Source organism: Lygodium microphyllum, chromosome 12 (genome assembly GCF_053477565.2).
Source record: "Lygodium microphyllum isolate KBCC chromosome 12, Lygodium_microphyllum_v1.1.10, whole genome shotgun sequence".
In the NCBI taxonomy this organism is placed as follows: domain Eukaryota; kingdom Viridiplantae; phylum Streptophyta; class Polypodiopsida; order Schizaeales; family Lygodiaceae; genus Lygodium; species Lygodium microphyllum.
In genome coordinates, this window is record NC_141146.1 from 145,810,768 (window position 1) to 145,882,856 (window position 72,089).

The 72,089-nt window shown below is 39.3% G+C and overlaps 2 protein-coding genes across 2 annotated transcripts; one reads left to right on the forward strand and one right to left on the reverse strand.

Moving 5' to 3' along the window:
- The first annotated feature begins 707 nt into the window (after window positions 1–707).
- LOC148028409 (uncharacterized) lies at window positions 708–1,961 on the forward strand. Its single transcript, XM_087689051.1, has one exon. It carries the CDS (start codon window positions 813–815, stop codon window positions 1,692–1,694), a length of 882 nt encoding a protein of 293 aa, XP_087545177.1. The 5' UTR covers window positions 708–812; the 3' UTR covers window positions 1,695–1,961.
- A 33,166-nt stretch (window positions 1,962–35,127) lies between these two features.
- Window positions 35,128–57,587, reverse strand: LOC148028410 (cytochrome c1-2, heme protein, mitochondrial-like). Its single transcript, XM_087690215.1, has 8 exons — window positions 57,438–57,587; window positions 57,209–57,318; window positions 56,120–56,325; window positions 55,749–56,028; window positions 55,584–55,655; window positions 55,333–55,449; window positions 36,064–36,129; window positions 35,128–35,764 (listed from the first exon to the last, which is right to left on the reverse strand). Exons 2-8 carry the CDS (start codon window positions 57,293–57,295, stop codon window positions 35,648–35,650), a joined length of 945 nt encoding a protein of 314 aa, XP_087546341.1. The 5' UTR covers window positions 57,296–57,318; window positions 57,438–57,587; the 3' UTR covers window positions 35,128–35,647.
- Between the last annotated feature and the right edge of the window lie 14,502 nt (window positions 57,588–72,089).

Below are 72,089 nucleotides of genomic sequence, written 5' to 3' on the forward strand. Positions count from 1 at the left end.
AAGCAAAGTCTTGCACTTCTAAGAAGAACATGAATTGTGTGCAAAGATCCAAGTCATGTCCATTATGTCACTTAATGTGCTCACAAGAAACCATGAAAGTGAGGGAAAATGCCTTATAGTACTAGAACTAAAGCTTTTGGAAAGCCTTAATATTATTATGAGATCTACTCTTTCCATGCTTTTGTAACTTGCAAATGTGAAAAATGAAAAAAAAAAGGGGGGTCTCACTTTTGAAAATGGGTAACTCAAAAATATCTTATTTTTAAAAGTTCTACACAAAATCACCTTTTTCAAAGTGAATCTTTAAAAAGATTCCAAATGTTTCTCCTAAGGTGCAGTATTATCCAAATGGTTTGCAAGTGTATAATTTGAGATGATAAATTGTGCCCATGGGAAGAGAAGTAATGTGACATGTGATTTGCCTAACATAGTAAAGGGTTGTTCGACCTCAAATCTAGCTAGGAGCATAAGCATTCATAGTAAAGTGGTTGTTCACTCGGTAAAGAGTTTGCACTTATAAATGACACGACGTAGGCCGCAAGCAATGGTGGATCTTGAGTGGACTTACGAGGCATTGTCTGATTAAGAAGGGAGAAATATTCAGTAGCCTTGTAAGCGGAGACCCGTGGCGTAGGCCGCACGCCATGGATCTCGAGTGGACTTAGGAGAGGCGTCGTCTGATTCAAAAGGGACGTCCGATCAGCAGCAAGTAACTTGTAAGGGGAAAGCTTTTCTCTCTCTCTCTCTCTCTCTCTCTCTCTCTTTGCGGCGCTAGACGCAGATAACAGCGCCCTTAGGGTTAGCTAAGATTAATGGCCGCGACCCACCAATCTCACAATATACCGTGGCAGGTGCTGGCGGAGGTGTATGTGCTCGGACCAGAGCACGCAAGGTTCTTGGGGGGAGGGAAACTGGGCACCACGCTCAACGTGCGAGACGACTGGCCAGCAGATCGGGTTTTCAAGGCGGCGAGACATTTCGCCAGGCGATTGGCCCGGGCAGTCCAGGATTTCGCACAGACGGAGCGTCTCAAGTATCCTCCCTGTCCGCCAAGCAACCAGTACGTCGACTCCGATCGGCTCGTTTACAAAGATGACGCGGCCGACACGATCCTCATCACCGGACCATACAGAAGCGACTACCAAACAGTAGACGGCTGGAAGCGGACACAGGGCGGGGACTACGGTCGCTTTTATTCATACAACGGCGATTATGTGTGCGCCGCCAGGCAGCTGCTGCACCGGGGCATGCTGGACTCTCTGTTGCTTCTGGCACACAAGGGCGTCCGCCTCGACACGCTGGACCTGGGTATCGAACCCGAGCTCCAGCAATACATAACCCTGAACGTGACCCTGGCCATGGACGCTTGGTCGACCATCCCGCGGCTTTGGCCCGCCCAGCTGCGCTCCATCCGGGATAACAATAGCAGAAGCTCTATCTCTACTGACACTGATAATCACTGCAGTGCCGCGTTCTACCGCCTGGACGGCCCCGCCCTTCAGGACGCCCTCGCGCCGCACCTGTCTCACCTCTTCCGTTGTCTCTACCTCTACCACGTCGCCATGGCCGAGTGCGGCTCTCCACCTGATTGGGAGTGTGAAGCCTTGTGCTCTCTTCCCCTCGGTACTAGCCGCATTAGGGAATATGCAGATGAGCTGCGGCTACTGCGTTGCAACCGGAAATCCTCTCACTAGCTGCTCGACCCAACGATATTGGCCCGCTACCTACGTCCAACACTCCGCATTAGGGAATATGCACATGAGCTGCGGCTACTGCGTCGCATTAACCAGAAATCCTCTCACTAGCTGCTCGACCCAACGATATTGGCCCACTACCTACGTCCAACACTCCCCATTCTTCATATCGACAAATTTCCGTGTTATACACAATGTCCGATTTTGCTGATAGCGTTTATGTTTTGTAAAGTTTTCCAAGTATTCTTTGTCAATTTTCCAAATGACTTTGTTTGTGTTACGTAATATTGTCCGGTCTCCTTCTAGTGCCATTAAATAAATATCTTGCAACATTGATGCTACTATTAGATATACACGTGGTAGAGGTTTGAACTACCCTTGGAAGGTCTTAGTAGAAAGAAATCCACCGTGGGTATGCTACTATTAGATATATACGTGGTAGAGGTTTGAACTACCCTTGGAAGGTCTTAGTAGAAAGAAATCCACCGTAGGTATGCTTCGACGTCTTCTCAAGCTCAAGGGACAAGGCAATATGACTTTTGTTGTGCCTTGCACCTCCTCTTGGGATCATAACAAGAACTCAATCTTTGTTCTCTAGGTCAATTTCACATTAGGAAATTCCTTTCCAACATGCCGTGGCAGAGCCATTCATTTGCTTGCTCTAAACAATTATTCTAAACAATAGTATTTTGGGAGAGAAAGAAAACTTCCTTTATATGTGTTACTGAACAAATAGACATTGTACTAGTTTAGCCTAATCAGATTTAGCAAATGGCATAGCCATAGCAACAAACATAATTGCAGAGGACAAGAATGTTTAGGCAATAAGTGGCTTGCCCTCTAATCCAACTTGTGTGCTCGCCCATCTATTCAGCTTGCATGTCAATTTCTATTGAAACCACATAAATCTACCTCTAATGGAGACAATGAATCCTCGATGAGATCCCACCTATTTAGCTTGCATGCAAACTTCAATTAAGACCATCAGTAGGAACTTTTGACAAATGTCTATGTAAGAGGGGGGGGGGGGGAGAGGGGGGGGGAGAGAGATTGCCCAACAAATTCACTACACAAAAATACACACATCTATGGATTTTTTGAACTAGGCAAAATGGCACTTTTTCTATATAGCTTAGATGGGAAAATTTTCCCTATGTAGGGAATTTTTCATATATCTAGCAAGTTACTCAACAGGAATTTCACTATATAGAGATTCTTTCCTATATAGAGAAAAAATATCAAGATAGGTGATCTTGTGATACATTGAGCATGATACACCCGTCATTTAAATCGGTTATTGTCATCTAATATAAGAATTTTGGCATAATAGAAAATGATAGTTTATTGTCGCAGTCTTGCAATGATTGGGCGAGTTGATAGTTAAATTATATTTATTTTATTTATATTGACATTGCAGCTATCATTGCTACTGCATTGAACTCCTCCAAATTACCATATCGATAATTTACTCGTACCATAACAAAAATATGAAATGGGGTTTGAGTGCTATGGATGACATGAACAATACCTTGCAATAGTTTTAGATTGGCTATATACAAGGTATCACAAATTTGAACATGTATCACCCATTCACTCTTGATGTTACATACATAAAACTATATGCCACAAAATCCACATCAATAAAATAGTAGCATACATGTCTCGCTAACCCCCTCTCATGCTAGAATGACATTCAAAACAAGCTTGAGTCACAACATTTGTAACAAATAATTGGACCACAAAAGCCCAGCAAAGATATGTAAAACATGTGTCCCAAACTCTAAAACAACAAATCTCAACCTTGCAAATAAGTGCAGCTTTGCAACCTTTGCAACTTTCGCATCTTTATTACCCAATCTTTTACTTTCGACTCACATATGCATTTCCAACATTCAAGATCCATCAAAATAATATACTTTTCTTACAATTTGAATTTTTTGTCTCCATATTATAAAATTCTCCACATTGATGTTGCAAACACCCCTTCTAGATGTTGCATATGACTAAATAAAACTTTGAATCAAGAAAAATCCTATATTTAAGTTTCCTAACTATTCTACTACTATGCATGTGCAAGTTGTGCATGAAATTTTGACAAAACACTATAAGATATACTCTACCATATTGCTTTTATTCTATAGTTACACATCTTATCTTAACATCTTAGAATGTGAGAACTCGGAGTAAAGGTGCTCAAAATTCTAACTAGAATTGCATAATAATTACTCATTATTTCGAGCTCTTAAAATTTGCATGCATTTTTTTTCATGCCTTACATACCCAAAATAGGAGTATAGCAACCATCACAAGGACCAATCAGCAAAGAATGCTACAACTGACAAAGAATGCTACATCCATGGCTCTACTAGTTGTAGCAATATTCAATGCAACTAGAGATAGAGAATCTCCCACCACAAGCTCGAATTTTGTTGCATCAATTGATAATTTAGCATTGAGTGCACTATTACAAGCATATGCCATTTTTAGTTCTCATAATTATGACAAGATCTCAAACCCTTACTTGGAATTTTTGGTTTGATCAACATCATAAATCCTTGCTACCAACCTTTCTCAAACATGATGTGTTTTACATGCTAAACAAGCTTATTACAAAAGCAAGCAACTCTCATAGGGAGAACAACAAAACCAATAACTACAAGTATTGTAAACATTCTTGTCCAAAAGTTGGAATTATGTTGTTGTTTATGAGGTGCCTGGAAAAAAAATTTAATCACCATTGATAGGAGTGCCCCATGTATCAAGAATACTAGAATCCTTGGGCACTTGCAACCAATGAGCCTAAAAAAAAGATCAATGCCCCATCTTTACTCATAGATGCAAAAAAAAAACATTGCTATAAGCTCTCTCTCCAATGTTTGAGTCCTCCATACCATTGTAATTGAAACAATTAGAGACTTGTTTGGCCCCACACACCATTAGAAGGACATTGTTGATCACTAGAGGATTTTTGAGCTATTGCTTACCTATCCACAAGCTCTACATGATCTAGCAACTAGATTTGGATCACTCATGTTGCCGTATCTTTACCATCTACTGGCTACCTTACTACCCATTACATTTTCCAACACAAGCACTCTCTAAATCTACATGCTACCACCATATAGGTTATATTTTGATATCATCTAGGCTAACTAGTTGCTCGGCATCATCTAAAGACTATCAACTTTAGTCAAGCCCCTAGATTTTGCTATTTTGAGGTCTTCACCTGTTCTATCATGGCTACATTTTTCATACTAGTCAAGCACACTCCTATTCCCCCAGCTTGCTTCAGAGTGTTGATGTCATTGGAAGCAACACATGTAATGGGCAACTTCATGTTCGACTGCTGACATCAATACCATCCCCTTTGCTTCAACGTAGTTTTGCATAACATTGGGTTTTGTGTGAAAGAAGAGTGCAGTGTTGAAGTACTTGTGGTGGCAAAAGCATGGATCATTTGGCATTGCAATGTGAAGAGTAAGTTGGCATGGTTATCCATCACGGTTACTTTACATGAGGATTAAAATGTTGATTCGGTGTGCTCATGCATTTGGCATTGCCTGTGGTTACTACACGGATGAGGAACATGTGGCTGAGGTTGTTGAAGATGGGAAGACTGTAGACAAAGACTGTAGACAATGTAAAATATGACAGGCCAAGGCCAGTGAAATCTACTGCCAATCCCATATTTGAGGAGTCATGCAATATAGAGCATGCGAGAGATGTCCCATGGGACCTGAATCGGACAATTGGTGTTACTAAACCTAAGAACATCGAGGATGGTGTGCTAGATGTGGAGCACACTAGGGCTGAAAAAGACTCTTTGATGATGAGACAGTGTTACATGCCATTGGGATCCAGGGGGATTTGGATGCTATTGATAACAAAAGTGGGGACATGGTTCTTGACAGTTGCAAAGGTGTATGAAGAGACTACTGAGGGAGTAAGTACGGACATAGGGATAGCTAAGAGTGCAATTGATAGCTTACATGGTGATACTAGAGGAGTTTCCAAGGCATGTTGGTCTGATGGTTGGTGTAGTGGCAAAATCTTAGGTGATTGCACCTTATCGGAGTTCTTTTCTGATGTAGTGAACCTATATAGTAAGCATAATGTATAATAATATGTATTTACATGATATTCTTATTAGTTTAGTTATAAATTACAAGTCTAAGCTTCTTTATGATAATTTAAACTAAATCATTGATCATTAGTATTATTAATTTATTTAATACCTTTAGTATAAATAATATTTAACTATTATATTTAAGTTATGCTTTCATCATAATCAACTTTCTTCATGGAATGCTTTGCTATTTTCTTAATATAGTTCAAGCTTTCCTAGTTTTCTTTGCAAAAGAAGAAAGATCACATGCAAAACACAAAAATAGGGTAAAAACTTAGTTTTATTGTTTCTACCTAATCTGGAGTCAAAATTCAAAGCTTTTGGAGTTGTCTAGGGAGCTTTGGTACGTTCGAGACATGATGGTGATATCAAAAGGTCATGTTTTTGCACACTACATCAAATGTAACAAGTGATAGGATGCAAGACTCATCACATGGTCCATTTCACAATATTTATGAATGGGATATTCAAAAGACAAATAAATGGGTATATATCCAATATACCAAGGTTATTTCACCAAATAGGATTGCTCTTATTAGATGAGTAAAGTCTAAGATTTATAAAATCCCTAAATATCTTGATCTCTCAAAATGCTATTTATTTTTAGAGACTAAGGATATTATGACTTCCTTTGTATAATGAAAGAACTTGATGACATACATTGTTGAATTCTTGTACTTGTCCATGATAATATAGATATTCTTATTTCCTTATGGATGTGTTATAATCTTTTAGGGTATTGATCATGCTTATAATGGGTTCATGGAATTTAAAGTAATGTACATAACCACTTATCAATCATCAAATATTGACTTTTGTGAGACTATGATGACGATTCTGCAACATTCACAATACACTTGAATCCATTGAGGATGGTCATGAGGAATGCCACAGAGGATTTCTTGTAACTTCTTTGTGATTAATTCCAATCAAACTAGAAACCTCCAAGTAGACCTTAGAAGAATTTGGTGGATACAACAACGAAAATTAGTTCATTGCACCCTATTTGAAGGAAATGCTTAATGATATTGTTATGATTAATAGAGAAACAATGATCTTATATCGTTGATGTGTATGATCAAGTCATCCAAGTTATTTTTCTTGATCATAAATAGTGATACACAGAAGACATGCTCGGAATGGATATGCGATCAGAGGATATCCTCCTTTGCCTAGAACCTATAAAACCCTAAAAACAACGGAGAAACCCCTTACTTTTGAAAATGTGCCATTGATCAAAGTCCATGATTGAAATTCCAATGTATTCTTTCTTCTTTGGGATAATAAAGAATTTTATTAATTTACTATTATGAAACTATATAAGAGAGAAAGGTCTTAAAATATTGAGAAATTAAATTCTAATGTTTAGCTTGTATGTTAATTAAAATCACCAAGTAATATGAGTTGATAACACTTACAAGGAGCTACAAGAAGAGAAGAAATTCCTTTTGAAGTAAACACTGCCACCTAAATTCAATGGAGAAGGATCTAAGGTGGAATAAGACACAAATACCTAGATCACCGCCATCGATGATTACTTTATGGCTACTGAAATCATTGTTGCCAATCCTTGACTGCACACCAAAGCCAAACTCTCATGGAAACAATGTTGTCATGATAAGCGAGTAATTGAAGCTTTTCAAACCTATTAAAAAATTATAGTGATAGGATGTTACTTAACCTCATTCTTTGAATCCATCAAGATGAATGAGTTTTATCGTCTTCACCAATTGAATTCTACCTTGGAAGAATGTTACTCAAAGTTTGCAAGTCTTTCCAAGTATGCATTGCTCATGATGATAGCAATTCAACAAATTACAAGGTTTTTCCAAGGGATGAATCTACCTTTGGTTACATGTCTTGAATCAATAAGGCTAGAAATGCTCAAAGATACCCAAATATAAGCAAAACCTGTAGCCAATAAAATTTTTTGGAATGGTCAAAGGAGCCACCCTCTTGTGAATAATGACTACAAAAGAAGATATACAAACCGTGGAATTAATATGGGCAACATCAATGAAAATGCAATATATCATTACTCAATGACCCAATGGGCTAAACAATGGGTAGTGCTACCAATGTGGAAGGACCGAAACCTAAAAGCTAATTTCTTGAATCATCTTTAGAACCCTAACCCAAATCAACCAATTGAGAGAGGTCATGGAAATATTAACAACAACCAGGCCATGGACATATTGAACAACCAACTCCTTTTCTCGCACCAAAGATAGTTAAAATATTGCATCTAAAATATAGGAAACCAAAGAAAATGATACTAGAATTGACTAGAAAAAAGAAATATATTTATTAAAACTATAGGGAAATTTCAAATTGAATTAGATAGCCAAGTACCTAAAGCCAAACTTTGAATTCTACCATTGGGATGCTATGATTGTATCTTGGAAATGGATTGGCTTAAGAAGAATAAAGCCCAAATTTTATGTACCAAAGAGGAGGTGATCTTCTAAGACTTGGAAGGGAAGACTATAAATACATATGAAAAAGTTGAGAGAACCTGAGTCCAACTAGCATAGTCTAGCCAACTCTAGAAAGGATTGAGAAAATGACAACTAGTCTATATGATTTGGTTTAAAAAGGTACATGATCTTCCTAGATCAATAACTTCAAAGATGTCTTTTCAAAAGAGCTAACTCAATTTCCCCCAAACTGATAACTTCACAATGAGATAGAGTTGACTCCTAGAGTTTTGGACCAATACCCAAGTGATCGTACGGGATGTTTGTACCTGAAGCCATTGAGCTTAAGGAATAACTGAGACACTTGATTGAGCAAGGATTCATCCATCCAAGTAATTTACCTTGGGATGCACCTCTTCTTTTCCAAAAGAAGAAATATGGATCTCTCAGACTCTATATTGACCTCAAATGACTAAATCACATTATGCTTATGATGAATAACTGCTCTATACCCAAAATTAATGAACTCCTAGAGCGAGTACATGGAGAAAATGTCTTTTCAAATATGGACTTAAGATCTAGAAATGCAAATCTAGGAATAGGATATCTCAAAAAATACCTTCAATACTAGATATGGTCATTATGAATTCTTGGTCCTGCCATTCAAATTAACTACTACCTTGACAACTTTCACTTGATTGATGTAGGACATATTTTGATCATACTTGGATTATTTTATCATGGTATTCTTTGTTGATGTATTGGTATAATCCAAAGCACTAAAGAAGTATGAAGATCATCTAAGGATTGCATTACATACCCTCTGTCAAAATCAAATCTATGCCAAGAAGAAAAAATAACTTCAAGAGTCAATCATATGCCATTTAAACTGTTGGTGATGTTAAATGCTGGCATTCCTACTAGAGACAAAGTGCCTTTTTGGAAAGGTTTTGAAGTGCCATACTTGTCATACTACACTTGTTGTGGTACAATTGTAGTGTGGGGTACAGCTATTTTCATGTTGTAAGTGCCAATATCAATTTAAGATGATGTCTGGAAATGCAATTAGCTACAACGTTCATTTCTTTTGTGGGTGAGATCTCTAGATTAGCTTGGCTAAGCTCAAAAATTTGCTAGTGCATCAGTTGATGTTCCAATAGTCATCTCTAGTGGGAAGAACATGCCTAAGTAAGCTATTATCTCCAACAAAATAAAGTGTGAGCATTATATTTCTATGGCACAAACAAGCCTCGTAGATATTATTGCCTTGTGCTTCCCTTTGGAAACCTCACTCCTAGCCAGAGTAGACATTACAGATGCTACTACAAATCAATCTAAGTAAGACAAGATAGTATTGAAATGTTATAAATCAACTTCAGTATTACTAGTGGTGCAACAGACCATTCAAGAAATAGGATTTATTGCAATATTATGAACACCATTGTTGCTAGAAAATCCTTTCATGTTTGTGTGAGCAATTGGTGATAGTTTTCTCTCTCTCATCATTTTTTCTTTGCTCACTAAGAAATGCAACCCCATCTTGTGGCAATTTTTAAGGCATATGCACTTCATGAGCCTATTGAAGTCTGAGTTTGCTCTACTAAATGAGCCTACTGAAGTTTGAGTATATTGTCTTGTTGTTATAATGATGTAGGAGATGGATGAAACTGTGATGTTTTTCACATGTCTATAGGCTTGAGATGGTTTCACTATTCAAATTTGAGTGGAGGAAAAAACTCCTTAATCAATCGTTTTAAACCTTATCATGTCACACTACCTAATAACAAATGTTGAGAATAAGCTATCTCAAATGATTTTGGATAGGAAGATTTCTGGCACTCTCGATCAAAGTGTAGGTTTCTTAATCATCTTTGATGCTTTAAAAATAGATCTTTTTTTTTTGCTACACTTAATACCATCACTAACATTAGCAAAGGTTGAAATATTATACTTGAGATCTTCAAAGATTATGGCTTAGCTCTGTTTTGGCATCTTAAATGAGAAGGGCACTATCAAGATAATGGAGTATTAAATCAAGAATCCTAAGCATATGCTAGTACTTGAAAAAGTATCTCTACCTTACACTCAAATCCATGGCCTGAGCAATCAAACCCTGATTGGCTCAAAAGGAGGGAACATCAATCTTTGGTTTGGGCTACAGGGGCACCACCAACTTCGATTAGTATCACAGCTATCTTTGTGGCCTTGATCTCATCCATCTTTGCATTGTTAACAGGCAGGCAAAACCTACAGCTAAGATGCCCTTAAGCCCTTTCCACACAATGTCAAGAAGTCCTAAAGGGGAAAACTAACCTCCACACTTGTAGAACAGTGCAAATAATCTCAAGGCAATGTACAGTGAATGATTGAAAGAGTCAAAGAGACAAAGAGGGGGGGAAGGCATCCTCCTACTTTCCCATTTGTCCCATTCAAACCTTTCTTCATGCATTATTCCTCTAAACCCTAGGTTCCAAGGATACCTGCTGCATCCTTCCTCCATTTTCTTAAAAGGTGAGACGGATCGAAGCTTGCACTCGAGCTATGGTGGGAGAGCAAGAGCAAGAAAGAGAGAGACAAGAAATGGGAACTCCAACAAGCACAATGTGTGATCGGGCCTTCCTTTATTGAAACTGTCACTAAAAGAATAAAGAATAAAGTGATGGTGATGGGCGCTCGCCACCTGCAATGTGCAGTGGCGGTGACTGTCAGTGTAGTAATACACGAGCGGCTAGGCGGAGGTGCCTTTACCCCCAACAACCTCCTACTTAAAGGCGAATCTGCCCAAGTGAGGAGTGAAAAGAAAAAGAAAAAGTCAGTACAACATGTACACATGTACAACAGGATGAGGAAAGACATCATCTCATCCCACGCCCATCAACCTCCTGAGGAAGGCAAAGCGCTCTGTAGAGAGGCTTTTTGGGAGCAATTCTGCAGGATTTTGGTCAGTCGAGATCTTGACAAGGTCAACAGACTTGTCCTCAATGACCCCACGTACGAAGTGATACCTCATCTCAATGTGTTTCATCGTCGCATGGAAGACCGGATTCTTGGCTAACTGAATAGCACTCATAGAATCCGAATGCCGTGTAGGGGTAGCATCAATACCAAGGTCAACAACCAAACGACCCAACCAAATGGCCTCCTTGTAAGCCTCAATGGCTGCAACATACTCGGCCTCTGTAGTAGAAAGGGCCGTGCATTTCTACACCCTAGACATCCAAGAAACAGCACCTCCAGCATGGGTGAATACATAGCCGGAAGTGGATTTCCTACTATCTGCATGTCCTGCATAATCAGAGTCAGTGTACCCCACGACTCCTGTATCCTAGCTACCATAGCATATGCACATATCTGCAGTGCCCTTCAGGTACCTCATGATACCCTTCATGACATCCCAATGCTTCTTGCCAGGTATAGCCATATAGCGTGCCACAACACCGACTACAAAGGCAATATCTGGATGAGTGGCTATCATGGCATACATAAGACTGCCCACTGCGGATGCATAGGGAATCTTGGCCATCTTGGCCCTTTGCTCATCTGTCTGCGGACAATCAGCATGCGATACCTTCACATAAGAAGGCAATGGACAGCCAATAGGCTTTACGTCCTGCATGCGAAAGCGCTCAAGGACTTTATGAATGTACTCCCTCTGTGAAAAGCAGAGGAGTCCCTAATGCCTGTCGCGTCTAATGCGCATACCAAGTATGTGAGTGGCATGTCCCAGATCTTTCACCTCAAAGCTCTTCTTGAGCTGAACCTTAAGAGCATCTAACTCATCATGAGCTTTCCCTGCTATCAGCATATCATCCACATAGAGTACTAAAATCAATAAAGAACCATCACGGGCTTTCTTCGTGTAAAGACACGAATCCATAACACTACTATGTAGCCCTGTGACTGCATAAAGGCATCAAACTTATGATACCACTCCCTAGGTGCCTGCTTCAAGCCATAAAGACTTTTCTTCAATTTGCACACTAGGTACTCCCTACCAGGTTCTGCAAAGCCCTTAGGTTACTCCATATAAATCTCATCATGCAAGTCCCCATGTAAGAAATCCGTCTTGATATCCATCTGGCATAAATCCAAGTCAAGCTAAGCAACCAAAGCCAAGACTAAGCGCAGGATGGTCATCTTAACCATAGGAGAAAAGGCCTCATCAAAGTCCACACCATGCTCCTGCTTAAAACCCCTTGCTACAAGTCTAGCCTTGTATGCCGGCTTGGGGTATCCAGGGGTACTTTTCAACTTGTACAAGTCTAGCCTTGTATGTCGGCCTTCTTGCCCTCATGCAAGGAAACTAAATCCCAAGTCTCATTCTTATGCAAGGAGTCTATCTCAGACTGCATAGCCCTCTCCCCAGGAGTGACTGTCACCCCTGCACATAGCCTCATCATAGGTGAAAGGCTCTCCCTCATCTATAACCAAGACATAATGCATCGAGGGCTAAAATCTATCAAGTAGACGTCTGTCTCTAGTAGACTATCTCACGGCAGGCTCTGCTACCTGCCCAGCTACATGTCCAACACCCTGACCATGAGCATCTGTTGCAGCTGTGTAGGCTGTCCAACTGGTTGTGCGGGAGCTCTCGGCTCCTCCTAAAATATGACCCTTTTGGATCTCAACAACTCTCTCAGGCTGCTGATGCATCTTATCTTCATTGAAGACTACATCATAACTGCAGATGACTTTCCGCGCCTGCGGATCCCAGAGATGGTAACCCATCTCGCCTGCATCCCCATAACCAAGGAAAATGCATTTGACACTCTTAGGATCCAGCTTACTTCTCTTGTCCCTGGGCACATGGCAAAATGCCTCACATCCAAAAACATAGAGATGCACATAAGAGGGAGGTTTTCGAGTCCATATCTCCTCTGCAACCTGGAAATCCAAACCACTAGAAGGTGATCTGTTCATAACATACACAGTTGTACTAACTGCCTTAGCCCAAAAGCTCTGTGGTAGGCCTACATGGCTAAGCATACTACGTACACTCTCCTGGATGGTTTGATTCATCCGCTTAGCCAAACCATTCTAGGGGTGGTGTAGGGGGGGGTCAACTGACGCTTAATATCCCTCTCATCACATAACTGCTCAAAAGCACGTGAGACATACTCACCCCCATTATCTGTCCTTAGGCATTTTAGCCGTTTGGTTCTCAACCAATGCAAGCCATCTCTGAAATACAGCCAAGACATCGGATTTCATCTTAATGGGCTAAACCCAAACTTTTCGTGAAAAATCATCTATGAAAGTAACAAAATACTTTGCATCACCCATAGACTGACAAGGCATGGGTCCACAGACATCCGAATGTACCAATGCCAAGGCCTTACTCATGCGTGGCCTACCAGACTTCTTATGCGTAGACCTAGTTTGCCTGCCACCATAAAGACAATGCTCATATGAATCAAAACATGCATAATCAAGGGGCGGTAAGTACTACAAACCAGAAAGCATTTTCATTCCCTTCAAAGACATATGGCCCAAACGGGCATGCCAAAGAGATACATGTGAGATAGAACCCACAGACAAAACATGATCAAGGGAAGAAGTAGATACAATCAAGGGATAGATGCTGCCAGCCTTGGCACCTCTCGCAATCACAAGTCTGCGCCACGAATGATCTTCCATGCAAAGTCTCCAAAAGATACATGATAACCTGCTTCATCAAGCTGTCCAGCTGACATGAGATATGTGAGATAGAACCCACAGACAAAACGTGATCAAGGGAAGAAGCGAATACAATCAAGGGATAGATGCTGCCAGCCTTGGCACCTCTCGCAATCACAAGTTTGCACCACGAATGATCTTCCATGCAAAGTCTCCAAAAGATATATGATAACCTGTGTCATCAAGCTGTCCAGCTAACATGAGACTACGTGTCAAAGCTAGTACATGACGTGCATCTTGCATAACAAAACTGTTGCCAGAAGGAAACTGCAGCCTAACATCACCAATGCCCACAATATCAAGAGAGCTGTCATCACCCAAGTGCACAGAACTCAAAACAGTACGATATGAATGAAACCACTCTCGGCAAGGTGTCACATGAAAGGACGCACCTGAGTCCAAAAGCCAACAATGTGCATACATAGAGTGTATCTCTATCATATGCAAAGTACTAGGCAAGGATATAATCATCATCATCAACATCCTCAGGCTGCATAACATTGATCTCTTCAATTTTAACACTAGACTTTGCAGGCACTATGCTGCGATCAGAAGACTTATCTTGCACTTTGTCTTTCCCCTTATCTTTGCACCTTTCATTGCGCAGTTCATGGCATTGTGGCCTAATATGGCCCTTTTTCCCATAATGGTGACAAGTAACATCTGCCTTCCTGCCACGGGATTTGCTACGTGACTTCCCAGGAGACTTGGACCGAGATTTCTAAGAATCCCGTCCACGGCCACTGCCACTGCCATGCTTTCCATATCCATCATTCCTGTCTCTAACTGTCATAGCATGCGACACACGAGAGGCATCCAAATTCTTACGGTTAATCTCTTCCTACAAAAGAGCACTCTCAACATCAGATAATTTCAAGGTAGCAGCAGAGGCACATAATGTAGTGCGAAATACATCCCATGACTCATTAAGAGTACCAAGCAAGAAAAGAGGAGTGACATCCTCTGCAAAGTGATGTTCTGTGAAGTCAAGTTCTTGAGTATAGCATGGAACTAGCTCAAGTGAGCAGACATTGTCACATTCTCCTTCATGCGCAGATCCATAAGCTGCTTCAGCCAATACATTTGACTCGCTGGACTTTTCTTGTCATAGAGATTCTTGATTTTATCCCACAACTACCATACACTCTGTTCTTCCTCAAATACATTGTAATGAACCTGTTCTATGAGAGATAATACAATAGTGGACTTGCATAACTCATCAAGCTCAAATCATTCCTCATCTGTCATAGTTGCAGGCGGCTGCCCGAACCTCAATGGTTTGATCTGCGATTTCTGCACCAATACCTGCCAAATCTAGCTCTTCTAAATAAGAGTAATTCATACCATCAAGCTTAATGATGTTGAAAATAGCATGATCAGTGGTGGAAGAACTTGCCATAATGCAGACTGGAAGACTATAGACAATTCAAATTTGCTTGCTGTTTACTGCAAAAAATGACCAAAAAATCACCAAAATCGAGAGAAAATTGTGAGAAAAGTGTAACCAAAGCTGTTGCCCACCAAGTACTAGTGAAAGTATATTATTTCAGAATATTTCAGCATGAAAAATTCATGTCAGTCTGGAGTTATATGCTTGCTGTAATAAATGACAGCAGGGTATTGTGAGAGTCAATTGCTGACCAAATCACTGCACCAAGTCAATAAATGACAGCCAAGACATGACCAGCGGGCAAAAATCAGCACCAAACAGTCATCAAGACCCTGAGAAAACACCCAAGCATGTCACCAAAGCATCCGTCACTGAGTAGGCATACCCCCTGATGGACAGTAGGGCAAAGTATACATAACACTGGCAAGACCTGACACCAGTAGGTGTATGCTCACTAGAGTGCAAAGCCCAAGCTCAGGTCAAAAGCAATTCCAAGATATCAGTGCATGAACCATGCAATATGTAAGTGTAAGAGATCCCAAAGTCTCAAGTATCTGCAAAAATGCTCAAATAGCATAAACCCCCTGCTCAATGTCGGTCAAGCATACAATATGCTCCCACCAGCTCAAAAGCTGGATAAATGAGCTCAACAGCTCAAGGAAACCAAGTCAAAGTACCAAAGACAGGTAACCAAGACAATGTCTCAATAGCATCCAAGGTCGTAATGGAAAAAGCCAAGTCATAACGGAAAAATCCAAGTCAATGTCCAACTGCTCAAGGGAATACTCAAATGAATAATGAGACAAGCTCAAACAACTGCCATCCACAGCCAAAGCATAAAGCATTCACCAAGACATCATAACCCGTATTGGGTAGCCTAGGCATAAACCATGTCATAGATGAAATGCCAGTTGTAAAGAAGTGATAGTCAAATCCAAATCGAGCTCTAATATCAACTCAAAAGCATTCCGGAGCATAAACAAGACATGTGGCATAGTCCAAATACATCATGACATCATACCGAGTAGCCGGGAGCACCCCGTGTGACCAATAGGCATAACCCAACTATAGCATAAATAGCTTCATCCCTGAAGTTTCCAACAGCATATAACCTTTGTAAACTGAGAAAATCAATGCTCAATCCCAGCTCAAATCCATAGGCAAACCATAGGCATACATTCCCGTATGTATAGGCACCAACTGGGCATAATCGGGCATCAAATGCCAAGACCTATAAGCATAAAATTGAAGTAACAGGTGGTTGCCCTATTTTGGAAAAATCTGGGATTGTTCAAAACAGTCAATGGCTGAGCTAAATCAGCTCCAAATGCATCTTACATAAGAGGCATAACATCCACAAGTGATCCAGTATCAATAGACATCAGTAGAAGTATCACATAAGCCATAGGCATACAAATACATGATGTCTCAGACCTAAAATCTGTTGCAGAATATTTTGTCATCAAAATTTGGAAAATACGACATCACCATTGCATCTCGAGCGTGCCAAAACCCCAACTTAGACTCTTACCTTGCCTGAATCGGGTTCCGAATGCCTGAGATATGACAAAAAGAGTGATTTTTGGACCAGATTTTGAAACAGGCACAAAAAAAAAAGTGAGTTGGCTGGGGGGTCTGTTGTCCCACGTGTCAACAATGGGGCCCAAAGGGGGCACAAATGGGGGCCAAAGAAGGCCTACACCAAGCCTTAGCAAGCCTTGATAGGCTGGAAGCAAGATCGAGGTGAAGGAAGCTCCAAGAGGTGTGAGCTATGGCTGCCCACAACCTATGAAACCCCTATTTACCTAGACCTGTGGAGTGAAGTAAAACTCTGAAATAATGAAGCAATACCTCAATGTCAATGCCCTGATGGTGCCTCAATAGGCCGGGAAGAAGCTTAGGAAGCCGGGGAGTGACGGGAGCTCAAGAGAATGAGTTATGGCTGCCGGGAAGGATACCCAATGCGAGTGGGGAGTCAATGGGAAGCTGAGAATGCCACAAGCCAAGCTCAAGAGTTGGGAAGGCGTGCTCTGATACCAGTTGAAAGGTGAGAAGGATCGAAGCTTGCACTCAAGAGCTATGGTGGGAGAGCAAGAGCAAGAAAGAGAGACAAGAAATGGGAACTCCAACAGTCACAATGTGTGACCGGGCCTTCTTTAATTCAAACTGTCACTAAAATAATAAAGAATAAAGTAACGGTGACGGGCGCCCGCCACCTGCAGTGTGCAGTGGCGGTGACTTTCAGTGTAGTAATACACGGGCGGCTAGGCGGAGACACCTTTACCCCCAACATTTCCTCATGGGATACCTACAATGCTCCAAGAATGGCCACTTGCAAGTCTGTGCAAAGCTTAAAGCTTTAAATTGGGAATAAATATGTTGTCATGTTGTCCAACTTCCACAGTAGGGTTTCAAAAGACAAAATTGTTGAGTGTTGAAATGACTTGTTTTTTGGATGATTTTTGTTGTTTTTGAGAGCTGAATGATTGATTTTATGGGATGATTGATTGATTTGGAAGTGGTTTGAGAGTGTTTTGGATGATAATGATTGTGTTTTGGAAGATCATGATGTTTGTTGATGGTTCTGTGATGTTCTGATAGGTTCTGATAGGTTCTGTATACCTTCTGTTTTGTTCTGTTTTGGTCTGTTTTGTTCTGATTGTCTTCTGTAAGGAGGGATGAAGTATTGATTGATGAAGAATGAGATATTGTGAAAGTTTAGTGAATGGTTTGTGAGAGTTTTGAATGGTTTGAGAGTGAGTTATGTGGTTTGGATGACCTTCTGTAACCTTCTGTAGGTCTTCTGTAGAGCTTCTGCTTCTGTTCTGTTTCTGTTCTGTCTCTGTACTGTAACTGTTCTGGTACTGTTCTGTAGACTGTTCTGTAAGTGTTCTGTGGAATGTATGTGTGACTTTTGGGAAAGTTTTCTAGCCTTGGAAAGAGGTGAATACAAGTGCAAAAGAGCTGAAAGAAGTGGAAGAAGTAGCTGTTGAAGACTCAAGAGAAGACTAGAGTGAAGTGACAGTAGTGAGCCGTGAAGAGACACTGTAGTGGCTCTGGTGACCTTTCATATCAGACATACCTCTTGGGAGGGGTATCCACGACCTAAGAGGGATTATTGAGAGTGATTTTTGAGAGATTGTAGTGAGGATATGATGTATTATTGATGGAGTGTGTGTGAGAGAGTCAGAGATAGCCAATTCTACTGAAACAGAGTGATTGTATATGAGAGATTGAGAGAAAAGACTATATGGAGATATTGAAGATGAATACTATGTGATGTATTTCCATTCAAAGATGGTGTATTCTTTTGCTTTCTTTGTTCTATAGATGGATTTTGTGAAGATATTGAAGAATATGGTTGATTCTATTAAAAACCGTGGGAGATTTACATGATGCTGCATGAAGATTTGTTGTGCTTGGTGTTCTTTTCTTCATTGTGATAATATGAAACATGACAAACAAGCTTGTTGATGTTACAAGATAGATTTTCTTGCAAGAGAATTCCCTTTTCCTTAGTGTTCCTCTCGGGGCTCCAAAAATCCATGAGATATGAAGAAAGAGAGCTTCCATGTTTGCTATTCATCCGTCCTTGAAGCAAGATGAAGCATTAACAAACTTCATAAGACACTCTAGAAGCCAAATTGTTGTTAAAGTCCTAGATAATCAACATCAAGCAACACCATTTTTGCATGCTACAAGAAGTCCATGTATACTTGAAGCATATCAATAGGGTGCTTGATAGGTAGCTTATGATGCCATAGTCATGGTTCTTCAAGGGTTGAAGGTCATTGATAGGTGAAATGAAGGATAGAACATTGAATCCACCATTGAAGCTTGAGTGGAGCTTGAAAAGAAAAAAGAGAAACCCTATCTTGAAAAAGTATGGAATATTTTGATTTCCTCCAAGCTTCTATAGCACTCATTTGTTAAATATCCTTCAAAATAAGCCCAATTTTTACGATGGACGGCTAGATTGATGGATTCCTTGCCATTGTGGCCAAGATTTGCTTCAAATGGTCTCAAATTTGACCGCAGTTAACGGCAAACGTGTACCCCAGTAGCCAAACTAGTCACTATGACCAAGAATGTAACTCTAATTACGTGTCCTAACTATTGCCACCGTATCTAAAGCTTGAAAAGGACAATATAGTTGGATCTAAACTATTGATTTGATACCAATGTAAAGATGGGAAACCTAACCTAACCTAACTGGAATAACTCTAACAAAGGAATTGAAAAGAATTACTCTAATTTCAAGAAAAATTTTGGAAGCATAGCCTAAATTGAACTAACCTATGAAAAGGGACAAGAAACCAGAAATGGAACTAACTCACCAAGTTTGATTGATCAAAATGATAAAAGACCCCAAGACTAACTAGTGCAAGTTATTTACAAGGCTTTTTTCCTATATTACAAACCCTATATAATAGGGGCACTTACCATTCATCTCTTTGCCTTATTAGACACTCAAGTGATCTAAAATAAAAAACACCTATCTCCTGCAATAGCATAATGTTCTCACCTATAGGTGAGTTTTTAGGTACCCTGAAAGATACTAATGCACGCTAACGTGGGGATCTCAATTGTCTAAATCATCGTAATCATTATCTTATCTGATTTTTACAGGCATGGATCCATAAAATAAAATAATCCGTTACAATTGAAATATGAAAATAACCATAACCATAAAAACAGTGTTATGCTTCTTCCTGTGCATAGAAACCACCCTTCTTGCTCCCCTGTTACGCTTTTAGAAAGAGTTTAAGATTCTAAAATGGATTGTAGCATTTCGTAGGTTCTTCTTTAATCTATTTACAACATATATAATTTATAAAATCAAAAGATCAAGTCTATGCATCTTTTAATTATATCTTGAGTTTATTTCTTTAGTTCTTGTAACTATGTGTATGACATTTTGTATAAAATTTAGGAGAAACTCAAACATTTTAAATGAAAACCTTAGAAGAATTTTTTTAATAAGTTAAATAACTATAATTTACCCAAATTTGATTATTATCATTAGGCCATTTTTCATTGTGTGGAATCACCACAACTACAACTGATTTAATTTACGAAACCAAAAGATCAAGTCTATGCATCTTTTTAGATAACTTGAGTTAATTTCTTTAGTTCTCATAACTATGTGTATGAAATTTTGCATAAAATTAAATAAGAGAAACTCAAAAATTTTAAATGAAGATCTTAGAAGAATTTTTGAATAAGTTAAATAACTATAATTTACCCAAATTTGATGTCAGAGAGAGAACTAGGGAGAGAGAAAGAGGAGAGAGAAGACTGTAGAAGAGAGAGAAGAGTGACGAGGAGAGAGAAATACTAGATTTAGAGAGATAAAGACAAGAAAGAAGGGGAAGCCATAGAAGCTGTGAGCAAGAAGGGAGAGAAAGTCTGTAATTGTATTATTGTGTCAAAAAGATGTGAAAAAATACATCTCCTCTCCTTTTATGCCAATGTCAGTGTGACATGGCATAATATCAATGTTATTACACTAATTTGTTATTCCCAACTTCTTACAATCCATCCCTTCCCAAAAGTTTTTGTCCTCAAAAACAAACCTGATAACGTCTAGGAAAAGATGGATAGAACAGAGTACTACTCTATTTTTACAGCTTTACAAATGGGGATTAAATGAAGTATGATCACTACATGAGCTAAAATTGAAGAAGGGAAGTAAGCCCCAGCTATATACATGATTTGGAATACTTCAGAAGCAAATGGAGCCATAAAGTCTTCAACAAATAATCCCAGAACAAGTAGACAGCTTGCTGAGTAAACAGTCCCTGCTGGACCAAATCTATAACTTTTTATAGGAGTGTCCAAATGGGACGTACCATATATCAAAATGAAGCTCTTGAAGAGTACTTTAAGCCTATATAGATAGCTTAACTTTGAAAATTAGGCACGATAAAAACTGTTCTAAAATAGCGTGCTGTCCTGAACCAGTCTGCATCATTACTAGCTCCATAAGCAATAGGCCTCAGCCACCAATGTCTCCCTCAAGTATGGATACTCATCCAATATAGAATCAGGTCTCCAAGAAGCCTCTTCACATGGTAAACCTCTCCATTTGATCAAATATTCCACAATAGAACATGATCGAAGCTTCTTTTCACGCTGACCTATAACAGCCTCTGGGATGTACTGAATAAGACCATCTCCATCAATGGGTGGCAGCTCATCAACTATATCCACTGGATCACCATAATAGGGCTTGAGCTGACTAACATGGAAGATGTTATGAATCTTTGTAGAAGAGGGAAGCTCTAGTTTGTATGCCAAATCTCCAATTCGCTTGAGGATCCGGTAAGGGCCATAAAACCTGTGGGCAAGCTTATTACTAGATCCATCTTTTAACGTAGAGTACTTGGATTTGGGCACCTTCAACAAAACCAGCTCTCCTTCTTGGAACTCTAAAGGCCTCCTCTTCTCATCAGCATACATCTTCATTTGATCTTGAGTCTTCCTTAGATTCACCTTACATTGTTGAAGAAGGGTATGCATTCTTTCCAACTCCTCCTTCCCATGAGGATTGATCTTTTCATTAAAGATGACTGTGGGTAAGGGCACCTTGTAACCATGCAAAGCCTCAAAGGGTGAAACTCCTATGCTCGCATGAGTGGAATTGTTATAAGCAAACTCAGCCAAGTGTAACCAAGAATCCCATGAAGTTTGGACATCATAGCAAAAATGGTGAAGATAAGTCTCCAACCATTTATTAACTCTCTCTATTTGTCCAATCAGTTTGAGGATGATAAGCCGTAGATGGAGCCAACTTAGTGCCCATAGATGTAAATACTGCCTGCCAAAAGTTACTCATAAATTTTGAGTCTCTATCATGGACAATCACCTGCGGTAATCCATGTAGTCAAAAAATATTCTCCATGAGCTGGTTGGCCACTTGAGAAGCAGTAAACTGAATCTTGGTTGAAATAAAATGAGTTGCCTTGGTAAGTCTGTCTACCACTACATAAATACTATTCCATCCCTTCTTGGTAGTAGGTAAGCCAGTAAATGAAATCCATAGTAATATGAGTCGATTTACTCGTAGGAACAGGCAATGGCTGTAACAAACCTCCTGGCTTATGGGTGCTGTCCTTATTTTGCTAACAAGGCATACACTTCATAACAAAGTCCTTGACATCTTTTCACAGTCCTTTCCAATAAAAGCTTTTACTGATCCTGTCATAGGTCTTCAAAACTCCTAAGTGTCCAACTAGAGGCGAAGAATGTAACTCCTCCATAATTTTCCGCTTAAAAGAAGAAGTAGAAGGAATAACAATCTTGCCTTTCCACCAAATAAGACCATTTTTAAGCTAGTAATGCGAGTTTTCTTCCATAAGACCTTGCTGTAATTTCTGAAAGATTTGGCTGAATTCCTCATCTAAAAGATAGGCCTCCTATAGGTCTTCAATCCAGTCATTATGTAATTCTCTTATAGTTGAAACTTTACAGGCCCACATACGAGAAAGAGAATCAGCCACTATGTTATCTTTGCCCCTTGTATGAGTGATGTCAAAATCATAATTTTGTAATGTAGCTACCCAACGACGTTGCTTTGGAGTGAGATTTGACTGAGTAAGGAAATACTTGAGTACCCTGTGATCACTATGTACTCTGAATCGGCTGCCATATAAGTAATGGTGCCACTTCTTGATTGCATGCAAGATAGCCAACATCTCTTGGTCATAAACATTCATGGCCATTTCCTTATCTATAAGCTTACGGCTCTCAAATGCAATTACTCCATGCTCCTGAAGCAAAACAACCCCAATGCCACGGCCACTAGCATCACACTGTATAGTAAACTCTTTGGAGAAATCCGGGCATACTAAGATAGGAGCAGAGGTAAGGAGTTCCTTTAACTGGTTGAAGCTGCTATCTGCAAGAGCATCCCAAAAGAAAGCCTCCTTCTTCAACCTGTCAGTCAAAGGAGATGCAATTTCTGCATAATGCTTAATAAATCAGCGATAGAATGAAGATAGACCAAGGAATCCTCTAAGAGAGGTAGTAGTAGTAGGCGTTGGCCAATCTCTTACACATTGCACCTTCTTGGGATCGGCCTGTATACCTTTTTCACTAACAATATGTCCCAAGTATTCCACTTCAGTCTGCATGAAAGAGCACTTCTTCTCCTTAGCAAAGAGCCTATGATATCTCAATACATCAAAAATCTTCCTCATATGCACCAAGTGATCCTGTAAAGTCTTGCTATAGATCAAGACGTCATCAAAGAACACCAAGACAAACTGAAAGAGGAAAGGTTATAAGATCTTATTCATCAGGCTTTGGAAGGTAGCTGGAGCGTTTGTAAGCCCAAATGGCATCACTAAGAAATGATAGAGCCCACGATCTGTCCTGAAAACAGTCTTGACTTCATCACCCTGTCGCATGCGAATCTGATGATATCTTGACCTCAAATCAATCTTCGTGAAGAATCGAGCCCCCTTAAGCTCATCAAGCAAATCATCAATCCTGGGTATAGGATACATGTTCTTCACTGTGATCTTATTAAGATCCCTGTAGTCAATACACATTGCTCTTGATCTTCAATCTATAACCATCTCGTGCTTAATCCTTGCAATTTTTGGGCTACTGTCCAGTCCACGTGGCTGTTCATCTAGGCCATAAAATGGTACTCCACCTATTTCATTTGATGTCTAGAGTGCCATTATGCAGGCCATTGTTGATGGAGACCAAGGATCAGTGAGTAAAGAAGAGATCTCAGCCAGAAAACTCCATGGAAGCTTGGGCAGAGCTTGGAGAAAGAGGAAAGGAATACCTCTTTTGAAAAGTAACTGTAGTTTAGTCTCTAACTAGCCCGGTTAATCATCCTTTACCCTAGTTACCTCCATTTTTGCATAAAGTTTGATGACGTCCTGCCATTTAAGCCATTATCCGCCATATCTGACCTTGGATATCTCCAGATGTAGTCTCTTACTAACTGTAGATGATCTGCAGCACTCCACTAGTCACTGTCTTGTACCATTTTTGTCTGAAATTGATTTTGAAATAGGAAAATGGGACTGAAAATGGAAGAAAAGAATGGATCAAAGACTCAAGCTCTGATACCACTTGTCAGAGAGAGAACTAGGGAGAGAGAAAGAGGAGCGAGAATACTGCATAAGAGAGAGAAAGACTGCAGGAAGAGAGAGAAGAAGAGTGACAAGGAGAGAGAAAGACTAGATTTAGAGAGAGAAAGACAGGAAAGAAGGGGAAGCCATAGAAGCTATGAGCAAGAAGGGAGAGAAAGTTTGTAATTGTATTATTGTGTCAAAAAGATGTGAAAATTTACATCTCCTCTCCTTTTATACCAATGTCAGTGTGACATGGCATAATATCAATGTTATTACACTAATTTGTTATTCCCAACTTCTTACATTTGATTAGTATCATTAGGCCATCTGTCATTATGTGGAATCACCACAACTTCGTGTCTTTGGGTTGTACAAGTTTCAAGGCTTCTTCAAATTGCACTTCAGCTTCGAGACAAGCCTCAAGCTCAGTAATGGGTTCATTGATGGTGGGACCATAAGTATTTTCCCTACATCTTTTCATGGCCATAAGAAATATTCTTTGGATCATGAGCTTAATGAATACATGCAAACCATCTCTAAAACTCATGTCAACCATTGCTCAAAGCATAGTAGGGTCATGAGTCATTTCGAAGACATTTTGACCTCCAAATCACCTCTAGGAATTAGTTCACAAGAATAGGGGTTAGATTAAGTGGTAAGGAGTTGTAGAACAGTGTGAAGAGACTTAACAGGGATGTAACAATTGATGTTTGGGAGATATGAAAAGAAAGCATAAACAAACAAGTGCCAAATTTTGAAGATACTAGTGGAGATTTCTCATAGCATAGGGCACCTTGTAGAGAATGGATAGCATGATCAAAATCCTCTCATCCCTCTTAAATATTAAGATCCTCTAGGGCCCTAGAATGTTTGGTTATGTAAGTTGAGAATTCATTCCTCTTAATGAATTTATGTAGAACTATAAATATTCCTATGGCATACATGTATGCTTTTGGCATATATAAAGGAATAAATGTGTTGTTCTTAAAAAAGTGTAGTGTAATGATAGTCTATCTTACATCAATTCATGTGCATGGTTGGTTAGTTTGTGCTCGATTTCTTAAGTTCCTCACTCTAAGTTTGCTCAATTTATAGTAATCCTCTTCAGGAAAGGGTCCATAGTATGCTCTCTCTAACGTTGGTCTCACTACTAGATTTTGGGTTGAAGTTGTAAAGATCATTGTGCATTTGATTAACAAATTTCCTAGCAGCAGGACATTGGATGGAAAGATACTAGAGGAGTTATGGCTTAGCAAGAGACCTAATTATGATCACTTGCACATTTTTAAATGTGAGGTATTTATGCATATACCTAGGGATAAACATAGTAAGCTTGATCCTAAGTCTAATAAATGAAATTTTCTTATCTATGGAGAATCAAGTGAAATGGGCTATCACTTATGGGATTTTGAATCAAAGAAGGTAGTATGCAACCATGATGTCATCTCTAATGAGGATAAGATGCATAACCTACCTATCAAAATGGTTGAGATTCATAGTGTTATTTCAGAGGATGGGCAACTGCCCCATGAGCAAATTGTACGAATAGGTGTTGGGCTTGGAAAACTTACTAATGCTGAGGTGAAAGTGCCATCGGATGGTGGGTGGATAGCTTCATGTCTTATAGGATAGATAAGTAAGACAACCATAGCCTAATGTTGAGCTAGTTTTACGCAAACCTACGAGGGCTTCTAGACTGCCAAATAGATATACTCCATCTCTAGACTATGTCATGTTCATAGATTGTGATGAGACGTTTTGTTATTTTGATGCTATGACTAGGGATGGCAATCATAAGTGGATGAGGGCTATGCAATCAGAGATGGATTCTTTGGTAAAGAATGCGACATGGAAGTTAGTTAATTTTTCTAAGGATAAACACGCATCGCCATACAAGTGGGTATATAAGTTTTGATGCACTGCATAAGTACAAGGCAAGATTGTGGCCAAAGGATTCAAGTACTAGAAGGGGATTGGCTTTGATGAGATATTCTCACTCGTCATCAAGATGACCACTCTTTGTACAATCCTTGCTTTGTTTGCTAGAGAGGATATGGAGTTGGCTCAAATCGATATAGATATTGTTATCTTGCATGGGGATTTGCATGAGGATATTTACAAGCAGCAATTTGAGGGGTTTGTTGTGGAAGGCAAGGAGCAGTTGGTGTATAAGCTGCACAAGAGCTTATATGGTGTAAAATAGGCTCCCAATGAATGGTATCATAATTTTGATGCAATTATGAGGTCTCATGGATACATAAGGAGTGAGATCAATTACTATCTATACACAAGAAGAAAGGCTAGGGATGGTAGCCTTATGATCTTGATACTATATGTGGATGATATGTGGATTATGTGAAGTCCATCAGGGATATGGATGCTTTAAAGAAAAGCTTGCATGTAACCTTTATCATGAAGGACTTAGGGAATACTAATCACATTCTTAGTATACTTATTCTGCGAGATCGATACCAAAAAATACCTTTGAAAATGTATGGGAGCATTTCCTTGCATTCTTTTGCCTTTGAGAACTTCCCTCTTCCTCCTTTCCTTCCATCCTAGCTCTCTTTACAAGGGAAACTATAGCTTCCTTCATCCCTAATAGATTCAATGTAGTCTTGCCCTTATCTTCCTTCTTCGCACTACTTAGCCTTCTTGATCTCTATACCATAACCATCTCTCCTAATGGACACATTTTGAGTCATTGGGTACACCTCCTCCTCTTTGTAACAACCAAGGATAGTTGTTACTCAGATGACCTACTTCATCACAAACATGAGCTTGAATCTCCTCATACTCCTTATGCTCTCACATATTTTCCATATCCATTACATCCCCATGCTCTATCATATTCTTCTCATTGATTTCTCCATTTCATGGATCCTTAGCACTTTGAGCTATTGGAGATAGTGTCAACCTTATCTATCAAAACTTCCTATTTTTTGGGGATGTGAATTGAAGACTTGTTTATACAAACGACATTATATATTGCAAAAAAAGACACTATAATAGAATCCAAGCATACATGTGATTTATTGATGCACATTTGCATGCATGTTCAACTCCATATTTAAAAAAGGCATTTAAACTCACTAGCACTCAAAAGCATCTTACACATGTTTAGATGCACTTGTAAATGCACAAAAAAGCTTCTTGTAAATGCAACGTGATGCTCTATCAAGACTAAAACCAAGAAACTATACAACACAAGAGAGACACCTCAATAAGATATATGAGAAAATAGTAGGTGTGATAGCCAATATAGAATTAGATAGGACTCTATAACTTATGAATAGGGGGAGAGCATCAAAATCTTTTATGATCGTGACCTAATAGACCTAGTGTGTGAAGGAAAACCTATCTTATAAGAACCTATTCTTTTAGAAACTTGACACAAACAACAACACGGGGGTATCCCAATGGAATTAACATGACCTCATGGACTCTCAAGAAAAAATTACTCTCTTTCAAGGACATAATTACCCCCTCATATTCACAGTCTTAATTGACAAAAAAGAGCCCCACAAACTTTTTATGCTTCTCTCAAGAAATCTCTATGCATTTGATCTTGAGTGGCCTCACATATTCAAAGCAATAGGTACTATAGTATCTTTCTCTTCCTTCTTCATCTTATTAACTTCCTCTCCCTCTCTCCTCTATTGGTTTAAAAACCCCTCAAGATGGGAAAACCAACACCTTCCTAGCAATATATCTCCCCCCTACTATCAATGCCATCTCCTTTGTAATATTCCCTCTTATTCAAAGGTTTCTTTTCTGAAATATCTTCTCTCCAAAATCGGTATCCACATCCCCTCATAATACTGCCTACCTCAGCTTTATATAGGCTCCACAATGGCATCCATCCCAGCCTTATCATAACCTCATAACCTGGATGGGCCAAGTCTTCATGATGTCTTCATTCGAATGGAGCTAAAATGTCCTCAAGTACCAGGCAATGAAGTTTGTAGAGATTCAAGCTCAATGAGCACACAAACTTCTTTTTTTTTCTCTTCTATTTTTGTTCAACCAGAAGCTGCCCCCAGCTTGTTGTAAGCATGCACTGTGCTTTTGTGGCAGGTAGACCTTGAGCTTAATGAACCAACTAAGAGCTCAAGCTTTGAGACCAGCCTTTCAAAGGCTATAAGACACCTCCTCTTTGAGAATGGGAACCTTTCAAAACACTACAGTAAATCAAATGGAGAAGGTGTCATTTGATACCCTACTTGACCCAAACCCTCTTCAAGAGAACCACTAGCCTTCACACCCTTTAAAAGCCTTTAATTGAATAGCACCTTCTTTCTTGTCTTGAGCTTCTTCAACCCATGCACAGCAATGGATGCCTCTCTACCTCATGAGATGGCACTTGCTAATTGGTGGGAGGGAGGCCTTTCCATGTGATAGCAATAGAAGGGGGTCTAAAACACATATTGGTTTGTGTGTGTGCATGTGGGGGGAGGGGACAATGACGACTAGGTAGGAAAGCCATTAATAGAGGTAGCATTACTCATCTCTAGATGAAGGAGGAGGGGGCCACTATTGGTACCAGTGGGTATATATAGTGCTACCTATTGAGGAGGGGGCTACAAATAGCTCAATTGGAAGGGGGGGGGGGGGGGGGGGGGGGGGGGGGGGGGCTGGTGGTTTATTTATGAGGGATTGATGGAAAGACTACATCCATAATGGGTTGTCACTCCCCCTCCCCCCCTTTAATTCACCCCTCTCTCTTCTTTACTAAGGCTCCCCTTCTAATGTTTCTTTCCATAAATAAAATAAAATAAACCTAACTAGCATTAAAAATACTAATTGCCAACCCATCCTTAGTAACTTATTATTATTATTATTATTAATTTTTTTTAATTTCATATTTTTCCTAAGATGTCTTACAAGTAAGGTCGGGTGCTTATGTCAATTTGTTGGGTTGGGTGCACCCCTATGTACTCATTTTCCTATGACATTTGACACTAACTACCCATGTGAGTTATGAAAGCAAAGGCATGTATGGGATGCAAACACTTATCTCCAAGCAAAAAGGCTCTAATACCATGTTGCAAAACATGGTTGAGCAAGAAGAGGAATGGATTATGAGGGAAAGTAGAACAACAAGAATGGAATCATAGTGGATCATAGTGGCATCACAGAGACTTCATTGATTTGATGGTTGCAAGTACTTTTTTAATAGCTTTTTGGCTTGGATATGCACCTTCCTTTGTGCTTATGGGATTCATTGCATGTGCATCTAGCACCATACACTTTAACAGATTTTCAATAGTTTAAATACAAAATTGATTGTCGCAAATACAAACGCCCTAGACCTACCACCATAGATAAACTTTACATTTGTTACTGACTTTGTAGGAGCTACACTAAACATAATAGCGTGCAAGTTTTAGTATAACAAACCTAAAGTATATATCTACTACCAATAGACTATCTTGTGCAATGAGTAAACTCTTCCTTGCCCTAAAAATATTTATCCTTGACATCCAATAGAGCTACAATAAACAACTACAATGAATTATCCCCTCACCACCACCATGGTGGTGGCTAAGCTACAATACCAATATCATAAAATTAGGCCTTAATTATGCATAGAGTCCTTTGATGAGAATTATCCTAATACACCTAATTGAAGAAATATCAACACATCAATTGTTGCAAATTTACCTTGATTTTGCATAGAATCATTTTATGAGAATTAGCTCAATATGCCTAATTGGAGCAATATCAACACATCAATTGTTGCATCTTTACCTCGATGCCTTTTAGCTAAAGACGAGGCTCTTTCAAGTTAAGGTGATCAAAGCACTACTTGATGTTCATGGGGAAGGTAGCACTTCTACTCCTCTAGTGATGGACAACTCATGTATATAGTAGATCTCCAATGTATTTTGCATGCATCCAATATATTGTTTGTTGACAACAAGTTTGCCATGAGGTTACTATTCAATGTACTAATCATTGCATTTTTTTATGCTAATGGATATGGTTTTTACCATGGCTCTCAAACTATACATTTACATTAGATTATGATCATCAAAGATTGATTTACCGATTGCTGGTTTTTAGTGGATGTTCATCAATAATTAGTGGTACTCAGCTAGTTTTTATGTGGTTAGTAGAGTGTTATTGGATGGCATTAATAGTTTAGCTAGGGCTTATGCTCATTTTATGTGCTACTATGGGTGCTAAGTAAGAACGCTTGGATTAGAGTTAATGGATGCATGCCATGTGGTTCTAAAACACTTATAATTCATTTTGGTCAATTATGGCCAAGTTATGTTGGTTGGAAATTGCACTGTGTGTTTGACAGTAGCACATTATGAACAATAGCCAATTAATATACACGGTTAATGATTAGATCTAAAAATATTGACCCAGGTGAAGAAAGCACCAAAAAAAAAAAGATCAATTAGTTCAAAGATAGGAAAGGTCACGAATTGTTTGTATGTTGTATGTCAATGTTTTTTGAAACATTCTCAATAGTGCTAATGGATGGGGGAGGTGTTATGAGAGCCAATCCTCCATTTAGGTGGGCAAAATCAAAATATAGTGTTTACCAGGTGGGTGTAACTATTGAGTTTTACAGGAATGAGTTGGATGTTGCTACCTTGAGTAATCCTACTACGATTAAGAAATATGCCGATTGGGCAAGATTTTTGAGTTTGATCAGGCCACTCTTAAATCAAATGGTGGTTTTAGGAGTAGCTAGTGGGGATGATTCACTTTTGATCATGCCACTTTCACGTGTTCTTCTTCTTCGTGCACATGTGGCATGTATAAGAACTCTCTAGAGTCATTTTTGTTGGTATTGATCCCGACCTAGATGCGGGGATCCAACTACAAAAAGAGATTTTTTTAACCTCTCTTTTTTCCCCTTGCCCGCACCTTTTTCATCAATTGTATTTCATTTTCTAGATCTTCACTAATCATTAATAACATTTTTGGATATAAGTTGTTGATTGGTATATCTAGACTCATTCAAATGAACCCATTCCAATTTCCTTTTGATGACCTATGGTAATCTATTCTATCATGAAGCATGATGAAAGTGAAGAAAATATCTATCATACATTGGCAAATAACAAAGAAAGAACTGATTTTTTCCTTCACCAACATGAATGAATCCATGAACCATCTATCCATACATTTCTATTGGTCTCCACTTTGGGTATGGTAAAAGTCCATCAATCAAGCCAATGCCCAATCAATAGCAATGGCCAAATTGAGGATTGCATCTTGAATCTTCCACCCATAGATGAATCCATACTAATGCAATTCTCAATGGCCAAAGCTTTTGCATCCAATTTGTACAATATGCTTGACCTGGTCAAGGGGTGCCAGTGTATTACCTTGAGTGTTTTAGCTAATTTTGGAATGACTAATTAATCTAGTACTAATCTATTTAGGCGATTCTAGTTGGCTTTAAAAAAAGTTTATGAAAGCCATGCAATCTACACCATAGCTCTCCCAAAGGCTCCTAAATAGTTTAGCATGTAGCCCATCCAAACCAAGAGACTTCCCATCTCTCATCTTCAATAAAGCAAAGTGCAACTCATCTTTTGTAAAGGGTCTACTAATCCTCTATGCCTCCTCTTTACTAATCAATGCACCATAATACTTGAAGAACTCTGTACCTTTACCTCATAATCATAAACTTTGTCATATTCCTTTCCTACAATTGCAACCAAATGGCTCTCAAAGAGTGTCATGATCTCCTCCTCATCCATATGAGACATATTGGTCATCCTCTATAAAACTACTATCACCTTCATCCTTTTCTGTTTAAGGGCACTAAAGTAGGAGGTGGAAGAGGTATCCCCATCAACTTCCCATTGGGCCCTTATTTGTATTTTTGCAACTTGTACCCAAACTTAATCTTGTATTGTCAAGAAGCTATCATAGTCATGCAGCAACTAGATAAGCACACATATCATGATTAAAACCAACATCAAACAAGAAATTACTTCTTACTTGGGAGGCGTTGGCAATATCTATTCTCCGATTACAAGCAAGAAATCAATCATGATTCTTTGTTGCACGAGTTATTGCTTCCATGCAATTAATCCACATGGCAACAAGGTCATGTCCTTGTTTGACAACACCCTATTGCATTCTAAGCTTTTTAACAAATCACGTCATCCAAAAAAGATGTGGTAAGTCACAAAAATATGTGACCCATCCATAACCATGCCAAATAATAGGATGCAAAAAGTGCTCTACAATGGGCAATGATCCAAGGCTTTATGTCAAAAACAAGGCTAGTTTTATTGTTGAGTGAGCACCACCAACCACCTTGGTTTGCATAAATGTTATGCAACAATGCTGGTTTTGCTAGAGTGCTTTGCAAGTGGCTTGTCGCCTTCACAACATTTCTCTAATTCATACAAAGGGTATAATATTCTTCACCATATCTTTTTGTCATACTTTCCTCACATTACATATTTCAAGGGAAAAGTTTATCACAAGGATGTGTAATTTTTAATATTTGGCTTTGGCATTATTAGGTTCTGTACATGTGAAGTGCGAGACAATTAAGTCACAATGACAAACTTAGTAACCCAAGTGAACAATGGGCAACTTAAGCAAAAGTTGTACAAAGTTATATCAAGCAAGCATTTACAATACTTAGGGCCGATTTGGGATCTAGACCATTGATTGGGCCATTAAATGTCCACTAATGACATTGTGGAACTAGACATTAATTAATAAATTAATACTAAACAAAGACCAATTAATGTTAGGACCATTAGATGCCCCATGGGAGATAGCACATTAATCGTAAATGATCACTAGTCAATTCTTGGGCAAAGTCATATGGATAAATGATTTATTTTCAAAACTTAATTGCTTAATGCCAAAATTTAAGATTAAACCACTACCAAGTTGCAAAACAAACTACCACTTGTCAAAATTTCCCATGCAAACTTAGAGAGCTGTCTAGGGATGGCTAAGGGTCATTCTAGCCATTTTGAGTTGTGTGGAGGCGAACAAAGTATTGTTACAACAAAGGCATCAATAGTCCTAAGACATTGCTAGCCAATCTATAGGTCATTCCACCCTACTACAACCATCAAGAAATCAAATAACAAGTAATAACTTGATTGGCCTCCCCACAACAAGGTGATAATCAAAAGAGCAAGGCCATAGCCATCTAAGGCTCTAGATCAAGAGATCAAATAACAAGTGATAACTTGATTGCCCTCCCCACAACAAGGTGATAATCAAAAGAGCAAGGCCATAGCCATCTAAGGCTCTAGATCAACAAGCAACAACATTAAATGTCATCCTTGATCAGGGTAGCAAGTAGTATAGAATATTGTGGATAACAAGATTGTGAAATTTCTCATCTTCGTCTCTCATCCTCTAACCCCTCAACAAGTATCAATCATCAAACCCCACATTAGTCTTTCAAACAAAAATAAAACATACCAAAAGGCACCACATGTTGAAAAAACCAATTCTCGACCCTTTTCAGCTTGGAGAGTAAAGCGCAACTGCAAAATTTGTTACTGAAAACCAAACTTTTGTTAAAAATTAGGATTTCTACACCCACCTTAAGATCCCTGCTTAATTGCCTAAGACATAAGTACTCAATGTAACAACTCGAGGCATTAACTTGTAGCTAATCTAATAAAGGGTAGCCCGTTCTCAAATTATTGTAGCCTGCATGTGAGATATCGCAAACCCAAACTAAGCCCAGATTGTTGTACTATTAAGGGACAAATTCTGGCCAAGAATTGCTTGTCATTTATAATCATTGTATTGAAGATTAAAGTAGATTAACCCATATCTTAGTAGCAATACAAGATAAAGAAATACCATAAGGAGCACCAGTTGTTGGGGCCATGCAGGTGATGTCGACGGTCCAAGATCAAGTGGTCAAGTATGTTTCCAAATTTATATATTTAATTATTGCTGAAATGTAAAATCAAGTTATTGCCACCCTTAACAAGACACAAGGCTGGTTACATGCACACTTCCCTTTCGAATTGCCAAGGTTGTATAGACATGCTCTTAGTTACCAACCAACCAACATTTACATACACGCACATTCTGGAACAGTAGAGCTTAGAACCTTTACCTTTAGTCCAACATGCGTAAATACACATAATCACACAATTCTAGCGTGTTGACAGCAAACACACAAATCACAGTTCTAGTGGGTTAGCAGAAATGACATGCCTTGCATAAAAGTACATGCACTAATGGGTCGCATAAGCAGAGTCTGAAATTCATGGCCAGGAGCTAAATAAAGCATATGATCTGTATAATACATATATATCCATTTCCATCACAGAGTTTTACAGCACAACAGCATGTAAAAGGACAAACATTCATGAGACATTTGCAACAAAGTAGCATTCAGACTGGATGAAGATTCAAAAAAAACAACATTCACAACAAAATTGCATTCAGACTTCACTGAGTTTACATGAAGCTCACAACTAAAACCTGGACCACATTATCTGCAACAAAGCAAGATGCTATCGTTCTCATGTATTGTCACGATCTCAAAAGGTACTCACAGAGGAACTGCATGAATATTGCATCTGAGTCAGCAAAACACTAGGCTAACTAAAACCCTGGGGCAACCTGGACAAGTTTTTGTTTTTATAACAGCCATGGATTGATTTCGGGTCCAGACAAACAAACATGTTCAAACCAATAAGCCGTGCTTAAACCAGTATGACATGTCAAATATGTTGCTTAATCACCTGTTTTGCAAGCCTTTCAGATAGAAAAAGTGTTTTCCATTTGCTCAAATCCTTGCATCATCTCAAAAACAGCACATGCAAAGCATTCACTACAGCTTGTGGACAAAACAGGAGTCCCGAGGCTGGAATCTACATGTGACCAACAGACATCAACCTTTCCTGGATAGATGGTTGCCAGTCAGGAAATTGAATAGCATCAATACAATGTGTACACAGCAAAATCGCAGTATGAAGTATTATTGTGACTCACCAAGCCCATTTAGAGTGACATGAATGTCCCATTCCAAAAAGACGTCTTGTCTTTGTGTTAAGGACCTCAACATGAAAGTAAAAGAGAAGCGCCGAATGTGCCTATTGATCATGCCAGCCAGCTTTCATACTACAGGATCAATAACAAGACCCAACTGAAATTGAGTGCAGAGCTGACATTCAAGAAAGTAGACCCTCAATGTTCCAAATAAATACTTCCCACATTATTTTCTGTTCCATCCCTATATCGAATCTTATTTTCCAATGGTTGCAAGTTGGCTGGTATTAGTTTATAACATCAAGCACCACCCTTCGAGATTTAACAGGTGCCCACTTCCAGCGCTTATAATAGCCCGCTTGAAGGAGAGCTAGACTGAGAACCAACATGACTTTGAAGCCCATCTATTTAAAAAAATCCATAATAAGATCCCATTGAGCAGATATCTGAAGATATAGATACAGGAAAATACACTGATGCATACAAATACAAAAACACACAATGATTTATGATGGTGTAAGATGCATTTATCTAGTATTAAGAGAAACACGTAAACAAAAATGTACCTACCACTAAGGGCATCAAAACATTCCCCCCTCCCCCCCCCCCAAAATGGGTACAAAAGAAAGAACCATAATAAAAGAAGACACTGTTTATTTCTTAATGCATCACCATATCCCAAGTGAAATGCTGTAGGCTTTACCAGCTTACGCTCCTCCATCTCAGGCTCAGCTGCCCATGCCAAAAATGTTGTAACATCCTTTGCCATCTGCAAAAATCAAAGGAAAAAGGTCAGGAAGTTGCTCAAACTTAATTAACTATGGCAAAAGAATCATGAAGACAACAATTCTGGATACTAGATACAAAAGATGCAATACTAGGGAGGGAAGGCCAAAATAAACTCTCAGGTCTCACCAGGCAAATGATTTCCGGAACCCTCAATAATTGCAAAAGAAATAAAGCATAATCATCTGATGATGAAATCTCTTCTTCAGAAAACGCCTTAGATCCTAAAATAACTAAGCAAAAGGTCAAGAATACATCACCACATCAAGGTGAACTCAAGATCTACCTGCCTAAAAAGAGAGTAAAAAGAAAACCTCACAGCTTTTCTTTGAAGAATAAAAAGTGAAACTGCCTCCTCCCAAAACAACGTAATCAGAAGATGCCACAAAGCTCTTCTTCGAAGAGCAGAATTCAACTGTACTTTGATGAAACAAAAGCAAAAGCCCTCCCCTGCTCACAATGAAGGAGAAGAGATGGTACTTGATGAAAATAATCCAGTAGTGCAGTGGCCAGCTCTCTTTAATATGATGTAGTTTTAGGTCTGGTATATTTCATACAGCAGAACCAGGCCCTTCGAAAAAGCTATCAACCTGCATTTTTATTTACAACTTTTCATTTGCAAGTTTTCAGCTCCAACTTGGGCCTGTTTGAGTATCAACCTTCTTCCTTACAATCTACTCTCTTTTCTTGAACACAATATGCGGGTCAACCATGCACCCACTCCGAGTTCTACCATCATGGCATTGGCACACAGGTAACTATATCTGCATGCAAGAAAGAGAGCAAGCACTACAGAGACAGGTGAGACAGCAAATCTGTACATACAAGTGCCACATAGCAGTTCAGCACACTATTTTAGGACTGAATAGCTAGTTGGCCACCCCAACTTCAAGGGCCCCCTTCTATAGACCCTGACTCCTCATTCCACCATCATGCCCAAAAACATGTACTCATAATTCATGGTTCAGAAATCTTGAACAGGAATTTTTGTAGCTGATCACCTGTTCTAGTTAACAACGTTTAGTCCAAGGATATAGAATGCAAGATATACAAGTAGGAGGATCATATCTACCTTTGCTTAATGTATTCTCTTACTAGACTCTCATCTTACACCGCATTCTAGACAAACCTAGTTGCGTACTCTTGAAGTTGAAATGCCCATTCTAGACAAACTTCGTTGCACGCTCTTGAAATATTAGGTGTTAGACCTGCCAATAGTAAACATAGATATATTGTCCACTAGTGTCTCACCAAGTCAAACAACATCCCACACTAGGTAGAGGTGAAACTAAAACATGTATCAAGGCCAGTATCGCCTTGACCCCTTTCTACATTGATGCAAACCCGCTAGTTTCGAGACCAAGGCACATATCATCCGCCAACTCTTTGACCAACAAGCCTTCAAACCAACTGTAAATTAGGGTTTACAATAGAGACTGACCGAAATCTCTTCCTCTGATGGCTCAAACTATTAGAAAATGCTGAGATAACTTGTGAGATAACTAGGGGATGAGAGAGAATGTTGTAGAGAGAAAAATTTCAGAGTTTCATCACTAGAAATGCTGAAAAACTGATGTTGCCCTACTCAAACTGCCATGGAAGCTGTCATCTACAGCTTAGGACTATCAAAAAGATTGTTGCCTCCCTCATATATGTTGCACCTGCACCAAAAGGACCTTGGGCTGTTGTCACCTACTGCTAGAGGGCTCCAAATTGTTGTCACTTGTTGTGGACTGGTCCATGGTGGCTGCAAATCACATCAGCAACATCTCCTTGCTCTCTAACAACCTCCTCCTCTCTCACAATGGCTAGAATAGACTTCCACCAGTCCCTAATAACATTTTTCCCACTTGCATGGGCAAGTTGTGCCAAGTGGCAACCTTCGAATCCCATTTTCTAGTATTATACAAATTATTCTAATGCTCAAAAAAAAATTTCCACCAACCAATAGTTAAATTGGCTAGGCCAATTTGTCTTCCAAGTATCCCTGAGTTGTTATTGACCCTTAGATCGGCATTAATTAATTAATTAATGCCTAGTCTCTAATGCCACCACTAACATTAGGGACTAATAAATTGGTCTATACCCAAATCAACACCAGATACCACCTAGTACCCGTCAAACATAACTTATTACAACTTTCGCCTTTGGCAACCACTGCATCCTTGGGATCCTTGGCCTGTTACCATGAAATAACTACCATGTGCTAACAACCTTGCACATTTGATTAATAACTTAATCAAATGTTATCAGCAAGATTAAAACATCTCAAAATTTCACGTCCCTGAGACAAATGAAACTACACTTGTCACACTGCGGAAGCACAAGATACGAGAGATATCCCTTCATTCACCACCCAGCCTTGCTTAGAAAGATTCAAGAACCGTGCGTGTCTAGTATCTTGCCAGCTGTCGATTTCTTAGGAGTTATACTAATTAATAACTCACTTACGAATTACCTTGTTCCCACTTTCATTCCTAAGCCCCCGAACCCCGTACGGGCGCCCCAAGGCTCCTGGACGGTCATCTCTCGTGTTGTTTCCCCATAAGTTACATTCATTAATGTAACATCTCCTTTCCCTTAAAAATCGGTTTCGTCCTCAAAAACGATACTTAAGAGATCTAACTATAAGTTGAAATTTTTATTTTTTTAAGTACTTACTCACTCCCATGTTGAGCTTTCTTCTGAACAATCTTTCCATTTCACCATATATTCTTGATAAATAGTATGCCTTGTTCGTCTATTACGAACATTTAAATTTCTTTCCGATTCATGTGGAATAGATTGGTCACTAAATAGCTCCTCAATCTTATCATTTAAGAGTAGATTATCCATATCACCCAGCTTCCTTTTTAGCTTACTTACATGAAAAACTAGATGTCTTTTACTACCTTGGAGCTTGTAAGCCTGTTTCCCCGTCCTCTTAAATATTGTGAAAGGACCACAATACCTGGGTGAAAGTTTTGGACATCGTCCCATTTTCATGGTTTTAGTTTGTCCAGGCACTTTAAGATAGACCAATTCCCCTTCTTCAAAGGAGATGTCTCTTCTATGAGGATTTGCGTAAGCTCTAGCTCAGTCTTGAGCTTTCTTAATATTTTCTACAGGAAATTTTAACATACTATTCATATCCTCTAAAAAATCCTTGGCTGCCTGAACCTTTTCCTTATGCAATCCTACTGCATGGGGAGCTCTGGGTTGAAACCCATACATGAGCATAAATGGACTATATCCAATGGAAGAGTGTTTGACACTATTATATGCAAACTCTACTATCGGTAAATACTCTTCCCAATTAGTTTGCCTTTTACTTACATATGCTCTCAACATATCTTCAAGGATTTGGTTAACCCTTTCAGTTTGCCCATCTGTTTGCAAGTGCTCCGCCGTACTCATGCTAAGTTTAGTATCCAACTTCCTAAATACCGCACGCCAAAATTGACTATCAAATTTTCTATCCCAATCAGAAACTATATTTGCTGAAAGGCTATACAATCGATATATGGTCTCTATGAATAATCTAGCCAATTCTGGTGTTTTAACATCAGTAGAAGTTGGAATAAACCTAGCCATTTTGGTTAACCTATCCACAATCACCCACACAAAGTGAAACCAACCTTCCTTCTCGGATAGGGTGGTTTAACCTGATTAAGCACTTAATTACAACAATCAGCAAACGAACATAAACTGAAATGCTCACCTTACCTTCATAAACTTGGACAGTGGACACCCTGTGTGACATTAATGTGACATTAAAAGTGATATTTAATGTCACAGTCCATATTTGTGACCTTAACGTGACATTAAATATCACTTTTAATGTCACATTAATGTCACATTTCCTTCCCCTTAAGAATCGGTTTCGTCCTCGAAAGCGATACTTGGAAGGTCTAACTGTAAATCGGGAAATCTTTTCTTTAAAGTACTTACTCGCTCCCATGTTGAGCTTTCTTCTGAACAATCTTTCCACTTAACCAAACATTCCTGATAAATAGTATTCCTTGTTCGTCTGTTACGAACATTTAATATTTTTTCTGGTTCATGTGGATTAGATTGGTCATAGAATAGCTCCTCAATATCATCCTTTAAGATTAGATTATCCAAATCACCCAGCTTTTTCCTTAATTTACTTACATGAAAAACTGGATGTATTTTACTACCAGCAGGTAGTTGGAGCTTGTAAGCCAATTCTCCCACCCTTTTAAGTATTATGAAAGGACCACAATACCTTGGTGAAAGCTTTGAACATTGTCCCTTTTTCATAGTTTTAGTTTGTTCAGGCACCTTAAGATAGACCAATTCTCCTTCTTCAAAGGAGATGTCTCTTCGGTGAGGATCTGCATATGCTCTAGCTCGATTTTGAGCTTTTTTAATATTTTCTTGAGCAAATTTTAACATACTATTCATATCCTCCAAAAAGTCTTTAGCTGCCTGAACCTTTTCCTTATGCAGTCCTACTGCAAAAGGAGCTCTGGGCTGAAACCCATACATTAACATAAATGGACTATATCCAGTGGAAGAGTGCTTGGCACTGTTATATGCAAACTCTGCTATCGGTAAATACTCTTCCCAATTAGTTTGCCTTTGTCCCTTTTTCATAGTTTTAGTTTGTTCAGGCACCTTAAGATAGACCAATTCTCCTTCTTCAAAGGAGATGTCTCTTCGGTGAGGATCTGCATATGCTCTAGCTCGATTTTGAGCTTTTTTAATATTTTCTTGAGCAAATTTTAACATACTATTCATATCCTCCAAAAAGTCTTTAGCTGCCTGAACCTTTTCCTTATGCAGTCCTACTGCAAAAGGAGCTCTGGGCTGAAACCCATACATTAACATAAATGGACTATATCCAGTGGAAGAGTGCTTGGCACTGTTATATGCAAACTCTGCTATCGGTAAATACTCTTCCCAATTAGTTTGCCTTTTACTTACATATGCCCTAAGCATATCTTCAAGAATTTGGTTAACCCTGTCAGTTTGCCCATCTGTTTGCGGATGATCCGCCGTACTCATGCTAAGTTTAGTATCCAATTTCCTAAATACCGCACGCCAAAAATGGCTATCAAATTTTCTATCCCGATCAGAAACTATATTTGCCGGAAGGCCATACAATCGGTATATGTTCTCTACGAACAATCTAGCCAATTCTGGTGTTTTAACATCAGTTGAAGTTGGAATGAACCTAGCCATTTTGGTTAACCTATCCACAATCACCCACACAGAGTCGTGCCCCCTCTGTGTTCTAGGTAAAGCAACAATAAAGTCCATGGAGATACTCTCCCATTTTCCCGAAGGAATCTCTAGTGGATGGAGAAGTCCTCCCATTTTTAATCTTTCAGCTTTATTAACCTGGCATTTATTACATTTGACCACATAGTCAAGGACGTCCTTATTCATTCCAGGCCAATAGAACTGCCTTTTAATAAGACTGTAAGTCCTATTAACTCCTGGATGTCCCGCACTAGGGGTATCATGACACTCAAAGAGTATCTGGCGTCTTATTTCTGTATCTTTCGGGACACATACCCTACCCTTGTAGAGTAAATAACCATTATCAATGGTAAAATTCTTCCACTTGAATCCAGTTTGAGCAACCCCTGATGCTCCATTTCCTTGTTGAACATCCTCAGATATTCCTTCCTCAGTAGAAGCACTTTCATTTGGATCTCCATTTTTTATTGCTTCCCATATGTTGGAATATGCCGGATCAACCTGGCATTTCCCTTTTAAAGATTCAAGCAAGTTGGAAGTGAACTGAGTAGAACTCAATTCATTAATGATGAGCATTCTGCTGAGTGCATCAGCTACTATATTATATTTTCCTTTTCTATATCTTATCTCATAGTCGAACTCTTGGAGGAGTTCGGCCCATCTGGCTTTACGCCCGTGTAAATCCGGTTGATCATTAAGCCACTTAATGCTTTCATGATCCGATAAAATCAAAAGTTTGACACCATACAAATAGTGCCTCCATTTCTTCATTGCATGTACTATTGCATAAAGCTCCCTCTCATAAACAGAATAGTTCTGTTTTGCACGATCTAATTTCTTGCTTTCAAAAGCAACTGGTCGACCTTCTTGTAATAAGACCGCGCCTATTGCCTTATCACTGGCATCAGCTTCAACCACGAATGGTTTATTGGGATCCACTATTAATAATACTGGAGCTGTAGCAATAGCTACCTTAAGTTTTTGAAAACTTTCATTTTGATCTGTTCCCCAATTAAAACTTTTCCCTTTCCCTTTAAGTTGGTCTGTCATTGGAACAGCTATTTTGGCATAATCTCGAATGAATCTACGATAAAATCCAGATAAATCTAGGAAGATCTGCAGCTCTTCCAGGTTCCTTGGAGGTGGCCATTCAATAATTGCCCTTACTTTTTCTGGATCCATGTTGATTCCCTCTTTCGAGATAATATGCCCCAAATATTTGACCTCTTGTGCAAAGAATTCACATTTAGTTTTCTTCGCATAAAGGGAATGTGTTCTTAACAGTTGGAATACTAATTGTAAATGTTCCAAATGTTCTTCTCTTGATTTACTAAAGATCGAGATATCATCCAAGAAGACTACTACAAAATGTCCTAGATAGGGCCGTAAAACACTATTCATCAGCTTCATAAAGGTAGTTGGTGCATTAGTGAGGCCAAAAGGCATCACCAAAAAATCATAATGCCCATATCTAGTACGAAATGCTGTCTTAGAAACATCTTGTGCCTTAATTCTTACTTGGTGATAACCTGATCTTAAATCTATCTTTGTGAAGAATTTTGCCCCTTATAATTGATCAAAAAGATCTTCCATTCTGGGCATAGGAAATTTATTCTTCACCGTTATTTTATTAAGTGCTCTATAGTCAACACAAAGTCGCATAGAACCATCTTTTTTCTTTACCAATAAAATTGGTGAAGCCCAAGGTGAATTACTGGGTTGAATAAACCCTTTATCCAGGTAATCCTTAATTTGTCTTTCAACTTCTTGATGCTGTGTTTCACTTAACCTATACGGTGGTTTTGAAATTGGGTGTGTATCCTTATTTATATCAATTGGGTGATTTATATCACCCCTATCTGGTGGAAGGCCACTTGGTAAATCAGAAGGAAACACATCTTTAAAATCATCTAACAAACTATTCAATTCATTATTAACATTCAACTCACAAACATAAGAAAATTGTTGCTTTATATTACAGAAAGTAAAAGTATTCTGTACAGGAAGAGACCATAGCATATATACCTCACAAACTTCCTTCTTTATCAGCTTCTGAACTTCAGTAGAACACAGCAAAGGATTATCAAATACTTCATGTTCACCTTGAATAACAAAAGTCTTACCATCCCTTTCAAATTCCAGTGTATTATGGTGATAACTACGTTTTAAGGATGGTTCCAATCCCCATAGCCACTCCCTCCCTAGAGCAATATCAACTCTTTCCAAGTTCATTATTTGGAAATCGAGTTTATCTTTATATTCTTGAATCTCAATTTCCAAATTGGATACCATTGTATCCCATATTTTATTGTCTTGGCCTTGCATCATACGAACAACATATTGATGCCCACTCTTTTGTTGGGAAAGTTTTAATTTTTTGACAAGTGCATAATTTATAAAATTATGTGTGGCAAAGTCATCAATCATGACTCTAACCCTTTTTCCAGCTATCAATCCATGTACTCTTAAGTAAATCATGTGGCCCAAAAGTAGGCTGCCACATAGAAATTGACATACAACACTTATGTTGTACACCCATGTGCAAGACCTCTAAAGATTTGTACTTTTCATGGCCCTTTAATTCTAAGGTCTGCACTACATGGATTTGTTTTTCTTTTCCCTTGCCCTTGTCCTTATCCTTTCCTTTGTCTTCCCCCTTTTTCTTTTGAGGGCAATTCCAAGCAGCATGGTTAGGGGATAGGCAATTGAAACACAACTTTTCTTTTTTGGCCTTATCAAAGTCATCAGGACTTAACTTTGGCCTCATATATGGTTTCTTTTCAAAAGGTTGTTTTTTACCCTTTAAAAATAGCATTTTCTTTTTAAATTTGCCCACAAATTTTGAGGTTTCCAATTCCTTAGACTTGGGCTCCGTATCAGTGAGACTAGTGAGTGTACCTGGACGCATACTATCTTCATAAATTAATGCAAATTTAATTGCCTCTTCCAGCGTCTTAGGTAAACTCCGTTTTACTTCCTTTTTACAGGCTTTATCTAGTCCCCTAATGAATCCTCTTGTTTTTTGGAATTCATCTATTCCTTCCAATTTGAGGATTATCTCACGATATTCCTCCAGATATGTCAGCAGGGGTCGTCCCTTTTGTCTGACATAATCCCAATCTTCCCAATTTCTTTCCATTTCATTTTCAGGAAGAAATTCTTTCAAAAAGACAGATTCAAATTGAGCCCAAGTTTCAGGTATTTTATTCGCCTCCTTTAAAGTTCGCCACCACTTATATGCTTTGGGCCCCAAAGTTAAACTAGCCTCCAGTGCTTGGAGATGTGGTGGGGTATTTTTTAATTTATATAAATCTTCCCATTTTTGGAGGAAATTAAAGATTGTGTCTTTATTCCTATCTTTTTCCTCCCCGTAAAATTGAGGTGGTTTCATATCCTTTAAAACTGGATTATCCCTCAATTTATAGTAAGTTTGGGGTTCCTTAGGATCTCGCATAGTCACATCTAAATCTTTCGATGAAGATGGGACATCTGAGATTTCTATCTTATTTTTATCTCTTTCCAACAATAAAGTTAATTGAGATTTTATTTCAGTGAGTGTTTGAGTTAAAAATTCCATTTGAACCCCCTGAGTTTGCACACGAGCAGTAAGATCATCAAATTGCTCTCGTATAGCAAAAAATTCTTCCCATTGTTCTTCTTGTATTTCTGGTTCATGGGGATCTACCATAGGTTGGTCCCCAGAACTAGAGCTTTCCATTACCCTTTCTTTCCCTTTTTCTGTCATTAATACACTGGAATTGGAAAGCAAAGATAAGAAATTTGCATACAAAGTAAAGTACTTCCCTGATTTTAATGGCAGGCAGTGGTTGCTGGTTTGGAAAGAAATCCGAAGAGTAAGGAACAAATTTTATTGCCCGAAGAAAGTCGGTCACGCAGAAAATGGAGCTTCTTTGCAGGACGACTAGTATTCAGCCCCCTTCTTTAATAATCACGCTGGTCAGCAATGTCGCTTTCCTGAATTTGCTTCCTGCTAAACCTGTACTTGTGATATAAATACAGTCGAGGCTGAAAAGAAGAAGTCCGAACACGCAGTCGACTGATCAAACACGTATCAGAAAAGAACTTCAACTTCAGCCCGTAAAAAGGAGAAAAATGTGTGTCTTGTTGGTGTGTTCATGGAGGAGCATTCACAGACAGGCGTGGCCAAGATTCGATGGCTCACGATCAGCTTACGCATTTTTCAAACAGGCGTGAAAAAGTGGCTGCCCTTTGATACGTTACGTGACCAATTTTACACGTCACGTTAAGTTTTCCGTGACGTGTCACGTCACTTCTAACCAATGACTTACGGGTCCGTCGACTGTTGTCGACGTCACGTCTGACCAGCGACTTACTTTCGTGACGTGTCACGTCACTTCTGACCAACGACTTTACGGTCCGTCGTCTGTCGACTGAACAGATTGCGAGCACTTGAGAATCCGTCACTGCCCTTTAGTTGAAGACCTCCAGGAATCCTCACGGCTCTGATACCAATGAAAGATGGCTTCGGAAAAGACAGAGAGAAAACGATGAAAACCTTGAGCACGAGTGTCTCTTCTCCTCCCAACCACGCCTAGATAAGTGCTGGCACCTCTCTACCCGTTTCCTCTGCCAACCGTCCACTATTGGTGAGTCTTACTATTCTTGGACTCTCTTACTCTCTAGGCTCCCCTTAACCCCGTTCGGGCGCCCAAGAGCCCGGACGGTCATTCTCGTGCATGTTCCCCTATATTTACCTTAATGTCACATTAAATGTCACTTTAATGTCACACTCCGTATTTGCGACCTTAACGTGACATTAAATATCACTTTTAATGTCACATTAATGTCACACCCTGTTGGCCCCAAAACTGGCGCCCCTTTCGGTATTTTTTTAATTTCAATTGCTGATGGATAAATTACAAGCCGAGATTTCACGATCTCCTTGGCTGATTCAAAAGCCCCTTGCTGTTCCAATAATCAGCAAAGCATTCGGGCAAATTGCCCCTTGATTTTCACCTAGGACTTGCTCTAATGGAAACCCAACTGGTCAAATGCTGCCCCAAATTCACAACAGATGGGCTGGCATCTGAAATCCTCACGATTCCACAAATTTCCGGTACTGATTTCAGTGTACAATGCCTTTGACTGATGGCACGGATCCCAAGGTGGCTGCTAAACCCTAATTACTGCTGTAATTTAGGGTTTACAGCAGTAAACTCTCTGTTGTCCACCAAATTTGGCTGTACTCTACTACCAATGGCTAAGAATTGCTGAGAATGCTTGAGCATAGACTAGAGGAGATGAGAGATTGCTGTAGAAAGAGAGAAAATCAGCTGAAACGTATCTTTTGATTTGTAGCTCTAATGACAAATCTAATGGCACCAACAGCTTCAAAAGGGAGGTAAAACACCAGCTCAGCTAGCGAGCCCTCCTCTTCTGCCGCCGCCTCTCTTGAGGCGAAAGAGAAATCCTACTGCCCCCTGTCCTGCCGCGGCGCGCGATCAGTCGTCATCGCCTCTCAAAGCCAAATCTTATCACCTCCTCTCCCTCTACGAAGTTCCGAATGGCTGCAATTCAGCTTCCACCACCCTCCAACAACCTTCTCCCTAGTTGCATGGGAAAGTTTTGCCAAGTGGTAACCTTCCTAATGCATTTTCAGCCATTAAATTAATTTTTCAAAATTAATTAATTCTGAAAATTAATTTCAGCCCTTTTGACCCTGCCCAAAATTAAACATGCCCATCTATAATGAAATTGGCTAGGCCATTTGCAACTTGGAGTGGTTCCCAACCTCTGTTGACCCTTAGACTAGCATTAATTAATTAATTAATGCTAGTCCCTAGTGTCACCACTAACACTTAATGGCCAAACAATTGTCCTAGGGTCCAACCTGGCACCAACTAACCACCAAAACCCAGTTGGCATAACTTAACACAACTTTTGCCTTTAACATCCACTGCATCCTCAGGGTCCTTGGCCCGTTCCCATGAAATAACTGCCATGTGCATCACATGTGCTAAACAACCTTGCACATTTGATTAATAACTTAATCAAATGTTACTAGCAAGATTAAAGCATCTCAAAATTTCACGTCCCCGTGACACAAAGTCGTGCCCCCTCTATGTCCTAGGTAACGTGACAATAAAGTCCATGGAGATACTCTCCCATTTTCCCGAAGGAATCTCTAATGGGTGGACAAGACCACATAGTCAAGGACATCCTTATTCATTCTAGGCCAATAGAACTGCCTTTTAATAAGACTATAAGTCTTATTAACTCCTGGATGTCCCACACTAGGGGTGTCATGACACTCAAAGAGTATCTGGCACCTTGTTTCTTCATCTTTTGAGACACATACCCTACCCTTGTAGAGTAAATAACCATTATCAATGGTAAAATTCTTCCACTTGAATCCCATTTGAGCAACCCTTGATGCTCCATTTCCTTGTTGAGCATCCTCAGATGTTCCTTCCTCAGTGGAGGCCCTTCCATTTGGATCCCCATTTTCAATTGCTTCCCATATGTTGGAATATGCCAGATCAACCTGGCATTTCCCTTTTAAGGATTCAAGCAAATCAAAAGAGAATTGAGTAAAACTCAATTCATTTATGATGGGCATTCTACTGAGTGTATCAACCACTATATTGTACTTTCCTTTTCTATACCTTATCTCATAGTCCAACTCTTGGAGGAGTTCAGCCCATCTGGCTTTACGCCCTTGTAGATCCGATTGGTCATTAAGCCACTTAATGCTTTCACGATCCGACAAGATCAAAAGTTTGGCACCGTATAGATAGTGTCTCCATTTCTTCATTGCATGTACTATTGCATACAGCTCCCTCTCATAAATGGAATAATTCCGTTTTGGACAGTCTAATTTCTTGCTTTCAAAAGCAACTAGTCGACCTTTTTATAATAAGACCGCACCTACTGCCCTGTCACTGGCATCAACTTCAACCACGAATTGTTTGTTGGGATCCACAATTAATAGTACTAGAGCTGCAGTAATAGCTACCTTAAGTTTTTCAAAACTTTCATTTTGTTCTACCCAATTAAAGCTCTTCCCTTTTCCTTTAAGTTGGTCTGTCATTGAAACAACTATCTTGGCATAATCTTAAATGAATCTACGATAAAATACAGATAAACCTAGGAAGATCTGCAGCTCTTCCATGTTCCTTGGAGATGGCCATTCAATAATTGCCCTTACTTTTTCTGGATCCATTTAATTCCCTCTTTCGAGATAATATGCCCTAAATATTTGACCTCTTGTGCAAAAAATTCACATTTAGTTTTCTTCGCATAAAGGGAATGGATTCTTAGCAATTGGAATACTAACCGTAAGTGTTCCAAATGTTCTTCTCTTGATTTACTAAAGATCAAGATATCATCCAAGAAGACTACTACAAAACGTCCTAGATAGGGCCGTAACACACTATTCATCAGCTTCATAAAAGTAGCTCGTGCATTAGTGAGACCAAAAGGCATCACCAAAAAATCATAATGCCCGTATCTAGTGCGAAATGCCGTCTTAGGAATATCCTGGATCTTAATTCTTACTTGGTGATAGCCTGATCTTAAGTCAATCTTTGTGAAGAATTTTGCCCCTTGTAATTGATCAAAAAGATCTTCCATTCTGGGCATAGGAAATTTATTCTTCATCGTTATCTTATTAAGTGCTCTATAATCAACACAAAGTCGCATAGAACCATCTTTTTTCTTCACCAATAAAATTGGTGAACTTCACCAATAAAATTGGTGAACTTGCCCAAGGTGAATTGTTGGATTGTATAAACCCCTTATCAAGGTAATCCTTGATTTGTCTTTCAACTTCTTGCTGTTGTGTTTCACTTAGCCTGTAAGGTGGTTTAGAAACAAGGCGTGTAACCTTATCTATGTCAATTGGGTGATTTACATCACCCCTATCTGGTGGAAGGTCACTAGATAAGTCAGATGAAAACACATCTTTAAATTCATCTAACAAACCACTTAATTCATTATTTACATTCAACTCACAAGTATAAGAAAATTGATGCTTTATATTACAAGAAGTAAAAGTGTCATATACAGGGAGAGACCATAACATGTATACCTCACAAGTTTCCTTCTTGATCAACTTCTGTACTTCAAGGGAATACATCAAAGGATTATCAGATACTTCATGTTCACCTTGAATCACAAAAGTCTTACCATCCCTTAATTCTAGTGTATTATGATGATAACTACGCCTCTCCCTAAAGCGATATCGGCCCTTTCCATATTCATAATCTGGAAATCAAGCTTATCTTTATATCCTTGGATCTCGATTTCCAAATTGGATACCATTGTATCCCATAATTTGTTATCCTGGCCTTACATCATGCGAACAATGTATTGATGCTCACTCTTTTGTTGGGAAAGTTTCAACTTTTTGACAAGTGCATAATTTATGAAGTTGTGGATGGCAGAGTCATCAATCATGACTCTAACCCTCTTTCCACCTATCAATCCATGCACTCTAACTAAATCATGTGGCCCGAAGGTAGGTTGCCACATAGAAGTTGACATACAACACCTGTGTTGTACATCCTTGTCCAAGACCTCTAAAGATTTATACTTTTCATGCCCCTTTAATTCCAAGGTCTACACTACATGGATTTGTTTCTCTTTTCCCTTGCCCTTGTCCTTATCCTTTCCTTTATCTTCCCCCTTCTTTCTTTGAGAACAATTCCAAGCAACATGGTTAGGGGATAGGCAACTGAAACACAACCTTTCTTTTTTGGCCTTACCAAAGTCATCTTGACTTAGCTTCAGCCATATATATTGTTTCTTTTCAAAGGGTTATTTCCTACCCTTAAGAAATGGCATTTTTCTTTTGGATTTGCCTACAGATTTTGAGACTTCAAACTCCTTAGGCTTGGGCTTCGTATCGGTGAGACTAATGAGTCCACCTGGACGCGTATTATCTTCATTGATTAATGCAAATTTAATTGCCTCTTCAAGCGTCTTGGGTGAACTCCTTTTCACTCCCTTTTTACATGCCTTATCTAGTCCCCTTATGAATCCTCGTCTTTTGAAATTCTTCTATTCCTTCCAAATAGAGGATTATCTCACGATGCACACTGGGTTATCCCTCAGCTTTTGGTGGGGTAAGATAGAGACCTTAGATATTCCATATTCATCAAAAGATGTAGATGTGACTATGCAAGACCCAAGGGAACCCCACTAAAGATTTATACTTTTCATCCCCTTTAATTCCAAGGTCTACACTACATGGATTTGTTTCTCTTTTCCCTTGCCCTTGTCCTTATCCTTTCCTTTATCTTCCTCCTTTCTTTGAGGACAATTTCAAGCAACATGGTTAGGGGATAGGCAACTGAAACACAACCTTTCTTTTTTGGCCTTATCAAAGTTATCTTGACTTAGCTTCGGCCATACATATTGTTTCTTTTCAAAGGGTTGTTTCTTACCCTTAAGAAATGGCATTTTCCTTTTGGATTTGCCTACAAATTTTGAGACTTCAAACTCATTAGTCTTGGGCTTCGTATCGGTGAGACTAATGAGTGCACTTGGACGCGTATTATCTTCATTGATTAATGCAAATTTAATTGCCTCTTCAAGCATCTTGGGTGAACTCCTTTTCACTTCCTTTTTACAGGCCTTATCTAGTCCCTTTATGAATCCTCTTGTCTTTTGAAATTCTTCTATTCCTTCCAATTTGAGGATTATCTCACGATGCACACTGGGTTATCCCTCAACTTTTGGTGGGATAAGATAGAGACCTCAGATATTCCATATTGATCAAAAGATGTAGATGTGACTATGCAAGACCCAAGGGAACCCCACTAAAGATTTATACTTTTCATGCCCCTTTAATTCCAGGGTCTACACTACATGGATTTGTTTCTCTTTTCCCTTGCCCTTGTCCTTATCCTTTCCTTTATCTTCCCCCTTCTTTCTTTGAGAACAATTCCAAGCAACATGGTTAGGGGATAGGCAAGCAACATGGTTAGGGGATAGGCAATTGAAACACAACCTTTTTTCTTTTTTAGCCTTATCAAAGTCATCTTGACTTAGCTTCTGCCATACATATTGTTTCTTTTCAAAGGGTTGTTTCTTACCCTTAAGAAATGGCATTTTCCTTTTGGATTTGCCTACAAATTTTGAGACTTCAAACTCCTTAGTCTTGGGCTTTGTATCGGTGAGACTAATGAGTGCACCTGGACGCGTATTATCTTCATTGATTAATGCAAATTTAATTGCCTCTTCAAGCGTCTTGGGTGAACTCCTTTTCACTTTCTTTTTACATGCCTTATCTAGTCCCCTTATGAATCCTCGTCTTTTGAAATTCTTCTATTCCTTCCAATTAGAGGATTATCTCACAATGCACACTAGGTTATCCCTCAGCTTTTGGTGGGGTAAGATAGAGACCTCAGATATTCCATATTCATCAAAAGATGTAGATGTGACTATGCAAGACCCAAGGGAACCCCACTAAAGATTTATACTTTTCATGCCCCTTTAATTCCAAGGTCTACACTACATGGATTTGTTTCTCTTTTCCCTTACCCTTGTCCTTATCCTTTCCTTTATCTTCCCCCTTCTTTCTTTGAGGACAATTCCAAGCAACATGGTTAGGGGATAGGCAACTAAAACACAACCTTTCTTTTTTGGCCTTATCAAAGTCATCTTGACTTAGCTTCGGCCATACATATTGTTTCTTTTCAAAGGGTTGTTTCTTACCCTTAAGAAATGGCATTTTCCTTTTGGATTTGCCTACAAATTTTGAGACTTCAAACTCATTAGTCTTGGGCTTCGTATCAGTGAGACTAATGAGTCCACCTGGACGCGTATTATCTTCATTGATTAATGCAAATTTAATTGCCTCTTCAAGCGTCTTGGGTGAACTCCTTTTCACTTCCTTTTTACAAGCCTTATCTAGTCCCTTTATGAATCCTCGTCTTTTGAAATTCTTCTATTCCTTCCAATTTGAGGATTATCTCACGATGCACACTGGGTTATCCCTCAGCTTTTGGTGGGGTTCCCTTGGGTCTTGCATAGTCACATCTACATCTTTTGATGAATATGGAATATATGAGGTCTCTATCTTACCTTTATCCCTTTCTAGTATAAGGCTAATTGGGATTTTATTTCGGTGAGTGCTTGAGTTAGCAACTCCATTTGAACAACCTGTGTTGGCACACGAGCAGTTAGATCATCAAATTATTCTCGTGTAGCAAAAAATTATTCCTAGTGTTCTTGCATTTCAATTTCATAGGGATCGACCATAGGGTGGTCCCCGGAACTACAGCCTTCCATTGTCCCCTCTCTCTCTTTTCCCTCCATTAATACACTAGAATTGGAAAGAAAATGTAAGAAATTTGCAGACAAAGGTGAGATACTTCCCTGTATTGCATCCGTCTAATTTCTCAGCAAGGAGCGAAGACGTGTACGCTGAATTTCGGTTTTCAAGACGCAGCACACTAGAAATTCTTGAAATTCCCTACTAAAATTGCTCAGGGGGTGTAGACTTGCTGATTAGTGGGGCCGATATCGGCGGCTGGTAAGTGACGGCTGACACATGAACTGAAATGCGAAGTCGTGCATAGATACAACCCTTAGTAGGGACGCACGTCTCCAAGTTGCGAGTGGGTAAGATCATTGCCGCCCAGACGGTACGTGACAGCTGGCATCTTTCCATCTTTGAAGAAAGGGAGGGCCGCGTGAGGCCGGAAACCGAGCACGCTACCTCTCGCTCTAGAATTGGCACAGCTTTTTGCAACGACGCCCGTCTCCAAGTCGATTAATTATTTCCTACTCCTCTCACGTCTGACAAGCGTCGAACAGCTCTGATACCAGTGTCACAATACGGAAGCACAAGTTACAAGAGATATCCCTTCGTTCACCACCCAACCTCGCTTAGGAAGATTCAAGAACCGTGCATGTCTAGCATCTTGCTAGCTGTCGATTTCTTAGGAGTTATACTAATTAATAACTCACTTACGAATTGCCTTGTTCCCACTTTCATTCCTAAGCCCCCCGAAACCCATACAGGCGCCCAAGGCTCCTGGACGGTCATATCTCGTGCTGTTTCCCCATAAGTTACATTCATTAATGTAACAATACTACTCCCTATAAGTACTCACATTGGCTACAAGCCCTAATTTGTCACACGTGAAGAAACTCCTCCTTGTGTAATGCAATTTTTGTCAAGACCTCCAAAGCCTCCTTCGAACAGTGTTTCTTTGGTAGAAGTGCTCTACTCATAAAAAGTTAACACTTTATCAGTGTTTGTTAACTTCCTTTGGCTAGCTTTGGTGGTTGTTTCTAAATATCATCCCCATCAACATGTGATACATGTCAATAATAACCTAATGTCCCACATAGTTACCTAGGATTGTTCTCAAAAACGATACACTTGCTTGAGGCTTGAACCATGATACTAATGGATGCTCCGCCAACTCCCAAGCACTTTGTTGATCCTAGGATAGTACACTTTCTAACTATCATTTTGAGCATGGAAAGCTATAGAGGAATAAATCTTGATAATGAGACGATAAGGGGACCTTTTGCAAGGCATTGATAACTCTTTGTTTTGTCACAACATGCATTGCAACTTGAGAACCTCTCAAATGAAAAGAGAAGACATGTCTAGAGCATCTCAATGTAACTTACAAGGCATCTTTTTAAAAAAAAGAAATATCTAGTCGACTTCTCCAAAGCAAGTTTCTCCCAATATGTCTTGCTAAAGGCACATCAAGTCCCTTTTCAAAAATGGACACATAACTTCCTCAAACATGCAGCTCGCAATTGGCTTGGATGGTATCCTACACTCTATTCATGAAGTGCTCGTCAGAGTCTATCCAATACAAGATGCTCAAATGCAGTTTCCATTCACACATGGATCTCCAAAAATAACAAAAAAAGCAGCAGCCTGATTCCTCCATCCATCAGCAGCACAAATATCTCTGGATAGTGGACTCTGATCAGTAGAACACAAAAACAGCAACCACAAACACCTTTACCACAAGTACAGCCATTGCGGCAGCTCCAAAGGCAGTATAGTGCAATGATTCTACATCATAAGGCACATGGGAAGGCAGGAAAAATGGGCAAGCTCTGATATCAAATGGAATGCCCCCAGCCTAGCTTGCTCCTTTCTCAAACAGCTGAAGACTAAAGCAAAGAAGAAAAGGCTAAGACAAAACTTAGAAAACAACTGACAGCTGTATAAGTGGACAAGGGCCCCAAATGCACCTTCGCACCCACTTCCTATAAGTGTGAGTGCACACACCAAAAAAAACAAAAGTTTTGATGCCTATAGTTTGTCAGAAATTTCCAAGCATCATACAGGTCATATCAGCCCTCTTGATAACATTCTGGAGACTGGTACCAACAGATACATGTAAACATCAAAGCATTTAAAGAGAATTTTCTCTCTTTAGACAAGGTGAACAAAGTGTGCACACTTTGCATTGTATCAAACAGCGATCTGACAAGAGTAGGTTAACAGGGTCACCCAGCTTTCATCTGGAGATAATGGTGAGCACACTTGAGGGGGCTGCCAACTTGTTGCTGTTGGTGGTCTAGATATTGTTTGTTGGATCTTAAAATGCATTAGTATGTAACTCATACAAACTGAACCTATACTTCAAATTTTACATTCACAGGCACATGCTATGATTCTCTGCATCCATGGTCCACAATATACTGCAGCACATTATGCTATTAGAGAAGCTCTACCACAGTCACTTCTGTAGGTAAGAGATTCAGGAAGTTAAAGCAGACGCACTATTCAGATGTCCAAACTTGCATCATGGTTAGCACGACAGTCATCGGTGACAAAAAGATGAATATGTGCAGCTGTGTAGTTTGCTCATAACATTAGACCCTACACTTCCTTAGTATAAAGCAACCACTCAACAATATCAACAAGCAAAGGATCATAAAGCAACTGAGCTTCAAGCAAAAGAGTAAAAGCATCCTTGCAATGCAATACAGATCTTATTAAACACGATACCTGGGACTCAGTTGCAGGCGTACCATCTTCGTACTCAACGGCACCACTAGTCAACATCTTTGGCATTGCAATGGCTCCCCCTGGGAAATATGGATTATAATGCAGGCCCTCTCTTACCTGTAAACAATATCTTTTTTACAATCTAAACACATTGTTAAACAAAAAAAAGCACTCATCTTCTGATTATGGCACCAGAACAGATAAGGAACGCACGCATGGTTGAAAAGCCAGGGTGGATCATGAGTACTTACCGAGACACCTGCAGGTGGATCACGATACCCAGTAAGTAATGCAAAGACATAATTCTGCCCATTGTAACGGGCCTGAAAAGGCAACATTTTTAAAAAATGAGCAGAAGTTCTATTGTGGTGCTCAAAACAACTCCCCAAACATCAGACAGTTTCATGAGCTTTTACCTTGGTTATTAAGCTGAGGTCTGGAGGGTAGGCTCCACCATTTGCAAATCGAGCTGCTTGCTCATTTGGATAAGGACTAGGAAAGCGATCACTAGGCTTTCCTGGTCTGGTATACATCTCTCCCTCGTCGTTAGGACCATCTACAACTTCAGTTTCTGCTGCGACGGTTTTCACTTCATCTTCGGTGTATGCAACACCAATCAAATCGCGATATGCTAGCAATGACATGCTATGACAGGAAGCACACACCTGCTGATAGACTTGATGCCCTCGCCGAATTCTATTTTTTGAAATGACACCACAGAGACTTCGTTTATTTAACTATTAAAGAGACCAAAATAATGAACTCAGAAACCAGATGGAAATCGTACGATGCATGATCGTAGGAACTCAAAATACCGCCATGAGACCAATTGTAATTTGGAGCTGGTAAGCCATGCTCTGCTTCATCAGCATAGGCTACACCTGCAAGTCCCACTAGACCAGTAACTCCAGCTCCAAAGAAAGCCAAAGTTCTCTTTGATTTTGCTCCCGCACTCTCTCCAGAATCATGGTTTCTGGTTGATCCAGAATTTGCCTGCAATTGATTAAATGCTCCCAAGTAAAAGACTCATTTTCTTGCACACAAATTTCTATCAAGCAAGCAGACTATAATTAGGCCTGGCAGTTGCAAACTCTCCTCACAAATGTGTTTACATGATTCCTCAAATCCCTTTGGCAGTGCTTGAATTTTGAATTTCCTGATACCCACCTAAACCAACCAACAGATCACTTTTAAGAGCCCCACAATTTCTAACTTCACCTCCATTCTACAGGAGGAAATAGCTCCTCTGTTCTAATTGAGGCAGAGATGAGCTTTGAAACCAGGCAAGCTAGTAACATCAATACTAGTGAACCAGCTGATAATGGGAACATATCTAGGAAGTAAGGACAAAACATAATCAGCATGGCATGTGACACATTGAGCTAGTAATAAGAAACTAGTTTGCTAGAAGCCTAAGGATAAGCATCATCTGTCTGATGTAAATGATCACAAACAAATAGAAGAGATACGAAGAATCCTCCAATGGCTGTTGCCGATACCTTCTGGTAGGTTTCATGAAATTCGAACCATTGTAATGCTTGGCAGCATATTAAAGAGCATTTTATGTTGCACACAGACACAGATCTCGCGATAAAGGCAGCTTGACGATCAATGGGGCCCAAACTAAGACATGGAGAGAAACAACAAACAATAGAACAATCACCGAGACCAAACATACAAATTACGCTAGGCATAAACAATGTCACGTTCGAGTAGCACCGGAAAGGCAGCTCAACTAAACTGTAAGCACTAGACAAACAAAAAAACAGGATGATCATAGGAAAATCTAAGCAAGCAGCAAAAGGCCAATGCAGTTCAGGAATGTCCAACCAAAAAGACACACAGAGAGAGAGAGAGAGGAAAGAGAGGGCCTCACCTGCACTGTGGCCGCCCTCCGCTGCCATGGCCGGAGAATCCGGGACAGGGCACGAGTCGCGCTCGAGCTCGCCTCTGGGAGCACCATACTTTCTAGATCGAGGCAAAACCCTTGCACAGGCAGGGAGATAAACAGATCAGGAAAACCGCATACGAGAGAAGAAAGCAGTACTTAGGGTTACCGGAGAATGTGACGGGGGGTGGCCGACGAATGTGACGAGGATGAATACCTGAAGCCTCTGCGGGAGAGAAGGGCTACAACAGGAGAACCAGTTTCGAACGATCAGAATGTTGCTTTTGCATGATTCATTAGCACTACCCCTCTCTCTCCTTCTTTCTTCCTAATTACTTGGTTTTTCTTTGGCAAAAGAAGATCTTTATTACACAAAACCTAGGCATGATTTGGTGCATGTGTACATGAGTGCCTTCAGGGGTGGACCAATGATTTTACTAAAGCTAAGTAAAGCTTATTTACATTGTTGATGTGGATGAGAGGAAACCCTTACCTCTTCAGGGATGGATTGTTGCACATCATGTTTGGCCTCAAGTCAATCAACACGTTAGATTGACTAGCAATGAGTTGCATTAGATGGTATTTTGGGTGTTTGGAGGCATGTAAACAAGCAATAAATATAGGCAAATAGCATTACACTTGATCGAATTACTTTCCTTGAAGAGCTAATTTGGGAAGCTCGGACTAGTCTAATCTTTCAAGATGAAAGAAGAAATGTAACATGGGAACAAATTGCACACGGTTTTGTGGTTTGGAAAATGCATTGTAAACTCGGTAAACTCAAGCCACCTGATTGGGTTAGGATTTAGAGCCACATATTCTAACCATATCCAACTTTTGTCTCTTACCCCTTCTATATGTACACTATACATTTGTATATAAGCAAATATAACAAAGAATAAGGGTAATCAAATGTACCCACAAGAAAAACTTCTTGTGCTCTCTCTCTCTCTCTCTCTCTCTCTCTCTCTCTCTCTCTCTCTCTCTCTCTCTCTCTCTCTCTCTCTCTCTCTCTCTCTCTCTCTCTCTCTCTCTCTCTCTCCTTTGTTTCCTCTCAATTGGTATCAAAGCATCAAACTTGGAAGCTCATGGTCTGAGTGGGGAGTGTGAGGAGTCAAGGCTTATTGCAACATTGATCCTTGCTATAAAAGAGGTACAAAAATCTTATCATCGAGCTCTTTGATTTAAGTCAAACAATTTTGATTAAGAGACCCATTCAGTCTTAGTTTGGGGCTGCCATTCTTTAAGTTTGAAGTGTATTAAACAACCAATAGAGACTAAGAACAAGGCAAATGAGTTGGGGTTTGGGATTGCTTGAGAAGAGATTTAGTTCATATATTGATGTATGCAAGCATGCAAGCTACTTAAGCACAAGGGTAACTTATTTTTTCAAAGCAAGGGGTTAGCTTGTGTGAAAAAGCTAGGGGTTTGCTTGCTATATAAGTATACAACTTGCTTTTTTTCAATGTTTATGGCTACATTAGAAAGCCTTGAGGTTCCAAAATGCATCACATGCTAAAAGAGTGGGCTTCAAATGAAACTATATTTTTGTCCTCATGAAATTTCAGTGATCGACAAAACCATCATTTCCTATTTGTTTAAATAAGGCTAGCCTTAAGCCTTCTTAACAAAGGTTTAAATCCTTAGACATAATATTCCCTTTCGCACCACTCAATCTTGAATTGATTCTTGTGAAGCCCTTTTCACATTGGAAGAAAAGTGAACTAGTTTAGAGAGAACTCTATCCACACTAAGCAAGCGATGAACTTGTTCGCAATCAAACTAGTTCAAATAGGAATGTGTTCACACTATAGATTTTACAATTGGTAATTCTTGGAGTTGGTTTCACATTAGTGCATATTTGAATTGGTTCTAATTAAACCACTTGGCAAAAGACTATGTTCACACTAAATGCAATTGAACCGGTGTTTGGAAGGCCTAAAAGTAATTTCTTTTACGATTTTTGGGGGGTTATTTTTGCTTGGAACATATGTTGTAAATTTATAAAGAATTAGCATTCATTAAGGACTACTTGGACAATCATTTGGCACCAAATTTGAGCTATTTTGACATTGTATTCGCCATTCATTGGCCATTATGATGGCACTCAAGCTACATTTGTATTGGTATTCTTTGTTTTACAGTTGATATTGATTTGGTTGCTTCTTGGTTTACATCTATTACAATGGTTATGGCTTCATGATATGCTTCAAAAAATGTATTTTTGAAGGGAGGTGAGTCATGAAGTGAAAGCATGAAGCGGAAGCAAGAGCTACAGTGGAAGGAGCGAGAGCAAAAGAGAGATGTGTGACCGGCCTTCCCTTTATTTAAATGTCATTGAAAGAATAAAGAATGAAGTGACAGTGATGGACACCTTCCGCCTGTAGTGTGCAAGTATGAATTACTATCAGTGTGTAACTAATACGCGGGTATCTAGGCATAGACATATTTACTCCCAACAACCTCCCACTTAAAGGTGAATGTGCCCCTAACGAGGAGAGAACAATAAGAAAGTGACAAAGTACAAATGTATATAAGTACAACAGGATGAGGAAAGACGTCATCTCATCCAACATCCATTGACTTTCTAAGGAAGGCAAAATGCTCAGCTAAGAGAATTTTAGTGAGCAAATATGCAAGTTTTTGGTCAGTTGGGATCTTGACAAGCTCAATGGACTTATCTTCAATAACCTCTCACATAAAGTGGTAACTCACCTCATTGTACTTTGTCTTCACATGGAAGATCAAATTCTTGGCCAACTGAATAGCACTCATAGAATCCGAATGCAATGTAGGGACCACATTAGTAATGCTAAGGTCTGCCACCAGAAGGCCTAACCAAAGAGCCACCTTGCAAACCTCAGTGGCTGCAACATACTCTACCTTTGTAGTAGATAATGCCATGCATTTTTACACCCTGGACATCCAAGAAACAACAGCTTTAGCAACAAAGGTGAAGACATAGTCATAGGTGGACTTTCTACTGTCTACATGTCTTGCATAATCAGAGTCAATGTAGCCCACGACTCCTGTATCCTAGCCACCATGACAAATGCACATAGTTTTTGTGCCCTTCAGGTACCTCATGATACCCTCGATGGCATTCCAATGTCGTCGACCAAGTGTAGCTATATAGCGTGCCACAACTCCCACTACAAATGCTATGTCATGATGAGTGGCTATCATGGCATACATCAAACTCCCCGTTGTGGATGCATAAGGGATCTTTGCCATTTTGGCCTTCTACTCACTACGAACAATCGGCTTGACTAACCTTCATGTGAGAAGGTAAAGGACAGCCACCAATAGGCTTAACATCCTGTAGATGAAACCGCTCAAGGACCTTTTGGATGTACTTCTTTTGTGACAAGTAGAGGATCCCCTTAGAGCAATCGCATGTAATGTGCATCCGAAGAATATGTGAGGTATGGCCCATGTCCTTCATCTCAAAGCTCTTCTTGAGCTAACCTTTCAAGGTATCCAACTCATCATGAGTACTCCCAACAATCAACATATCATCCACATAGAGGATCAAAATCATAAGGCTGGCATCACGAGTCTTCTTCGTGATCCATATCACTACGGGAATATCCATGTGAATGTATAAAGGCATCAAACTTGTGGTACCATTCCCTAGGTGCTTGCTTAAGCACAATAGGTGTTAAAGCATCAGTCAGTTGTGAAGTATCAACAGAAGAAGCTGCAAGTATGAAATCATCATCAGAATCAGTCTGCACAACATTAATCTCTTCAATCTTGATACTGGACTTGTTAGGGACAATGTTGCAATCATCATTTTTGTCATGGACTTTACCCTTTTCCTTTTCTTTGCGCTTGTCCTCACACATCTTATGGCACTGCGCTCGAATATGCCATGCTTTTCCACAATAATGACAAGTCAATGAGGAATTACCGCCACGGGACTTATTGCGAGACTGTTCATTTGGCTGAGAACGAGATTGTTGAGAGTCTCTCCCACGGCTATCATTACCACTCTTACCATTATTGCCTCTAACTATCAAAGCATGAGAGGTGCGGGAAGCATCGACATTATTTTTGTTAACCTCCTCAATCTCAAGAGTGCGCCCTCTACATTTTGCAATTGTAACCCATCAATAGGTGTGTTGGCAAACATAGTAGCACGAAATGCATCCCATGATTCAAGTAGTGTAACTAAGAGGAACAAGGGAAGAAGAATGCCCTTAAATTCAATTCCCTGCAAAGACAAATTACTGATAATGGAATGAAACTCATTTAAGTGAGTTGAGATAGAAGTGCCTCCTTCATGTGAAGATCCATGAGTTGCTTTAGCCAATACATCTGAGAAGCGGGGCTTTGCTTGTGTCAGAGACATTACGAATCTTTTCCCATAATTCCCATGTGGATATCCATCAGAGACAACATTATAGAACACCTACTTAGAGAGGGATAATATGATGGTGGACTTACATAGCTCATCTAATTCAGCCCAATCCTCTACATCAATAAGTTCGAGCTTGACACCCTTATGTTTCAAAGGCCTAATCTGCATTTTCTACACTAAAACTTGCCAGATTTAGGCCTTCTAGTAGCTGTAGTTGGTGCCATACAACTTGTCAATATTAAAGATAGCACTATCACTCAAGCCACTAGCCATAATGAAGGCAAACAAGTGTACAAACTGTCAAAGCAAGCTATTGTAATTACTGCAAACAACCCTAAAACCACTGCCAGATCAAGCTAAAAATAGGGGGTACTAACTCAGTAATGAACAATCCACAAAGTCAATGCAAAGAATTGTCAAATGAAGGTGATTGCTCGCATAAACAATGTGGTAAACTACAATTACAACATGCTGAAAATGAAGTATAATAGTAAGAAATCAATGCCAAAGATGGGCAATCACTTATATAAAACAAACTACAACTGCCAAGGAATAGCTCCAACTCCAGGAGTGAGTGAATATGTGACTGGCACCCATAACTCTCAAAGAATAGTGTGTCAGACTAAGATACATCCCATAGGCATAACCATCATGCATAGAGTGGGTCTCATGAGTAACAAAAGAGACCAACTAAAGGCACAACAAATTGAGCAATGTAACGGAAGCTCAATACATAACCAACCAAGATGCATACATCACTGACAACATCGTGCTAGAGATAGGTGTTGGCTACCACGTTCTCATTGTAAGACTCTCAAGTACCAAATGTTAAGTAGCGGCTCCCACTGGAACAAAAGTTGAATGCTAGATGAGCAATCAAAGCTCAAAACATCATGTGGAAGGCATCCATACATCCAAGATCCAAGTAGCATATATTCGAGAGTATCTAACCCAGGTAACTTGCAAAGTGCTTACTGGAGCATCAAATAACCATACATAACAATGAATGACAACCAATGTCAAGATTCAAATCTCCAATCTCAGCTCAAAAGCAATTCGAAAGTATGACAAAGCATGTAACATGAACCATTAGCATCTGTATATCAACCCAAGTAGTTGGTAATCACTTCGGAGCAGTAGGCATATGCTTTCATTGATAAAATAAGCTTTAGTCCTGCTTATTATAGTAGTAAAAAACCTCTGTAAAACTAAGCAAAATAGTGCTCAAATCAAACCAATAGATTTCCAATACATTGGCATAACATCCCCAGATGATCCGGCATCAAATAGACATCTTGGGAAGCATAAGTGACCTCCAAACAATGAATGAAGCGATACCCTAAACTGTATGACAGCAAACTGTCACAAACTATGAATCAATGGCTGATCCCCAAGAGCTCCAAACTGATGGCCCAATGCCGAATAAAACAGTCGGGAGGTGTTGCCAATGATCACCAAGGTTGCCAAGAGTGCCAAGAGCCTTTTAGATGCTGGAGGAGCAGTTGAGCTGAACTGGAGATCAGACCAGGAATAGGCACAAATCACCCAGCATGTCCTGGGGGTGGAAGTGGCCTGGAAGGCACGGAGTATCAAAAGCATACCTTTGAATGAGAAGCCATGGCTGCCAATGAAGAAACCTTCGAATGCAAGCTGAAGCAATGTTGGGTTGAGCTCCTCAATGCCGGTGGTGCAATGGCTCTGATACTAGTTGAAGGGAGGTGAGCCTTGAAGTGGAAGCATAGAGTATAAGCAAGAGCTATGGTGGAAGGAGGAAGAGCAAGAGAGAGAGACACACAAGATGTGGGGACTCCAACAGTCACAATGTTAAGCTCCTCAATGCTAGTGCAATGGCTCTGATACTAGTTGAATGGAGGTGAGCCCTGAAGTGGAAGAATGGAGTGAAAGTAAGAGCTATGGTGGAAGGAGTGAGAGTAAGAGAGAGAGAGACACACAAGATGTGGGAACTCCAATAGTCACGATGTGTGATCGACCTTCCCTTTATTCAAATGTCACTAAAATAATAAAGAATGAAGTGACAGTGATGGGCACCTGCCACCTGCAGTGTACAGGTGTGCGGATAACTAAATATACGGGCAGCTAAGCACATGCGCCTTTACCTTGAACACTTATTTAATATTGTGAAGTTGGATAGCACTAGCTTCTCCTATTATAAGGAACAAATATATAATGTCTTGGTGCAAAAGAAGCATGTTAAACGTATAAAATGTGAATGCTCGAGCTTGAAGGCATGGACACAAATGCTTGGGATGAAATGGATGAGCTTACATGCTCTATTAACCTATTTATGCTCTGTAAGTCCATTCATTTTAACGTAAAGGACATAGACTGCAATGCATATGGAGTTCGAAAATTTTATGCAAGCTCTATGAAAATGAAATTGTTGCATCTCAAGTTTGCTAGTTGAAGAGGCTCATTGATCTTTTATGAAAAAGGTGACATATGTCCAACCATTGGATGAGTTTAACACTACCTTCATCTAGTTGTCCACTAAAAGATTGTGTTTGAGAAATCTATCAAAGCCATGCTTGTGCTTGTAACATTGCCTTAAAGTTGGGATACTCTTAGGATTGCTATTAGCAATTTAGCACCTATTGGAGGCTTAACTACTTCAAATGTTGAGAGAAATTTGCTTACAAAAGAGATCAATAAAAAGAACAATACATGTTTTAAGGGCTCAAGTATACTCACGATGAGAGAGGTCAAATATAAGGGGGAGATCCTATGAAATAGGAAACTTTAGAAGCAAGTCTCGCACAAGGAAATATATGGAATGCTTTTACTACAATAAGAAGGGTCACTTAAAAAATGACCACTTTAAATGGAAAAGCAAGGGCAAAAGCAAGCAAAAGACTGACGAGGATGGCAAAAAGGAAGAAAAACCTAAGGCAAAAATTGAGGAAGTTCACACTATTTGCAACAATAGTGATGTTGTTGATGTATTGTATATCTCTACTCTTGATTATTCATTTTCTGTTGTCTTGTTACTATTGATGATGATAAGCCACATGATTGGAACCATGACTCAAGATTGTTGGAGTGGGAGATATACATTAATCACTTGCTAATGGTTCTTATTTTCTACTCAAGAATGCACAACATACATTGGATCTAAAGAAGAGCTTGATTAGCACTCAATAGCTAGATGACCGTGGTTATTGTATTGTATTTAGCAGTCACCCTTGGAAGATATGCAAAATGCCTATTGTCATTGTGTGAGGGTAAAAATCTAGCACTTTATACTCTTTGCATGTGTCTAGTGTGAATGAACATGTAGTTGTAATTGGATAGATATCTATGTCTCTTTAGCATCACCATTTATGTCATGGTCTATGATAGGAATGCAAGTTATTTCTTGCTTATAATATCTTTCTCTTTTTGAATTTTTAGACTTTGAGATGTGTGAGTGTTATATGTATGGAAAACAAATTAAAGTGTTGTATAAGAAGAAAATTGGTACAAATAAAACCGAACCATTAGAATTAGTGCACAGCTATGTGTGTGGGTTTGTGCCTAAAATTTCATTAGGAGGAGCATCATACTTTATCACTTTTATTGATGATGTTACAAGAGTATAGGCTTATCTTGTTTGCAAAAAAGAGGGATACGTTTGTTGCATTCCAAAAGTTATTAGCTTATATGGAGAGTCAGTCAAGTGAGGAACTCAAATGCTTGAGGGCTAGCAATGGTGGGGAATATACTTATTGTGTCTTCCAAAACTCTTGTGAAATGTAGGGTATCAAGAGGGAGTTGATGACTCCTCAAAACTTGTCTCAAAATGGGGTGGCATAAAAGATGAATAAGATCATGTAGAAAAGGGTTTAAAGTAATCAAATGTAAGTCTTATCTATGGACGTTTTAATAAGTCTATTATGACAATTATTCACTTGACTAATAGATCACATAGCAAGCCATTGGATGGCAATATTCTTAAAGAGGCATGGTCTAGCAATAAGCCCTTGTATGAGCAATTATGTGTGTTTGGCTATGAGGCCTCTATGTATATTTCCAAGGACAAGAGAAACAAGCTTGATCCTAAGTCACATAAATGCATGTTTCTTGGATACGGAAATTTAGGAGACATGGGATATCAAGTAGGGGATCTAGAGACCAAAAAGATATATACACAACCATGATGCTATCTTTAATTAAGAGAAGATGCATGTAAGGCAATGTTGGTAGCCAAAGGGTTTAAGTAGCTGAAGAGTTTTGACTTTGATGAGATCCTCTCAGCATTATTCAAGATGACCACTCTTCATGTAGTGCTTGCATTGGTTGCCAAGGAGGATATGGAGCTTATCCAAACAGATGTTAAGATAAATTTTTTGCATGGGGACTTGCATGAATGTATCCACATGCAATAGCCACATAAGTCTATTATAGAACACAAAGAATGGGTGGATTAAAAGCTCAATAAGAGCTTATGTAGATTGAAGCAAGCTTCAAGGGAGTGGTATCATGAGGCTTTTATGGTGTATACATTGAGATAGATAGTTGTCTCTATATATGGAAGGCTATGGATGGTAGCCTTATCATCTTTATCATTTTTGTGGATGACATGCTTATTGTGAAGAAGTCTCTATTAGAAGTGCATGCATAAAAGAAAAGGTCACATGAAGGGAGCATATGCTCCAACAAAATCTTACAAGCTAGGGGGAAGGGCAAGAAGCAAGCTTTTTGAGTGAGCTTTTTGGGCAACCCCTCTATTCTCGTTCCACATAGTTCACTTATTCTACCCTTAGATATATCCATCTCCATCTCCACTTCCACTTCTACCACCACCATCGCTACTAGAGCTGCCACTACCATCACCACCTCCACCGCTAGCTCCACCACTGCCACTATCACCACTATCCTAACCATTACCATTGCCGCCACCACCACCTTCACTTTGTCTCTGTCTCCCTCCCTCCCCCCCCCTCTCTCTCTCTCTCTATATATATATATATATGCCCAGAAACAGCCTACTCTCCCCATCTCTCTCTCTCTCTCTCTCTCTCTCTCTCTCTCTCGTTCTCACCCTCTCTTTCTCTCTCTATTTGTCTATCACTCACTCTCTCTATCTGTAAATAGCTTGTTCTCACCGTCTCTCTCTACCCGTCTCCCTATGTGTGTATCTCTCTCTCTCTTCCCTCACACACATACACATTCTCAATCTCCCTCACTCAATCACTCACTCATTCTTATTCTCTCTCCCACCATTTCTCTCCTCATTCTCCCTTGCTCTCTCTCTCTCTCTCTCTCTCTCTCTCTCTCTCTCTCTCTACACATGAATCGTTCTTTGTGTTGTGTAAACAATTTGTTATTTCTCTCTCTTGCCCTCTCTCTATGTGTGCATGTGCACATGGAATAGTTCTCTATGTTGCATAAGTGACTCTCTCTCTCTCTCTCTCTCTCTCTCTCTCTCTCTCTCTCTCTCTCTCTCTCTCTCTCTCTCTCTCTCTCTCTCTCTCTCTCATAACAAGGAAACATTCATGAGATCATTGTAGATCAATAGATCATGTTTGACATCAGATATGACATGTGTTGTAACAAATACTTTTGTCTTTACTCACGTGTAGTTCTCTCTCTCTCTCTCCCTCTCTCTCTCTCTCTCTCTCTCTCTCTCTCTCTCTCTCTCTCTCTCTCTCTCTCTCTCTCTCTCTCTCTCTCTCTCTCTCTCTCTCCCCTTGTAAGTAGTTCTCTCTATTGCAATAACACTCTCCATGTTCGAGGTTATCAACTATCAACGTGCTCTACTTTGGGTACATAGAGTTCCATGCCCATAAATTTTCCAACTTCTTAAAGAAGAGTCCTCTTGCAAAAACATAGCTATAAGCTTCTGTTGTTGCTATCTTGGAAATACCTTTTACAATATCTCACAAACCTTAGGTCTCTTACTATAGCTCCAAACAATAACATCAAAGAAGTGGATGCACTAGTCTAAGAACCAATGTAAATCCTTGTGACACAAAATATATCACCGATTGTTGATAATATACTTAACCACGTTTGGACTATAAGGAGGATTTGTAGCACCATATCTCTGCTCAATGATGTGCAATAGTAGACCATTCAAGTCTAGAATGATTACCCTCTTTTGATCCTCTTTTGGCAAGGGTATCCATATGGGAGGTGGCATAATCCATGGGGAAATAATGACTCCCGTGGAGCGATGCAGATAGGACAACTTGTAAATTCTATGCAACTTGTCAATTTTACGCTCTATATCTTCCACCATTTGTATAGACCATCATATATTATGTATTTCTTTGGAGATATGTATTCATTGTTCTCTCTTACACATCTACCACCTAAACTAGTGAGGGCCAACATCACCTGTGAAAACATGCACTAGCATTTGACATGCTAGTAGGTATGGAAATCTAAAATACAAGACAAAGAAAAGGAAGAGTGCATTCTATCTTTTCAAGGAAAATGTAGATATTTATATTATATCAAACGAAAACTCTTAAGGGAGTAGAGGAGATACAAATGGGAGTAGAGTATAGCACACTCTTCCTATGCAGCATGCACTCCAATGATTAATCATCTCCCACCCCTTTTTATGAAGCTCCTCGTCACAATGGGCCATACATGGTTTGGTCTTCAGAATCAATTCAATTGTCATCTCCTTTTCCATAGTTGGATTTGTGAGCTCTCTTATGCATGTGCCTCAGTCTTCTCCACGCTCTCCTCTTGTCTACTCTCTTGCATTTGAACTTGTACTTCATAGCAACCCTCAAGTGGAATGTCATGACCCTCTTGGGCACTATCGTTCTACTCTTTCCATTATTGTCATCGGGAACAAAAGGAGGACTAGTGAATTCACCAGGAAGATTCTTAACTAGCTCACTTTGTCCAACTACATCATCTTTAACAATTGAATATCCACCATCAACACTAGATAAGCATAGATAAAAGGATGCATTATCAACAAATACATTATTCTCAAAGCCTATTCTCACATCATTCTTAATGGTTGTTCTTGGTTTTGTGTAGGACACATGAATATTTATTGCAAATTACATTTAGGAAACACAAAAACCATTAGCATATGAAGGCATATGACCAATGTGTTTCAACACTTGTAGGCCTATAATAGATTATTGATTAGCACTTATAGGTATAATACACATTGCTAACAATCACATATTGGCATGGAACAAGGTGCTAATTAACATCTATAGGCAAAAAGTAGAATGTAAATTAGCACTTGTCAACATCACTTGTGAAAACATGAACTAGCATTTAGCGTGCATAGGAGTTATGGAAATCCAAAATACAAGATAAAGAAAGATGAAGGACCATACTTTAGGCTTTCATGGAAAGAAGTAGACATTACCTCTAAGAAAAAGAGAAAACATTAGCATATGAAGGCATACAACCAACCTATCCCAACTAACATCATGAACTAACATTACATTTAAGAAACTAACAAATGAAGGCATATGGCGAACCTATCCCAACTAACACTATAAAGTATGGCTGAATATGCTAATTAGCACTTGCAAGGCCATGTTGTGTTGCTATTTAGCACCTACATCCATATCATGTTACTATGCTAATTAGCAATCTATGGCACATTAATAAGTTATGATAAAAGCAACAATAGCAGTCAATATTATCCTAACCAAGAATTTAAAAATAACCTAATAATCTAATTAGCACCCAAAATTTTATATCATGGTGCTATTAGCATCTATAGGTATATAATAGAGTGCCATTTAGCATAGTACAAAGTGCTAACTAGCATTCTGTAGTGCTAATTAGCACCAACACATTGCTAATTAGCACTATGTTAAGTGCTAATTAGAATTGTGTTGGGATGCTAATTAGCACAACAGAGTGCTATAGCACAATAGATTGCTAATTAGCACTATGTTGAGTGCTATTTAGAACTACACTAGGATGCTAAATAGCACAATATAGTGCTATCTAGTATGTTTGGATGCTAATTAGCACAACATAGTGCTAGATAGCACTTTCTTGTGCTAATTAGCATCCAACATAGTTCTAATTAGCACTCGAGATATTGTTAATTAACAATGTGTTGGTGCTATTCTAGCACTTTGTTGTGCTAATTAACATCCCAACATAGTGCTAAAATTCACTCTATTGTGCTAATTAGCATCTCAACATAGTTCTAATTAGTGCTAATTAGTACTCAACATAGTGCTATTTAAAAACAAGTATTATGCTAAATAGCACTCAATTAGCACTTTGTTGTGCTGATTTGCACACAACACAATGCTAAACAACATTCTATTGTGCTAATTTACACACTTGTATATTGCTAGTTAGCAGCAATATGCTGCTAATTAGCATTATACAATCTACTAAATACCTTAGCAATCTTTACAATGCTTATATAGTTGATTGCAAAAAAGAAAATGAAGTTACCTCTAGCTCTTCCACAGGATGCAATACTAGACAGAGCACTTGATGATATTTGCATACCACATTTTATTGCCCTACATGTGTTGCCAAGTTAGCAAGCTATGGCAAAACAAAGCTCATGGTAGAAATGACAAGGGAGGATCACAAGCATGTGCATCTCTTGGTTAAGCATAGGAAAATTGCATGCTGCACATTGTCCTTACACCTCGAGCTTCTCTATCAATGGTCTAGTTGCATATGATACAGTGGGAAAAATGCAAAGATACTGGTCGACTTGTATCTGCCATTGCATAAACAAAAGTAGTACATGTTATCCCTCCAGTTCCTTAACACTTTCCATATGGTGCTGTATGTCAATCTACCAAATAAATAATATCCATACTAAGCACCTCACCTAAAAAAATGGAATGCAAGTCAATTTGATGCATTGTTAGGCTTCCGAACATTACCTCCAAGGTAAAAGGGTCAATAGTCCTGTCATAATTATGATTTGGGAAAATCAATGGGGTGGTTGCTTTATTGCTACCAATTTGGGCTTGCAAAGATATCCTAGTTGGATCTAAGGGCGATGTGTGAGGAGGTAATGAGGCAAGCTCCAATTCAGCTTAGCATATCCTCTCTTGTAGCTCCTTTATTGTGAAGTCCACTTTTTTTGTTAACTTTTATTTGTTGAGGTTGCATCTTCATATTCCAATGTGATTGCACACAATCAAGTCCTAGCATTTTCTAAGTTATGATGTCCCTCAACCACTAGGTGCTTGACCTTCTCCATCTCAATTAGTGAAATGGAAGCATTATCTGCTCATCTACTTGACACTTGTATTAGATGGGGTGGACTTTATGTTTCACTGTGACTCACCATGGTATTGTGGCATGTTTTAACCCAATGTAGAGGCTTGTATGGAACATTTGGCTGATTAAGAGCCAAGCATCATGTGTAATGAGAACTCAAATACTTTGATTTCTCAATCTCTTCCGTGTATTCTACTGCAAACTTGGCCCATGAAATTTTTTTAGCCATACCCAGTCTTAGCACTCTTGGGCTGAACTCTAGTACATACACCCTTGAAAATATCACATTGATCTCGAGATTCATGGGCATTTTTTGATACACCTTTCCATGAATATATTGACAAGTCTAGGTGAAGCCCTTTTTGCACACTACTACACTTTACTTTGTACATGGATGTGTCTCTTGGATGAGTGAACCATGTTAACTAGTCCTCCTCTAAAAGATCATTGTCTTTCAATAACTTTGGATATGCACCTATAATAGCAAGACCCCTCTCTACTTGGAAATGCTCCATGGTCCTGCAAAATACTATTTGAGGCAAATAACCAACATCTAGAGCCCTCCATGTGCTATAGTAGAAAAAAAAAACACACAATGAAATAAAGCTCAAGTTTTGTAGGTTCTCATAAGCTGTAATGAAAAGCAAAGACTAGAAGATAAAGTAGATGAGAAGACAATGTGCACAATGTAAGAGAGAGAGAGAGAGAGAGAGAGAGAGAGAGAGAGAGAGAGAGAGAGAGAGAGAGAGAGAGAGAGAGAGAGAGAGAGAGAGAGAGAGAGAGAGAGAGAGATTATGGAAAGTAGAGTAAACTGCAATTGTCGATTTCATTGCTAGTAGCTGTATATATACATGGTAGATTAAATGAGGTAGGTGAGCTCCTATTCTACATATCTAGGATATTTACAGTGAATATAACTATGGAATCCTTTTGTCCACATGTTTGCATATCCTTATCTTATCCAGACTTTATTCTAGCAGTATATGTTCATTGGCCTTGTCCACACTCTCCTCTTGTCTACTCTCTTACTAGTATATGACCCTCTCATATACTAGTTTGCTTTTTGAATCCTTGTCACCATAGAAAAAAAAGGAGGACCAGTAAATTCACCTATCACATCCTTAGCTAGTTTTTGTAGCTCATGGATATGATGTCTTCAAAGAATTTTCATTCATTATTCTTAAAGGCCATGCCTAGTTTTGTGTAGAACCTAGGAATATTTCCTACACATTACACTTAAGAAACACGAAAACCATTAGTATATGAAGGCATACATCCAATGTGTTTCAACACATGTAGGCATACAATAGATTAATG

Coding starts and splice junctions, on each gene's coding strand:
- LOC148028409 (XM_087689051.1), top strand. CDS start 813: ATGGCCGCGACCCACCAATCTCACAATATACCGTGGCAGGTGCTGGCG.
- LOC148028410 (XM_087690215.1), bottom strand. CDS start 57,295: ATGGTGCTCCCAGAGGCGAGCTCGAGCGCGACTCGTGCCCTGTCCCGG. Junction 56,326..57,208: donor GGAGGGCGGCCACAGTGCAG/GTGAGGCCCTCT, acceptor AATCAATTGCAG/GCAAATTCTGGATCAACCAG. Junction 35,765..36,063: donor AGATGGAGGAGCGTAAGCTG/GTAAAGCCTACA, acceptor TTTTTTAAATAG/ATGGGCTTCAAAGTCATGTT.